Source organism: Tamandua tetradactyla, chromosome 7 (assembly GCF_023851605.1).
Source record: "Tamandua tetradactyla isolate mTamTet1 chromosome 7, mTamTet1.pri, whole genome shotgun sequence".
Classification (NCBI taxonomy): domain Eukaryota; kingdom Metazoa; phylum Chordata; class Mammalia; order Pilosa; family Myrmecophagidae; genus Tamandua; species Tamandua tetradactyla.
The window spans coordinates 146,611,248-146,683,336 of record NC_135333.1 but is presented as its reverse complement, the minus strand read 5'-3'; the positions used below and the strand labels follow the sequence as shown (position 1 = coordinate 146,683,336).

The following is a 72,089-nucleotide window of genomic DNA, read 5'->3' as shown; positions in this document are numbered from 1 at the left end:
ACATCAATTTCTGGTTTCTTTGTACCCATGAGTTCTGTTCTTAGCTTATCTCATTCCTGTTACATTTCACCATAAGCTCTGAGGAAAAACCAGGCTCCACTTTCCACATGTAATTTGAAGATCTATTCTGCTAAATATCCAAGTTCATGGCTTTTAAAACCTGCCTTCCAGTCAAAGCCACTAGTGAATTTTGCCAGATTATCTGCCTTTTTGAAATAAGGAACACCTTCCTTCCAGTTTGCAATAGCACATGTACCATTTCTGTCTAAGGCCTTATCAGAAGTATCTTCAGAGTTCACATATTTATGAACAGTCTCTTCAAAGCATTCTAGGCCTTCTCTATTAAGCAGCTTGTAACTCTCAATCAATTAAACTTGATTAGATGGAGACAGCTTTTTAAATGGATAAGGGGAAGATTCTGGAAGAGTTGTAAGCAGCTTAAAAGAGAAGGCCTAGAATGCTTTGAAGAGACTGTTCGTAAAAATGTGAACTCTAAAGATACTTGTGATAAGGCCTTAGACAGAAATGGGACATGTTTTATTGTAAACTGGAAAGAAGGTGTTCCTTATTTCAAAAATGGAGTCACATCTCCATGGAGATAACCTAATCACGTTTCCAACCTATGGTACTGAATAGGAATTAGAAGAAACTGTTGGTCCCACAAGATTGATTAGGATTTAAATATGGCTTTCCTAGGGTACATAAATCATTTCAAACCAGCACACATACATTAAGAAAGGAGAGCTAAAATTAAAACCCTAACTTTACACCTGGAGGAACTGCAAAAAAAATCATTAATCCCAAAGCAAGCAGAGGGAAAGAAATAACAGAGATTAGAGCAGAAACAAATGAAATTTAGAATTAAAAAAGCAAATTTGGTTCTTTAAGAAGAGTAATAAAATTGATAAACCCTTAGCTAGACTAACAGAGAAAAAAAGAGAGAAGACACAAATAAATAAAATCAGAAATGAAAAGAGGGATATTACCACTGACTCCACAGAAACAAAAAGAATCATAGAAGATATTATAAACAACTGTATGCCAACAAATTAGATAGCTTAAATAGAATGGACAAATGCCTAGAAACACACAAATAACCTACACTGAATCTAGAAGAAATGGAAGACCTCAACAGACTAATTAGAAGTACAGAGATTGAATTAGTTGTTAAAAACCTCCCAATGAATAAAAAACAAAGCTCAGTACTAGCTGGCTCTACAGCTGAATTCTACCAATCATTCCAAGAAGAATTAATACCAATCCTGCTCAAACTCTTCCAAAAAACTGAAGAGGAAGGTATTCTAGTTTGTTAGCTGCTGGAATGCAACACATCAGAGATGGATTGGTTTTCAATAAAAGGGGATTTATTTAGTTAACATATAGTTCTTTAGAGGAAAGGCAGCTAACTTTCAACTGAGGTTCTTTCTTACATGGGAAGGCACACGGTGATCTCTGCTGGCCTTCTCTCCAGGCCTCTGGGTTCCAACAACTTTCCCTGGGGTGATTTCCTTCTGCATCTCCAAAGCCTGGGCTGAGCTGTGAGTGATGAGATGAGGTTTGCTGAGCTACTTGGCTGTGCCATGTTGGGCTATCTCATTTAAGCACCAGCCAATTAAATCAAACATCATTCCTTGCAGCAGGCACGCCTCCTAGCTGACTGCAGATGTAATCAGCACAGATAAGGTTCACATGCCATTGGCTCATGTCCACAGCAACAGAACTAGGCACCTTCAACTGGCCAAGTTGACACCTGAATTTAACTACCACAGAGGGAATGCTACCTTACTCCTCATTCTAAGAGGCCAATATCTCCCCAAAATCAAAGCCAGATAAAGATAAAATAAGAGAAGAATATTACAGACCAAGTTTGTATATGAATATAGAAGCAAAAATCCTCAAGAAAATGCTTACAAATCAAATCCAACACCACATAAAAGACTCATACATCATGATCAAGTGAGTTTGACCCCACGTATGTAAGAGTGATCCAATATAAGAGTATCTATCAATGTAATAATCACATTAGCAAATTGAAGGGGCAAAACCATGTGATCATCTTGATTGACACAGAAATTGCATTTGATAAAACCCAGCATCCTTTCTTGATAAAAACACTTAAATTATAGGAATAGAAGGAAACTTCCTCAAACTAAGAGGGCATATATGTAAATTCCACAGTTAACATCATACTAAATGGTGAAAGACAGAAAACTTTCCCTCTAAAATCTGGATTAAGACAAGGATGTCCACTGTTACTACTGTTGTTGAACATTGTACTGGAAATTCTAGCCAGAGAATGTAGTCAAGAAAAGCAATAAAATGCATCCTAATTGAAAAAGAAGTAAAACTTTCACTATTTGTAGATGACATGATACAATATATTAAAAAATATACAACAAAGAATATTAGCACTTACAAATGAATTCAGTAAAGTCCTGGGGTAAAAGATCAATAGGCAAAAATCACCAGTGTTTCTATATACCAATAATGAGTATTCTGAGAGGGAAATCAAAAAGAAAATTTCATTTACAATAGCAACTAAAAGAATCAAATATCTATGAACCAATTAAACCAAAGATGTATAGTGCAAAGATGTATATACACAGAAAATTACAAAACATTGCTAAAAGAAATCAAAGATCTAAATAAATGGAGGGACTTTCCATTTTCATGGATTCAGGAAGTAAATATTATTAAGATGTCAATTCTAACCAAAATGATTTACCTATTCAACGCAATTCCAATCAAAACTCCAAGACTCTAATTTACAGAAATGGAAAAACTAGTTCTCAAATTTATTCTAAAGGTTAAGGGACCCCAAATAGCCCAAATCATTTGGAAAAGAGGAAAGAAGCTACAGGACTCGAATTCCCAAACTTTAAAGCATATTACAAAGCTACAATGGTCAAAACAGCATAGTGGGAATACCATATTTCCACTGGTATTGGAAATATGTGTGTGTGTTTGTGTGTGTGTGTGTGTATGTATGTATATATACTGAGCAATGTAATCAAATTGATAATTTAGAAATATATCCTCACCTCTATGGCCAATTGATGAAAATAGACAAGGCTGCCAAGTCTACTCAACTAAGAAAGAAGAGTCTCTTCAACAAATGGTGCTTGGGAAACCACATATCCATGTGCAAAAGAATGTAAATGAACCCCAACACATACCTTATGTAAAAATTAACTCAAAATGGATCAAAGGCCTAAATATAAGAGCCAGGACTATAATCTCCTAGAAGAAAATATAGGGAAGCATCTTCAAGATCTTGTGGTAGGCAACAGTTTCTTAGACTTTACACCCAAAGTCTAAGTAATGAAAGAAAATGAAGTAATGAAAGAAAAAATAGATAAATGGGATCTCCTCAAAATTAAAAACTTTTGTGTGTCAAAGAACTTTGTTAAGAAACTGAAAAAGCAGACTAATTAACAGGAGAAAATATTTGGAAACCACATAACCAGTAAGTGTTTAATATCCTGAATATATAAAGAAATCCTACAACTCAACAATAGAAAGACAAACAACCTGGTTAACAAATGAGCCAAAGACAGACATTTTTCCAAATAGGAAATACAAATGACCAAAAAGCACATGAAAATATGCTAACGATCACTAACTCTGGGCAATACAAGTCAAAACCACAAGGAGATATCATTTCACACCTTACTAGAATGGGCGCTATTTAAAAAAAATACAAAACAAGCATTAGAGTGGATGTGGAGAGATAGGAACACTCATTCACTGTTGAGGGGAACATAAAATGGTGCAGCTGCTGTGGAAGACAGTCTGGCAGTTCCTCAGAGAGCTGAGTATAGAACTGTCATGTGCTCTGGAACCCACCACTAGATGTAGACTCAGAAGAACTGAAAGCAGGGACTCCAACAGACATTTGCACCCTAATGATCATAGGAGCATTATCCACAATTGACAAACTATGAACTATAGCTACTAATATTTTAATATCTCATCCACTGTAACGCAGGAGCCACACTAATGCAAAGTGGCAGCAATAGGGGAATATATGGGAATGCTGTATTCTTTACATGACTCCTATAAATCTATGACTTCTCTATCTAAAAAATTACAAGTTAAGAAACATTCTCAGTGAAAGAATTCAGACAAAGTACAAAGCATAGAAATTATATTATATGTTTCCATTATATAAAATGTAAATATAAATAAATTTATAGAGGAAGAATTAGATTAGTGGTTACATAGGGCTAGGGAAGGATAGAGGGATTGAGAGGCGACTTGCTGAGGGGTGTGGGGTTTTTATTTTTGGAGTAGTGAAAATGTTCTAAAATTGACTGCGGTGATGAATGCATTACTCTACAATTATACTAAAAGCCATTGATTAATATGCTTTGGATAGACTTCATGGTATATGACTACATCTCACAACTTTTTTTTTTTTTTTTTTTTTTTTTTACGAAATGAAAGCTTACATTTCCCAGTTTCACTGGTGGGACAGTCTGGCCATTTGATTATGCTATAGCCAACGGACTACAAGAGAAATGACACATGTCACTTTCAGATTATGTGATTTCAAAAGAAAATTATATGCACTTCCCCTTTCCTCCTTCTCATGGCCTGGGATGAAACGCAGCACTGGTAAGACAGCTTCAATCATGTGGCAATGACAACATCCTAGGGAATGTCAGAGCAATGAGATGAAGGTAGCCTGGCTCCTTTGGAAAGAACTTCCCACCTGCCTGAAGGATCCACCTGTATCTAAAACTGTTGAGAGAGAGAGAGAGAAAAATAAACTTCAATCCTGTTTGAACAATACTACTTTCATCTTTTTATTACAGCAGGTTATCTGCCTGTACTCTAAACAATGCTGGAGCCATGGCATGATAGAAAAAGGCTAGACTGTTTTCAGTAACCGTTCTTTCTCCTTTCCCTCTCCCACTGACTTAGAGCCTGTCCATCAACTTGCCTTGCACAATGGAATGTGAGAGAACTGATGGAAGCAGAGGTTTAAACTGAAGAGCATGCCTTTGGCACTTGTTGGTCCATGAAGAAATAGAAAACATTAAACCCTACCTGCAGCATGATGCTAAGCCCAGTTAATTACAGCTAAGGCATAGCTGTCCCATGAACAAGGAAATCATTGCTTGTTGTAAGATACTGAATTGGGGGAGGTGACAGGTAGAGGGAAGAGGTTAGGCAAATTTAATGAAAGATTAAATGGCAAATAGAGATTAAAGAAGATCTAATAACATATTAAAGAAATAATTTGGACTTCATGAAACTAGAATTTGAAATTTTGGAAAGTTTTATATGGGGCTTATCATGGTTTCAATACTAATTCCTGGTCTTCTAGATAAAGGGTGAAATACACCATCTCTAGGGACCCTTATAACTTTAGTATTCTATGATATTTTAAGTTGCTTCCTAATTTCTGACACTTTCTTAGTCAAGGTTCTATTCTATCTTGATCAATAACACTGCAACTGCAGATCCTCTGAGAAGTACCTTCTCCTTGTTAAAAGAGATCATAACAAGCTGTGATTTGTTGCCATTTTATAGGTCAACGGTCTACATTTTCATTTATATTATATTCAGCCTATGCAATCTAGTCCAATTCAAATGCAGTAAATTCTATCTGTAGAATATTAAAACCTCTACATTGGTAAGCTATCAGATATCTAGCTAGCTTCTAAAACTGTGTGAATTTTCTACTAGAGACTTATGGTGCATTTGGAAGGGAGACATCAAAGACTCTCCTTTGAGAGCTAGTCACTTCTTTATGAAGATTTGTGAAAAAAAAAATGGAGGCAGGGAAATATAAATGGAATTTTGTGTCAGGTACAAACCCTACTCTGCATATTTTTCCTTGATAGAGCAGAATATTCATAAATTTCATTTCTCAATTGTAAAAGAAGCTATACTGTACATCTCCCATATGATTTTCTCTTCCTGTACATACAGGAGGGCCACAGCTCTCAGGAAAGGTTGGCATTGCATTGCTTAGCTCTCATCAATAGCAGAAATGAGATGTCACTGCAAGAACAAGGAGGTTAAATACATGAGTATGAGTTTGTGAGTTCCTAATACTCTTTCCCATCCATGTAACAAGAAAAGTCCTGGTTACCACTAAAGGAGAACTATGAGAAGAAAGGCCTGACCCTCATCAGACTGTGATGAGAGTAAGAAATAAAACCTGTGGTGTGTTAAGCCATTGACACACAGAATTTTCTTTTTACTTTTATCACCATGGTTATCCTATCTAACGCAACAAGGATCCCTTAGCCCTATCACCATACCACTGCTCAGCTCTTCTTCCCTATTGAAATGCTATCATCACATATCAAAAGCCTTTTTCTTTTATTTCCTTACACTATAAATAAAATTTGGTGGAACCAAAAAAGTGTGAACATAGAAAACAAACAACCTGAAGAGATTCTATTTTTGCTAGTATACAAAACATGCCAGTGCAAGAGTATTCAGGAGGATATAAAGTACGTTGTATGCAATTGATCAATTTCCAGATAGATTGGAAATTTTATACTGAGTCTTATTCACATCAAAGTTTTCTATAATTTTATTTATTTATTTATTTATTTTTTTACATGGGCAGGCACTGGGAATCGAACCCGGGTCCTCTGGCATGGCAGGTGAGCACTCTGCCTGCTGAGCCACCGTGGCCCGCCCTATAATTTATTTTAATATGTTCATAAACTTTAGGTCTTCAGGCATAAACATGAAGCACAAATATATACTCTGGTATGTATATACAGTCATGATGGGTTGAACATTAATATCTTGGGAAATAAAAAATATAGTCAAAAGTCATACACACACACCTTCTAGTACCCCTCTAACAATGAGTTCCTTAAGTGCACAGACAAGATTGTCTTAATTTTTATTCCTCAGCCATAACTTAACTCAGTGCAGAGTTTAATAAATGATATTGTAAAATAAGAAAGAAATGCAAAGAAGAGAGGAATGGAAGAAGGAATACATTAGTCAACCAAAGGGATTTGATAGTCGATCCTTTTGTAAAGGGAATAATTATCCATCATTTTTCTCTCTGAAAATCTAGACCTTATTTTCAGATTAATAGTTAAATAACAGAGAATACTATTCAATGAATGGGAAGTTTGTATATAAAAATATTTAAAACACCCTTAATATATTCACACTAACATAGATTTTATGTTTTAGAAATTAGAATTCAATTGGACTTAATTTTTCTGTATTACTATTTTTGAAAAAAATATCCTAAGTAACTAGTGTAAATAGCTGCTTCAATGTACTTTGGTTACGTAACATTTGTTTACAAGCTATAAATATGTGTGATGGTTCCTTTTGTCAACTTGGTTAGGTTATGGTGTCCAGTTGATTGGTCAAATACTGAAGGTCACTATAGAGGTATTTTGCATGGGATAGGCCTCATCCAATTAAATGAAGGTCTTAATAGGATAAATCAAGAGTTCCATACATCAGATGGAATCCTAGTTAACTATATCCTCCATGTCTTCCGGAGTTCCCAGCCTAAGAAATCCAAACTCAAGAATTCAACATCATACTCAGTAGAACTTCCAGCCTCCAGTCTACCTACAAATCCCAATTTGCCAGCCCCCACAATCACCTTATAAGAACCTTATAAGAAATCTCTTTGTGTGTGTGTGTGTGTGTGTGTGTAAGTATGCACACACACACACACACACACACACACACATCCTGTTGGTTCTGTTCCTCTGGGGAAACTGTCTGATACAATGTGTTAATTACAAATCACTCTTATTCATAAAACCTAGCAGGCATTCCTTCATTCAATGAATATGCATTTAGAACCTACCAAATGTCAGGCAAAAAAAATCTACTTTACAGTGAAAAGGCACAATAAAATGGCATTTCCTCAAACATACTCTATAATAGAGACCTTTGAAAATGCCAAGTTAATCCTGTTCCTAACTACCTAAATTAGTAAAAGTTCAACATAATTGTTTTTTAAATTCTTGCAGCACAGCAAAAGAGAAAGAACCATGGAAAAATATTCATGAAAAGCAATTGGTTGTCAGGCTGCCCCTAAAGAAGGAAAAGGACAAAACAGGGTTTACAAAATGAAAGCCTCTACCTGACCAGGAATTTAGGCATCAATGTGTGTGGTGGGGAGGTGGAGAGTGATTTCAGGAGGCTGTTATGGTTCCGTATTCCATTTTCTTTGTCTGCTTTGAAAATTTTTAGGCAAAACATACATTGTCAATATGCCACTAGGCCTTGTCAATACTTGCCGATGTCTTATAATTAGTTCCTTTCTACATTTACAGTAAGTGATTGAATGTGATTAGTGCATTTGAAATTTTAACCCTTAATTCAGAGTGTAGAGAAGAGGAAGGACTTTCCATTTGAGAAAACAAGGGGAGGAAAGAATGGTCCAAATTTGTTTGGGGCACAGGAGTAGATCATACAAATTCATGCATAGGTTTAGACCCATTCAGGAACAATGGAAGCCATCGCTTGCCTTATTAAATGGTATAATTTTGACAGTCAAATTGGGGAGAGTAAAGTAACGTGACACAATTTAAGGACAAAATAAAATAAAGTGGACAAAGATTAAAAAAAAAAAAAAAACAGGTGACCTTAGTGCCATTCTCAAGGGAAAATAATATTCTATATGATTTAAACCGAAAATAACATTCTATATGATTTAAACCCTGTTTCAATGGTGATTCTAGAAAAGTATTTATATTGGAGTTGTGAGTGATGGAGTTAGTATTTGACCTGATGCTCTTCTTTTAAGTGGACCACAGATTATATACAATAGCTTACATATGCCTTCTGCTATAAGGCTTGCACTTGCTAAATGCTGGTGTGGACTATCCCATTGCTTCCTCACCAAAATCCTGTGGGTTTGGGACTGTAATTGGATCCAATTTACAGATGAGGAAACTGAAGATAGAAATGTGAAATAACCTATCAAAGTTCATATAGGTAGTAAACGGAGGAACTAGGCAGTTTGACTTCAAGTAAAAGTGTGTTTTAACCACTTTGCTCTCTTGCCTGGAACAGAGTTGGGTTCATGTACATTTGTTTGATGAATGAATGGAATGTAGTAAAAATACCTACCCATAGATGCAGTGGAAAAATTGATTTTTAAAAGTTATTACTAATCACTTTTGTATAGTATAATTTATAAAGTATTTCCCCATCTCATATCATTAGAAAACTCCTTTTAGTCAACAAAGTGCTGTACAATGATTTGTAATATAATAGCAGCAAACAGCTGTGATTTAAGTTACTTGTTTCCATCTGGCTTTCAGGTTCCTCTTCTGTAAAATGAGAGACCTAAAGACGTCCAAATTTCCTTGATTCTCTAACTTAAAACACTTTGTTCATGGACACCAATTCTGCCCAAGGAGAGGGCATATTTTAAATCACGAATTCAAGTTTTTCCATGTAAAATGCAATCTGTTGGTTAGATATCTTCCCTCAGGACTCTTACTTTCTGTAAGATTCTGAGCTGTTCCACTCCAGCGAATGCTCTTCTGTTCTTTATGCCCCCTCTTCATTCCATTTTATACACCCAGGGACTCTCAGCTTATTCTTAAACTCTCAATATTCCATCGCTCCATCAACAATTCCTTGGTACTTCATTTCTTTAGGGGCAGTTTAATCAGATAAATTTAGAAGATATGACGCCCATAGAATAAGTTGCCCTTCTCTTTTGTACAAATGTTTCTAACATTTTCATTAAAAATGTACAAGCCTCCTTAAGACAGTTCTTAGTGGGCTTCTTGATGAGTAAGCCAAACAACCTGGCAAGCTGAGGAGAAGAGTTTTTTGTCCCTTTCCTACTCCAGAGTGTGCAGCTGCCTGTTCTATACCAATATTACTACTACCAGGAGTTTTTTGCTTCTGATCTCACCTGAGGTGTGAGGTATCATGTATTGTTAGTTTTTTCTTCTTCTCAGACCAGTAAAGAGAATGAAGAAATTTCTTTCAAAGAATTGGAGAGACAGTCAAAAGACACAAGTTCCTGACACAGAAGGGTATGCCCACTTAAATCAGGATAAGAATATACTGAAAATGTTACATTTTTAAATCACTTTAGACTATAGAAAAATGCAAAAATAGTAGAGTTGCAGTATACCTTCACCCAGTTTCTCCTAATCTTAGCATCTTATATAAACATAACATGATTATCAAAACCAAGAAATCAACATTGATAAAATACTATTAACTAAGTAGAGAGCTTAGTTGAATGCCCCTACTTTTCTCACTAATGCCTTTTATTCTGTTCCAAGAATTAATATGTAATGTCACATTGCATCTAGTTGATATATCCCTTTAGTTTCCTCAAATCTGTGACGATTCCTCAGTTTTTGTCCTTTATAACTTGGACAATTTTGAGGATTACTGCTCAGTTACTTTGTAGAATATCTCACTATTGGGTATTGCCTGATATTTTCTCATTATGAGATTGAGATTATGCATTTTATTTTACACAAGAATAAAACTGAAACAATGAGCTTCTCAGTACATCACAGAGAAGGTACATAATGTCAACGTGTCTTATTACTGGTGATATTAAACTCCCTCCCTCCATGTAGGGAACAATCTCTGGAGTTTCTGTTTTATCATTCCTCTAAATTTCTTTTGGACAACTGACCAGATACAACTTATTTTTTGTATCCCTTATTCCTTACATGAAGGGTAGCATATTATAGACTCTTTTGTACTTTGCTTTTTCACTTAATAAAACCTGGAAGACACCCGATATCAGTTTTAGCTTTTTGTTTTGTTTTGTCTTTTTTGCATGGGAAGGCACCAGACACCTGACATCAGTTTACAGAGGTTTTCCTCATTCTGTTTTAACATGGGATAGTACTACATTGTGTGCATGTGCTTTTATACCTTATTCAACCATATTCCCATATGTGGGCATTAGGTTGTTTATAATATCCTGAAATTATAAATGAAATTGGAATAAATAATCTTGTATATATGTTTTCATGTTGTTGGAGGAGTGTCTTCACTGCCTCAAAGAACAGTTGTTGGTAAAAAGCTAGTGGTGTATGTAATTTTGTCAGGTATTGTAAAATTCCTGCCCAGAAAGTTTGTATAAACTTGCATTCCCGCCAAGAGTGTTTGAAAGCCTATTTCCTCAAAGCCTCACCAATGTAATTGTTATCATACTTCCTAATTTTCAACAATATAATATTGACATATGGTATATTGGTATTTTTAATGGCATTTACCTAATTATCAGAGAATCTGAACATTTTTAAATGCCTCACAGCTATTTTTATATCTTTTTTTTGACCATGAATTGTCAGTCCATGATTTTTCCCCATTTTTTTTCCAATTTTTCTTTGAGAGTTTTATTTTTGTGTCTCAGTCTTTACAAATTATATACACATTAATTATATTAGCCCTTTGTTGCTGCAAATGAAAATGCTGCAAATATTTTCTGCTAGATCATCAGTTGTCATTGAATATTAATTATGGTGTTTTAGCCCATGCTGTGTGTGTGTGTGTGTGTGTGTGTGTGTGTGTGTGTGTTAGTCAAAACTACCATTTTTCCTTTTCTTGTCTCTGGAATTTTAGTCTTGGTTAGATAAGCCTTTCCCTACCTCAAGGTTAAAGAAGAAACCAGTCATGTTTTCTACTAATTTCTACTAATCAAATTAGTTCATTTATATTAACTTAAACATAACAGAAGAGGAAATTCTGTTTCTTCAAATAGAGTATTTTCATGTTAATAGGAAGTTCAAAAAGTGTCCATTTTAACAACTGCTTAATCTTTAATAGTTTTATTTGTATTTTATTTTGTTTGAAAGGAAAAAAAAGGACTTTCAAAGTTTTTTCAAGTGAAAATAAAATAAGATGTTTGAGCATCTTTTACTGTTCTGGGTATAAAATGCTACTTGCTTTGATAACTGCAATGCCAGAATAAAATGAACTTTTTACAACTCAATTCCTGTCCATAGGAGATCACACTTAAACAGTTAAAATAGAAACAAATGCCAGGTAATAATTGATAAGTGCCAGAAGGAAAGGATGGAGGAAATGACCTGCAACAGGCAGAACCAAGTTTATTCCACCCCTCCACTGAACTTAGGCTCAGTGTTTTCAACTGTAAAAAAGGGAAAATGCCAACTGCCTCTCATACTAAGAGGATTAAATAAAATAATATAATATGATATGATATGATATAATATGATATAATATAATACAATACAATATAAATGAAAATACCTACTTCTCACACTGTTAGAAATACTCAAAAAATATTTAGCTCAATCAGATACAGACAATAATTGCTATTCAGACCAGAGGAAGAAGAGATTGTAAAAAGTATACCATAAATAGTATGTCTATAAAAAATGGATGTATCAAAGACAGTATGAAATACAGTATGAAATATTTCCCCTTCTGACTAAAATTAAGAAAAATTAAGTATTTTGGACTTTTTCTGTAAATTAGCTTACCCATTTATATGTTTAATAGTGGATCAGTCTATTTATTTGATACCAGAACAAAATTAACTGAATAATTCTTTTACATTAAAAGTTTACAAGATATATATCCAACTAAGGCAATTTGATTAATACCTCCCTAACTAGAAACATCTACTTTATTATAATATCACTGTATATATGTGTGTGTGTGTATATATGTCTGTAAATAAATACTTATACATATACGACACACACACACATGGAGTTTGGATTTTATATATACTTCATTTAAACATTTATCTATACCTATATCTACACCTATACCTACCTATTTCTATATATTTATGTTTAAGGAAAAAAGATACCTGATACCCAAAAAGGAAATTCAATATGTAGAATACACCAAATCTAAAATTTAAGCTTTTTACTGAGGCACTATAAACATACTATAGAGGTACATAGAAGATAAGACTGAAAACAAAATGAATTAATGCAATATAATTAAACATATTTCTTCATTGTGAAAGTTTGGCAAATCTTGAAATTTATTTAGAATACACAATTCAACTACAACACTATCTATGGTATTAAAATAGTAAGGATAAAGTACCCCTGTCATTTAAATAATGGACTCAAAGTTACTGGTCAGAGCTTAAAATATTTAGGTTATATTTAGATGTATTGTTTAGGTTGCATTCACATTTGGACAGATAATGGTGACTTCTCATAACTCATTATAAATTTTAGTCTTAAACAGAGTTCAGTGAGAAAGTATGTCTGAGCATTGCCTTGGCTTACAAATTTCAAAAATCAAGAGCAAATTCAATACAAACTCAGAAAATAAAACCATAAAACAAAAAAATTTTAAGGACACTATAATTTGAGCAAATTTAAGCCCTTGTGGGCTTTCCACCTTTAATGGCATCCCTTCTCTCTTATCCTATTGATTGGTGCATTTTCATTAACTGTCAGTTATAGAATACAGGCCATAGAATATTGGGGATACAGAAATGAGTAATATGCAGCACAAACAATCAAAGAGTCCACCATCTAGGAGGGTGGGGTGGAGTGGAGGGCAGTAACTGCCTTTAATGTTATCCTAGCTTTAAGACAGATTTTTAAGATGAAATCCAGTTCTTTAAGGAGTGCAGCCCTCTCCATCTGCCAATTATAGCAGGTGGTAAAATATTTCTCAGGCCCAACATCAGAATCAGTAGCTTGGGCTCATACAAAGCATTGGTTAGTAAGTGTACTTGATGCCTCTGGTAGAGACCACAGGCTTTTTACAAATATACAACATTCCTTTCTTCTTTTACTAGTGGGATCCCAAATTAAAAGTTGCAAATTAAATAAACAGGAAACTGCCCAGCTAAAGACAATTCTGAGACTCCCTTGCCACTAGGTGTGATCATTTGACAAATTTCCCACTAATGGGACCAGGGGCAACTGATATGTGCCACTACTCTTAGAAGAAATGGATATATACTCACCTGACCTTTCCTGTGCTCACTAGAGTGTGGATATGATGGCCAGAGCTAGAGCAGCCATCATGAACCATTACATGAAAGTTGCTTGTTGAGAATTGCATAGCAATGAGCTAGAATGAGCCTGAATTACTGGATGGTTGTAGTGACATCATCCTCCTGCCAGTCTTGGACTGACTACCTTTTCTCTTACATAAGAATGAACACACACACACACACACACACACACACACACACACACACACATACACACAGAGTAAACAAACCAAGATACTTCCTCATTTATGCTACATTCACATAGAGGGAAGGATTTTTTACAGCATCTTGGACTGTATCCTGATACCCATCCTTACACCATGTAGCATCACTCTAACAGTATCTGAGTAACTGTCCTGTCCTATTCAGGAATTTGGTCTGCTCTGTTCACACAAGCTCCCATTTCCAAAGAGGTTAACCCACTTCTCTTCTCCAGTTTTGTTTTAATAAAGCTGTTGACATGACCCATCCTGATTAGGTCTTCTAGGCTGTCTTGCTTTCCCAGATGTGCCGGGACCATATTGTCTGGGTATGTACATGACCCCAGGATGAATATGCCTGTGAAATGCTCACATCCGTCCTGAAGGGAAGCAGTTTGCCTTATTTTCTAGATTGCTATGATCCCCAGTAATTGGCCTGGTTCCCACACCACCAAAACTCTGTCTTGAGAACATATATAAACAAACAAAAAAATTACAACCAAAAAAGGGACCTCTATATTAATAGAAGATAGAAATGTGGTGTTCTCATTTTCATTATTTGTAGTTTCAACATTTGATTTCAATTCTTTGTAGTGAACTTAAAGGGCTGTGGTATGTACTAATCTGTAATTTTTACATTAACTCATTCACTGCTATTTTGGAATTATACATTCTAGGATGAGGGAGGACAGAAGGAAGAGGTAGAAAGGGGAGAGGGAGAAAAAATGGATAGAAAAGGACATGAAAGAAGAAAGGAAGAAAATTAAAAGAAAGCAAGAAGCTGGAGAGACCAAGAGAGAAAGTGTGATGGGAGGAGGACGGCAGGGAGGTAAAAAAAAGAGAGAGAGATAAGAGACTTCAGTCAAGACTCTTTTCAGTTTGATGTTTAGAGAATAAATCTAACTAAAAGTGTAAGGTGTGTCGAGAGAGCAGGGAACAGTTTAATGGATCTGCTCTTCTCCTGTCATAGCTAGCAGAGGAAGTAATTCAAATTCTCCACACCTATCCTTAACTTTCCAAGGAAATTCAAAGCATATCTCAGAAAGACTTCCTAGGTACCTGGTCAGCACCAAAAAAAAAAAAGAGCGAGAGAGAGAGAGAGAGAGAGAGAGAGAGAGAGAGAGATAGAGAGAGAAATGACTCCAAGTTAATTCCTCAGTGAGATTGCCCAATTTTATATAAAAGCAACAAAATGTTTATTGATCCAAAACACAGGTAGGAAAGAGTTCTCTCAGACCAGCTGGAGAAATAGAAAAGCTTACTCCCTTATTGTTCTGTTTTCCAGACTAGCCTTTATTTCTGAAATGAAATGCTTTTCCCCTTGTTAAAGGAAAATAAGACACAGAAAGGAGGAATATTTTTAAAGGAAATTGGGTCCTAAAAATCAAACCCATTGAAATAATCCTGAAAATATGTTTTAGATTTGACTTTGATTTAAAATTAATCCCTTTGAAATAATGGGAATTCCTTATTTCCAAGAAGTAATTCCATCAGGCATTTAATTTCATGAAGGTTACCAATTTAATGCTTGGGATAGTCTTGGTCTGTTGATCTGATGAGTTGGCTGAAAAATATATCTCTGTTATTCAACAAATTTCTCAAAAAAGTATTGCTACTTCACACCTAGGTCCAGGAATCAGGAAACTTTTTCAACAAATTTATTTATCATATAAGAACTGAACATTCAAAACACATGATAATTTTACTTATTTCTTTATTTCTTTATTTTTTTTTTATTTTTTAATTTTTTACATGGGCAGGCACCGGGAATCAAACCCGGGTCCTCTGGCATTGCAGGCAAGCATTCCTGCCTGCTGAGCCACCGTGGCCCACCTTTACTTATTTCTTAAGGACTTGAGTTGGGAAAACTAAAATGTAAGTCAACAAAACATTTAAAATGTAAATGACACTGGGGTAAATATTACAATTTTTACTAAATGTTCAGATATCTTCTGGTATTTAAAATATTTATGAAATTATGGCCGTCAATAAAGGAATGTGATATACAGATTTTCAAAACTAAAACCCAATAACTGCTGATCACAAAAAATTATATTTGCCTGATAATATAGTTTAATCATCCCATCCAAACAAAATCAAGTAGGAAACAAACCTGAAAGCAAAATTCATAATAAATCTAAGCACTTTATAAAACCCATGTTACTATTACTTAAAATTTCTAACCTCCTGCCCTGAATCATGACTAAGTAGGGCACACTAAATTTGCTAAGAATATGCACAAATCTGTTTTTTGGTCCAAGATTTTACACTACTACTTACTGATGCTTTTACAGGTAGACTGTTTTGCTAAGCATCATATTTCTCTTTTCTCTGAACTCTCGCCACCAGAGCTTAGTGCCCAGAACTGCTACATGGGTGTTATATCAAGTTTTATTATTACAGTGTGGGAAGAATAAAAGAACACTCACATGTGAATGGGGAATAAACATTTAAAATAAAGAGGCATTAGGAGAATGCACAGTACATATAGAGATACACTTTCGGTGAATACTTTGCATTTGCCTGATGCACTGGAAAAATTATTCAAGAATGGCTAACCATGCAAAAGAAAGCTAGTCCCGAATACGTGGAGGTGTACTGAGAACAGCTTTTAAAAATATGCAACTGACAGCTTTCTGAATCTAAAGGAAATTTCCCATAATCAATGCAATTCTTTCCCACACCTGCAACTTTCTCTGGTGTTCTGTCATTTAGGGTAGAAGTTACTAAAGCAAATTGACCCAGGAATGCTTCTCACACAATTCTAGGGCTACAAAGCCATTCACACAGCAATTGCACATACTTGGGTGTGGGACGGTAAGATATATGATGGAGAGGAGAGGGAAAAGGAGGCATGAGGTGAGGTCCATTCTCTGGACCAATAAAAATATATTTATCTTAAAGACAAATGAAAAAAAACAACGGACAGATCTTTAGGTAATGGGACAAAAGGGATCCTACAGATACTACTAAACCTTCTAGAACGATAACTCCTAAGCACAAGTTTCGATTTTACATCCCTTATTTGCTTTCATCTCTGTAATATCTGCTATTTTTCTATTTATTCTTTCAAATTTTCTTTATGCTCTTCTAGTGTCTTGGTATTCTTTATGTCATTAGCTAACCCATTGAATTCATTTAATTGAGTTATATGAGCATCTTTGATTAGTGATTACAAATTCTGTGTCTCCTCCAATGCTTTACTTTGGTCATTAGGCTGGGCTATATCTGCCTACATCTTCATATGCTTTGTGGTTTTCTGTCGTCTATGAGGCATTTAATGATCTTGATAGGGTTACTTTGGAAGGTGATTTCCTTCAATAGTGTAAGGTTTTGTATTTGTGGGACAGATGTGGGGCAAGACTTGGAGTGTGGGGTGGGGTGCAGTGATGCAGTGTCAGGGCATGGCACAGGGCTAGACATGGGGTTGGGCATTAAGCTGGTGCTGAGGAATGTGGGGTGGAGTGCACAGGTTTATGGGCAGGGAACAGACAGGACTCAAAGTTCAGGAACAGGACGTGGGGTGGTGGATAGGTGGCAGGACATGACATGACAGGAGGTGGATTGGGGGGCTGTGAAGGTGTGTGGGGTGTGGGGTTGTGGCACGTGGGGAGGCTGGGCATTGGGAGTGGGAGGGCATGGTGAGGGTATGTGGGGGTGGGTGTGCAGGCAAGTTGCAGGGTGTGCATGGAGTACACAATTGGGCATGTCACATCTCCATGGATAAAATCTACTCAAAAGATTCCATCCTGCTCTCTGAGCAGAACTATTCTGAGGTTCTGCTCAGTTTCCCTCCAGTTCTTCTTTTGGAGTACAGGGGTTGCAAATATTACAAAACAAAGGAGGGTAAGAATGAGACAGCATCCTCTGTTTTTAATATTTATCTTTTAATACCTTATACTGTGGAAGACACTCAAGCTGCGTCTATACATAGCCCCAAATGCAAGGGAATGCTAAATAGTAGCCACAGTTTAGTGTCAATATAAAAAGCAGTCGTATGTTCAGGCTGAAACCCACCTCCCACCCCCCCACCACCCCCCCAAAAAAATGTGTACCTGAATGGTTTCATTTATTTATTCACTGAATCTGACCATCCAATAAGAAGTTAACATATTTCAAACTGACCCTCTGCTCATGAGGGTGCCAAGGCTTTTTAGGGGAGCAACTTGAGTCCTATTTAACAACTGTGGAGTGGTTTCATTTTGTTTAAATATAAAGTGTGGATATGTATGAGTATTTTTATGAATGTGTATGTGCAGATCAAGAGAGCATTTTCTCTGAAAGTAGGACGACAGGGTGTTAATTTTCTTTTTCTTATAGAAATTTTCAAAAAACTAAAGTAAAGAGAATAGCATAATGAATTTCTGTTTACTCATTACCCAGCTTCAGTACTTATTCACACATGGTCAATACAGTTTCTTCTAGACCTCTTCTCTTTTCCCCACCACGAATCATTGTGTAGCAAATCCCATCATAGATCATTTCATTACAAATGCTTCTTATTAATTTCCTTTTCTATTGTATATAGTTCCCAATGTCTCCCATGTGAATACTTCCTTCTTCATTGTAGGATAAAAAAATAAATGCCGTTAAATAAAAGTAGGGACTCCAAGGCAAGACCAACAGGCCTTCAAGGGCTAAACAGATATTGTAAATCAATATGAATAAAGACTGTATTCTTTATTCAATACAGTCCATGTTTATAACACTTATTGACCTGGAATTGGACACTTCCTACTAAACTCTCCTATTCCTATCATCTTTCCACCTTTTAATGTTGTCACAATTTAGAAGGACATACCAAGATGTGCCTTGTTAGTAAACAGTTTACCAAAAACAGATGAAGTATTCCCAGCAAAGATACCGATTTTGTTCTAAGTACATGGATATATATATTTTTTCTGCCCTCCCTCTGTTTGCATATCCAGTTCCTGCTTGTTTCATCATGTATTTGCATATTCCTTGTGCAACCTAAAGACAATTCAAATGTTGAAGGAGTCATGATCTAAGGTGTCAACATATTTAAAACCTAATGGGAGGGTGGGAGGAAGAACCTTAAGCAAGGAAGGGGAAGGGGTGCTAAGTAAAGCTAATCTATAAAAACAAACGTCCCATATTACCTCTTCCCTCCCTCACCTCTCTTTTCGAGAGTGCCCACATGTCCTCTCACATGTGTTCTCAATAAATTTTCTGCCTGCTTACTCAAAAGGAAAAAAAAAAAAAAAAAAAAACTGATGGGAGTTATCCACAATTCACAATGTAACTTAAAATTACTTTCTGTTCAAAATTGCTTTGGGGTGGAGGGTGGGGGGGAGGTTGAAATAAACATTTTTCAAAAAGCATAGTGCCCTGACCCCTTTAAAATTTGAGATCTGAAGTAGGAAATACAATGTGATTTTCTTTTCTAAAGCAACTACATGAATCCCATAGGGAAGCATAAGGGGATCTGCAATAAATAGGTCACCAGAAAGTCCCCTCATTGCAAACGTTCATCATCAAAGAAAGGCACATTCCCTGCATTCAGTCCTGCTCTTCTGGCTTGGGCAAAGACGCATTAAAAGTCAAGTATAGAGGGGTGGGTCACAGTGGCTCAGCAGGCAGAGGTCTCACCTGCCACGCTGGAGACCCGGGATAGATTCCTGGTGCCTGCCCATGCAAAAAAAAAAAAGTCAAGTACAGAGTATAGCAAGCTGAGTTCTTGTAAAAGTAAAGAAGAGGGACCAAGTGGGGGATACAAAGAATAAAAATAAACATATTTTCTCCAAGACGTTATTAGCTGACAAGAAAATTTAACCTCCAGTTTAATAAAGTCAATGTTACACAGATCACATCCTTTTCCCCATTATCAAAGCTCAAATCATGAAGTGAAGAGATTTAAGAGCTGAAGGAGGGAAAGGCATAATGCTACCCATTTAAATTCTGTTCCATCCAGCCAGTTCCATATTAGATAGAGCACAGCAGTTTCAGCAGATAACTAAAGATACCTTCTGAATTAATCCTTACGAATTCAATTAAATACCCACAGAGATCCTACTATGTGCCATTTTTAAATTGCATTCCTAGGGCTTCTTCTTTTGGCTCACTCGAATAATCTAAAAATGATATTACTAGAAGTTCTAATTAAAGCCAAAAGGTACCACTCATGTAAGTTATAAATAAGCCCTCTTGGGAAAGTCTTCTGTCTTGCCATTTTTTCCCCCTGAATATGAAAATATAGCTTGCACTACAATCATGCTCTCTGCTGAATCAGACTATGAAATGAATGTCTTATTTGCAATGCTGCTTTTACATCTGGTTGTTGTCAGCCTCACAGATGCAGCTACTGATCATCATTCAGAGTTGAAATCAATCGATCAGTTACCAGACACACACAAAAGGCAGGGGTCAGCAGCCAGTATCACTCATCTGCTGGGGACAATCTGAGGCCCACATGTCAAGAACATGGCACATGAATAAAGGGCACTCAGCTAAACCCCAGACCTTTGCTGATATCACAACCTGGACTCATATCACATGAAACAATTAGGAAGCCATGATCCTTACAGCTGGAATGTAAAGCAACAGAGACACCAGAAAGAACAATGTGTTCTGAAATCACTTGGCTCATTTTTTGAGCCAAACAATTTCTTAGGGGGTAACCTGTAGAAGAGAAAATATATTATTTATTGAACAGGAGTACTACAGAAGAACAAGAGGGCAAAATGATGCTTTAAATGAAACAACAAATCAATAAAAATCACTCCATTCTGCTTCAAATAAGAATCTCAGAGGATCGTTCCTTGATTCTGTAATAAAAAAAGGTGTATTGCTTTGTACTGGCAAAGCAATAATAGTTCACTTCCTCTACTTCTTACTATTCCAGTGGAAAGCTAGGGGTTCTTAATACTTTAAAATGGCAGTGATCCATATGATGTTACAGTTAGCAATATAAATGGCAGGCTCACAATGCAGTTAATATATTTCTGTATTTTAACATTAATTCATAAAAGACATTAGTCAGATCTTGCTATTCCTTCGCAGACTTCACTATTTCATCAAATATTGTCTATTTTTTAACTGCTACATTCAAACAGGGTTAAAATTACATAAAATTTCTAGCATACCCCGATAAATAGACATATAACCAAGTAAAATATTCTGACTATATCTGACTTCCTATATACACTATAATTTGTTTTTAATAAATTGCTATCTTCGGATTTAAAAAATTACAACCTACAAATTTATTTTTGCTCAAGATCAATGCATACAAACATTTAGAGGTGAGGTTTACTATGAATAAGAATGCTTTGGGAGTGGGGGATTGCCTAGCAAAAAATTCTGAAAAGAATTTTAAGGTTTCTTCAGAAATAGCAAACGGTCTAATCTCACATGACCTCATACCTCACATCAAGTGTATTGGCAGTTCATTCTCCCTGAATAACACCACCAGAAAGAATGATGCTGCCTAAGTTCATAAATGATGTTTTTTCTTCTAAACTGTGTGTGCAACTACATTTATCTTTTAATAGTATTCTTCAAAATCTCAAGCACTTCCTTTGTAGTCCCTCATCGTTTTTAATTTACTTTATATTTTTAAAAAGCATGTATCAGACATCGTACAAAGAGCTTTACAAACACTAACTTATCTCATCTTCACAACAACCCTATAAGGTGAATGGTATTATTAGCCCCCTTTTAGGTAACTGAGGCACAGAGTAACTTTCCAAAAGGCCACAAAGAAATTATGTGAAAAAGTTGTGAGTGAAACCCAGGAATTGGACTCCACAAAGATTAATTCTAATTCTAAGGTTTTCTATAAACCACGATAATATCGATGAGGTGAAATCACATTATACATCACTGTGAAATTCTTAATCTAGACAAAATAATGCTAAGATTCACTTGAAGTCTAAACAGATATAAATAGTAAAGACTATTCTGCAGGCAGTAATGCTTTGTACTATCAGTTTTCTAAAAGACATGAGAAGTTATATACAAACAAGATAGCAATTCAAAGTGATGAGAAGGATACTCCACAAAAGCCATAGCCAACTGACTAGTATTATTCTGTAAAGACAATCTACTTAAGATGTCTATAAATATTTTACATAATACAAATCTTATTTTTGTTTATTAAAATACATTCATTATAATTAAAGCACAACATTCTAATGTTCTGAACTTCAATCTATAAAGCCAAAGGAAGAAAACAATCAGGTAACTGAAAAAGATCTGCCACAGAAGACACAGGTAAAATTTAGATAGCAGCAGCTTTATACACTAAAAACAATTTTAAATCAATAACCACTGACTTTATAAAAATCCTTGATATGGATTTATAGTGCTCATCCATATCTAGCTCCACTCTCCTTGCAGGCATATGCAGTCTGGTGGACTATGTAACTCTACCCAATGAGCCAAAAGAATTAAGGCACAGTGCTGTGACAAAGAACACTATATATGACAGGTGGTACAAGTAAAATACCTACATCCATAAAGCAAGGTTGTAGAGAAAAGACTATTGTACTTTTCTTAGTAGCATTATTTGCAAGAAAAATGTCAAATTATGGGATCAGAAGGACTGGGAGTCACAAGGATTAAGGAGTAAGTGACAGTAAAGAAGAGAGGATATTTAGCAGTGAAAGAATGATCATTGTAGGAAATGTGGGGGAAGGAAGGGCTCTTATATTTTAGCATGGAAGTGATTTGATATATTTATATGTTGAAGGGAAACAATTTGTTCGGCTATGGATGAAAGTAATTTATGTGATTTAGAGCACAACAAATCCAGTATGAGTAGACCTTGTGACATGATCACCAATATAGCATATATGACATTACAATACTGTGCCTATAAAAAGTAGGATGTTATCCTTTTCTACTCAGCACCAATGAGAACACACAAAGAGAATTCTATTCCACTTCAGAGGTTTATAGACAAACTGGGGACAACTCAGAGAGAGTGTCCTAGATATTAAAGGGACTCCAAACCATGTCATATGATGTACAGTTGGTGAAAAAAACTGGAAATGTTTTGCTTGAGAAAAAAAGTTTTGAAAGTAAACACACACACACACACACAAACACACATACACACATATATATGTGTACTTTATTGACACATTTGCAGACTATGGTGTGAAAAATGAAGGAGAAATTCTATAAATGCCTGGGAGACAATTCTTAGACTGCCAGCAAAGCAAAAATATCCTGGATGCCTAGAAAAATAGGAAGAGAAAAAACATTCATAGCTATTCATAAAAAAGCAAGAGTTTCATTCCTTCCCCCTTTTTAAAATATACTTTTTAGCCCAAAACATTTACAAGACTGTACACTATAGCGAAATACTTGGTACCCTATAAAATATGAACATAAAAGAGATATTTTTAGCAAAACTGAGAACTAATGAGAGCATAAAAAGACTCTGGAGTGTTTTAAATACTAAATCAGACTTGTTTTACATGTCTGAGCTTGTGTACATATGACTGTCAGCACTATCAACATTTATGTTCCACTAAGAAAACTGAAGAAACTATCATAATCTCATTTTCTTCATATATTTTCTTGATGCTACAATAAAACATTTGTTGCAGCTGACAAGTAATTTCAAGATCACCATCAATTTAGATAATATTTGCATGGAAAAAAATGCAATGGTTTGGATTTATTAATAGTGACATGTTTTATTATAGAAAGCTCTATCTGTTGTGGTAATGAGAAAATTAATTGTGTAAAAGCATCTATCAACAAATACTTTTCTCATTATTGATCTTCTTCATACTGTTTATCTATAACAAAATTATGAATGTACTTTCTGATTGCCTTTTCACACATTAAAGAGAATATGAATGATTTGCAGAACATCTAGCCTTCTGGGCTGACCACATATCTTTGTGGTTTTAACACTCCAAAATGTCTTACGAGCACTCACATTTACATTTCATGTTACAAACATTTTAATTGGCCAAAATCTATATTCAATCAACACAATCAGACATATTAAGAAGATACAGAAGGAATAGAAGGGCTTAAATAAGTTAAGAGAACAAACTTAAAACAAAGATACATGTAAATATTTTTTTAAAAACGTAATTGAAAACTGATGTAACTTGTGTAATATATGTAATGTGCCAAAGAGAAAGTCAATATTTTTTAAAAGTGATGAAAAAAATAGGGAGGGCTTCATGGAAGAAAAGATAAATATGTATGAAAAACGTACATATTTTATGTTTAAGTACATTAGTGATGTTGCCAAACCATAAAGCTTAAGAACAAAAGAGTGGATAATATAAAGTGTATTCTTCATGTCCTAGAGATGCTTTCCAGTTGAAAAGAGAGGGGTCCACAGGCATCAACTGATTTATGGCCATTGCAGTAGCTGGCACCACCAAATGGCCAGTTACCCAAGTCAGAAACCTAAGAATTATTCTTGAACCTCTCCCTCTTCCTAAACTCCTACATTCTCTCATCTCCCACTGACCCAACCATTTAAATTCCCTTCAGTGTGACAACTTATAGCTCTACTGGCTCAGCCTAACTTCAGCCCTCTTTCATTCTTCATGTAGATACCTGTAATAAATTCTGAATTGTTTTACCTTCCCCCTGAGATACCCCTCTATATAACAGCACTTCTCTCCTTAACTGACATTCATTGTTCCCTCTTTGCTCCAGGACAAAGTCCCAACTCTGTGTGTGATTTACAAAGGCCCTAAGAATCTGGTACTGTGTATCTCCCCACCTTTGGCACTGTCTATTCTCCAGCCCACCTTGCCAATTCTGCTGCAACCACACTGAAAAGCTGAATACCAGGTTCCCTTAGCCAAGGCACATTATTTCTTGTCTTCGTTTTTTTCTGGAAACTTTCTCATATCCCTTTTTACCTAACTCCTACTCAAAAATCAGGTCTCAGTTTAGATGTTCCTTCCTCCAGGACTTTTTTGACACTGAACTCCAATTCTTCATTAGGCATTAATTCTAACACAGTTTCCTTTGCATCCTGCACTTATTGCTTACATAGTGCTTACCATGCTACATAGTAATCCCCTGCGTACATGCCTGCAAACCTTGCAGGAACACACACCCCACAGGCACTGTCTGCCTGGGTTTAATGCTGTATTCTTAGCAATGACATGGTCTCTGACATAAACAGTACATAATCAATAAAGCTACTGGAAATGGCATGCTGAAATGACATGAATGTGAACACAGTTAAATAGCTGCATAAACCCTCATTAAATAATAATGAGATATTAATTATAACATATTCACATACTTCTTATATATTCAAATACTTCAATATTTTGAGGTTACACTGTTATACTGGAATAAAGTTTCTAAGCCTAATATTTGAGAAGAAAAGAGAAAATTGAAAAGGTTCCTATAAAAGAGACAACTACCAATTGTATAATTTCACACAAAATTAAGGATGTTTTTTCCTTTTTAAAACAAGGCATCGCAGCTTTCAAATGCCATATTTATATCATCCTTGACCATGAAGTAGCAAGGCAGATCACGAATTTGACCTCCGCTCCAATGGTAAGAAAGAATATTCTACATCAATCACAATAATTCCGTCTCCCTTGCTAGGAATTATTTTAGAGACATACCTGTGACCCAATTCTGGCCAATGGAATGGAAAGCTTCAGGGAGAGTTTAAGAGAGAACCATGGCAAGTCATTGTTGAATACATGAGAAACGTGCAGCTCCAGGGGCCACCGCAGCCACCTTGCTACTACATGAGAAGCAGCAGAGTGATGTGCCACATAGAGGGGAGGTAAAAGCCCAGTGACCAGAGAAAATCAGAGTGGAGTACTTACTGAACCACACCTCAATCCCACCTCACCTCTAGACTTCCTTTTGCATGCGCCAATAAAATTTCTTATTGTTTAATACAGTGTGAACTGGGTTATGTTACTGCAGAGTTCCCAATAGAGTCGCTTACTCTCCCTGAGCACATACTTTACTCATCTATGAAATAAGTGCTCCAACCAGACAAATTCTAAGGTGATGTTTTCATATGTGGTCCATTAACCATATGCATCAGAATCACCTGAAACACTAAAAAATAGATATTTAGTGGACTCTTTATTAGACCTCCTAAACCAGTATTTCAGAAATGGGCAGAAAATTCTATTTTAATGAAGCACCCCCAGGAAGACCAAAAACTTAAGAAGTTCTACCATATCATATTTTCTAGTACTGAGGTTTATGAGTATACTTTAACAGTTCTACAAATTTATAACTGATACAGCAAAATTGCTTTTCTTAAAATGGTTTTTAAGTAGGTATGAATACACATGAAAAAATAATTTGTTTTAAAGAGCTTTTACATTGAATAATTCAAATAAAGCAACGATTAAGAAGAACCTTGAAAATTAATATCATAAGGTTTGCAACTCGCGCATGAAAAAATTGGCTTTCTCACCTTGCCTAATAGACACGGTGAGAGTCAGTAGTTTTTGCCCAGAGTATCACCAACAGGGTTAACGTTGGCCTAGGGTTGCTTCTGGAGGCTTAAAGCAAAAAAGATGATTCACTAAATCAGACTCTTTCTTTAGTTTTCTATTTTGTACTTTTCAAACCTCCTTCAATAAACAAACAAAAAATACAAAATAATGCCAATCAAAAAGATTAAAAAGTTAACATATGCCAGAACTCTGGTAAACATGCATATATGTATAGTGTGGGTATGAAATAGAAGGTACTATATAAAAGCTAATCACTGTATAGTCATAGAACAGTGAGATTTTCACTAAAAAAAAAACTTTTATTACTTTTTTATTATCATTACAACAAAAACATTTTAAATACAAAGGCCTACACATTGAAGACAGTTCTTCAATCAAGTTGTACTTCCTAATTTCAGGTATTGATTTCTTCCTTCTCTTTAGTACACAAGTGATAGAAGCAAGGCTAATATCTCTGACAACGAGAAGGGAGAAGCAAGAAAAGAAAAAATAATCCTAACAGGTTTTTTTTTCATATATAATGTGTTTGAAAAATTACTTGATATTACATACCTTAAAAGTGCCATCTTTATTTCCTGCTCTCTTGATCAAAACCCATATTTTGAGGAAGGAGTAAAATGTTTGAAATAAAAGGTCATTGTATTATACTAGACACTGGTAACTATTCTTTAACTCTCAAAATGTCATTCTTGATGGGGTTCAATGTGCTACTGATTTAGAGCTGTTATTAGATTTCTTCTTTGGCCTAGACAATCCTTGTGAAATACACAAAAAGAATTCATCTTAATATCTCATCTTTTTTTCTTTTGAGGAAAGCTGAGCTGAGCATCACTGTATATTTTGTAGAAAAGTTACATTATCTACTAAAATATATTACAAATAAATTTTCAATGAAAATAAGTACATTGACTAAAACACGTTACATATACATTATTGATTAACATAAAGAAAACTCTTACTTGTTCTAATATTTCAAAACCAAATAAGTTTGTATTATATAGAATTTATTCTAGAGATGTGTTGCTGTATTCCTAAAATTGTGACAATTATCTGGATTTCTAAATAACAGGCTTCCTTGGGCCTTCTGTTGACCCACTATTCAGTACTTCTTCAGAAATTTTCAAAATGTAAGAGAAACAGATTTACTGTCAAACATAATTTATTGACACATGAAGTAAGAACCTACATAATATTGACATAGTATAAAGGACCATTGCTTGAATGATCCAGAATTTAAGAAATGGCTTTCACGATCCTAAAGAACACCTAGGGCAATATATAAGATTCTACAAAGGTTCCATGTGCTAGGATAACTTTGAAGAAACCTACAACCACCAGATGGGTCCCTGGACCAGATGAGTCCTGACACCTAGAGGGCCCAGCCTCTCCAGAACATCAGCCAGTTCCATCTCCCTACCCCATATTAATGACAGCCCCTTCCAACCTGAAAAAGTTAGAATGAACATAGCCCAAATACCTCTAAAGAGTGGGATAAAGATCAAAGGTGATGATGGAGTTATACAGAGAAGGTAGGGTTTAGCAAATGATTATGACTGCTGAATTATTATATTTATTTTACTTTCCAGTATCTTAGAGCAGCTAGAATTAAAAAAACTAAAATGGTAGAACTGTAAACCATACTAAACTCTGAAATCTGTTCTACAACTAAGTGCTGTGCTGTGCTTTGAAATTTATTGCTTTTTTGTGTGTATTTTATTTTTCACAAAAAAAGAAAAAAATAGTCAATTGTGATGATAAAAAATATTTATGCCTTCTAGCCTGCAATGTCCTGGAGCAGTTAGAAGGAAAAAATCAAGATGATGGTATGGTAGACCATGACAAATTCTGGGATGTGTCCTGTAACTAATTGTTGAAGAGTGCTTTGAAAACTATTGTTTTATTTCTTTGCTTTGTATATAGTTATATTAGACAATAAAAAAAAGCTAAGAAAAAAAAAAAAGAAATGGCTTTCAAAATGGATTTTATAGGTAATTTGGCCTCAACAACTGTCAGTTTCAATTTATATATGCAGATTCTTAGCTTGTGATGGGCTGATCACAACTTACGACAGGCATAGACATTCCATCTACTTTCAATCAGTAGTTCATACCACCAATGGGAGACAATGTCCCATGAATATTTTCATGCTTCTGCCCAGGCAGGACTTTCTGAACAAAAGTTACTGGCAACTTGGGTTAAAGGATCATTGAACGGTAACTATGCCCTAGAAGTTAGAGGTAGCAAATTTTTCAAGAGATTTAAACGCTTATCTTCCTCAGAGCTATTTGTTCAAATACTAACTTAAAAACATAGGGATCTTCTTCCATTCCCTAGAGAGAATTTGTCTTTCTGGGGTGGAGAGGCAGATGTCCCAGCTACCCTATATAAATACTGAGTCTCATATTGTAGGGATACCTCACCTTTGGGGCAATATAGCTGGTCTTAATTGCATCACCCTGTGGGAAACTGGGGTGTGGGTATCAGCACCACTAAGATGTTCTATGAGTAAATGGTCTTTTCTCTGATCCAAGAATCTCACGTTTCTGTTAGTATATATATGCATACATACATATACATACACACACACATACAGCTATGTGCAGGCTAGCCTTTTAGCTTACAAGTAAAGCTACATCTGAGATGTGCAGTTTCCAAATTAACAACCTCTCAGCTATGCTTTTTATTCAGACACATGATTTCTCACTTCTACTACCTTCCTTCTAAACCCTTTCTTCCCACTATTGTCATCAAAACTTAGTATGACACAGATCTCTCTGGCCTTCATTACCTGTGCTGGTTTGAAACTGTTATGTACCCCAGAAAAGCCATTTTCTTTTAATCCAAAGGAGTGCTGTGAGTGGCAAATACCAAAAATGCTAGAACAGCTTTACAAAAGGTAAGAGGAAAATTCTGGAAGAACTGTAGAGAAGGCCTAGACTTCTTTGAAGAGACTGTTGGTAGAAGTACACATGCTAAAGACACTTCCAATGAGAAATGATGAATATATATAGTTGCAAACTGGAAGAAAGACAACCCTATTTTAAAATGGCAGAGAATTTGGAAAAATTGAGTCCTAGAGTTGGATGGAAGATAGAATTTGAAAGCAAAAAGCTTCAATATCTACCTGAGGAAATTTCCAAACTAAAAATAGAAAATGCTATATGGTTTCTCCTTACAGCCTAGAATAGAATGCATGAAGAAAGGGATACTTAAGAACTGAACTCTTGGGTACAAAGAAACTAGAAACTGATAGTTTCTAAAATTCTGAACTTTTGTAAAGTGAGACCACAAAGAATAGTCCCTCACATGAAGATCTAACCAAACATGAAACCAGGCAGCCATTTCAGCAAAAGTCAGGATTGGAAAAGGAGTAATCCAGAAAGGATTCATGGAAAGTACTATTGTTGATGGTTTTGATGTTGCATGGCAAACCAACACATTTTTTACGAGGTCTGTATAAATGAAATCACTACCAGTCTGGACTTAAAGGGATAGATTAAAGTAAAAGTGACTTCAAAGGCAGAACCATAGAAGCCAAGTTCTGTAGCTAAGGCACCTTGGGCCAAGAGAGCAGACCCACCCATGCACATGAAAAGGGTGAATTTGCCCTGGAGTTTACAGAGGATGGGCCTTCCACCCCATTTTTTCAGGGAGAATTCTGCTGCCCCAGGCCTCAGAAATGTTAGAGCATATTCCCTGGGGATTGGGGAGAGCCTGGCCATCACCCCACTGTTCTGATGGGGTTGAGCATGTGCCCCATAGATGGTAGAGAATCTAGGTACCTCCCAGATGCTTGAAGAGGGTGGGGCCCAAAACAAGGTAGTCTCCCCAATGCTTCCCGATATTGCAACCCTCACCCCACTATTTGCAGAGAGTAAAGCCACTGCATAAGCCCTTGGAAAGAATGGGACTGCTGCTCAACCCCAAGGATAAAACTTCACTCTATAAATGATTCTCAGACCTTAAAATCTAATGAAACATGCCCTGAAGCTTTTCAGAACTGTTTAGGTCCAATGACCCTTGTTTTCCTTTCAATTTCTCCCTATGGAAATGGGAATATTTATCCTCTGACTGTCCCTCCTTTGTATATTAGAAGCAGATAACTTGTTTTAAGTTTCTCAGGTCCACAGCCAGAGGAGAATTCTGCCTGAAGGCACCATGACTTAGCTGACTTTGATAAGTCTTAGTACTGTTTTGACCTTACATAGTATTGGTATTGTTACAGAAGTGGTTTAAGGCTTTTGTGATATTGTGATGCAATGAATGTATTTTGTATATAGAAAGAGTATGTCTTATGGGGGTTCAGAGGGTGGAATGTACTGGTGTGAAAATGTTATGTACCCCAGAAAATCCATGTTCTTTTAATCCAGTATTGTGAGGGCAGGACCCCCTTTGTTGGGTAGGACCTTTTAATTAGGTTGTTTCCAAAGAGATGTGACCTGCCCAATAAAGGTAAGTCTTTACCCACTTACTGGAGTCCTTTAAGAGGGAGGCATTTTGGAGAAAGCACAGACGATTGGAGACAGAAAATGCCCCAGGAGATAAGCTAAGAGATGAAATTCACAGTTTGCCTGAGAGAAACTAACAGAGGACTCACAGATGCTTGGAGAGGGAAAACTCACTAGGAGAGGTGAGAGAACCATTTTAAAACCAATTCAGGAGAGAAGGATAAGCAGATGTTACCACTGTGTCTTCCCACATGACAGAGAAACCCCAGATGTGATCTGCCTCTTGTTTGAAGGTATCCTCTTGTTGATGCCTTAATTTGGACATTTTCATGGCTTTACAACTATAAGTTAATGACCTATTAAATCTCCTTTGTAAAAGTGAATCCATTCCTGGTATATTGCATCCTGGCACCTTTAGCAAACCGATACATTACTTATTTAAAAATTATCATAGAAGCCACTAAGGTATTCCATTGTTTAACAAAAGTTTTGGAAGCAGACACTGCATGGCTTCAAGCCCTGCTATGCTAATAATTTCTATGTCACTTTAGTTAAGTTATTTAACCTCTGTGAGTCTCAGATTTTTTATCCACAAAATGACAATAAGATAATATATGTAAATGATGTTATCCCTTGACATTTTTAGCCTTCAAGAAATGGTAGTTATTATTATTGTTGCTACAGCTTGAAAACAAAGTCTGATTGCACAGGATTTACTCCCAGGAAGACCAGAAAATCTGGGTCCAGCAATTCTCGACTATGTACTTAAACTCCAAACTTGCCGCACTTCTCATCCTCAAGACATGCTCTACTTTTACAGCTCTGGGGACTTACTTACGCTGTTTCTTTGCCTACAGGTGTTTATTCTTCTCCATCATAGGGGTGACTGCTGCATCCTTTAAATCCCAAGTCTTCTGCAAAGACTCCTTTGTCTGCCTTAAGCAGAGTTTTAGTCATTCCATACTCTGCTCCAGAAGCACATCTCCATGTGGGCTCTCCTTGCACTGGCTATCATCAGCAGGAAGTGTTTAAACATCTGTCTCTCACACAAGATAGTGTGGTATCCAAGACACACTCAGTATGTAATTCTTCCTGTCTTTCACATCCATTAAGTTGTTATTGTGTAAATGACATTTAGGAATGTATTGTTGCATGGACAGAAGTTTTATAATATACACATTTTAACTGAAATTATGTATAAATCTGCAGTACAGATATATGTGTTCAGTCACAGCATAAGATTTTTCCTTACATCATGAAATGAAATAAGATACATTGTGTCTGGATTTTCTTACTCATAATCTTCCAATTTCTAGATAAAACAAATAAAAAGATAAAACTATACTAGCCTTTTAAAAATTGGTTGCAATGAACAGAAATGTTGCTGAGCATGGATAAGTGAGCTAATTTGGGGGCCTATATTAAATGTTTTATAAAATCATAAGCTTTTCAAGATACATTAAAACATATAGCCTTGCATTGAATAAACATGTACTAAACTCTGAAATGCAGATTTAATGACAAAATCTAACCCCCTCCTTATCTCACTCTGCCTTTACCTCACTGATTAATAAATGCACATTGATATTGCAAAATAGTCTATATAATTTTGATCCTTGCTATAAAAATAACTTTGTGACATTTTATTGCTATGCTTGAATTCAAAGTAATTTATATTAACACATGGATTAAAAATACCAAAAGTGACATTTGAATTCTTCTCAAAATGGTCAGATCTATCTTTGTCTTCCTTGAATAGAATATTAAGCATGAAACCTCAAATACTGGCTAACCTGACCTTTCATATAATATCATTAACAAGGGTGCCAAATAAATGCCACAAATGTTTTAACAAGAAAAAGAAAAAAACTTAAGTATCTTTTTTCCTATCAAATAAACATGTGATATCTGTTCAATTATCTAGACTAGAAATGCGGATGTGTTATGTATGTGTTTCATAACATTTGCTTCAAATTATGGAGCTGTGGACACAAAATATATAAAGCAAAATATCACATAGCATGAATGTTGAAATTATACTGAGAAATACCTTCCTTCTATTTTTCTCTCCAGATAACCTTTAAAGGGATTTATGCCTCATTATAAAGATGAAGTATAACAATTTTCAGGCCAGGTTATTAGCATAGATAGGAAATTTTTCAAGTTTGGGCATCCTCTTGATTATAGTTAACCAAATTATTAAGATACATAAAATAAAGTCTATTCATCTTGAAGAATGGTTTATTTGCAAAAAGTGATCAACTATTCTTTTTTGTCAATGGAATTAGATGTGATATTAAGTTATTTGATTGTACTGCGTATCCAATTGTTTTCAAATAAAACTATTTACATAAAGTATAAGTCATTATATGTTCTAACTAAATGCATACACACAAAGGTGCTTTTGTGAAAATATGTTAGATTATTCTAAGATTTTATTTCAACAAAAAGTGTACTGAATAACATCCACAGAATTCAAATTCCACTAGCAGATAGTAATTGAAAGCAACTAAGGATGTGAAAATATATCAGAATGGTCCCTCAAACCTATGCTTTTACATTTATCTTAACTCAATGTTCCAACTTTGTCACTGAACTCATTTACACTGTTTATTTTAATGCCATTTCTTGGCACTATATTTTATTTACTGAATACATGTCAAAATAATCAATTCATAACTCATTCTTTATATATATTTATGTTGAGAACAGTGCATGTTTTTCCCAAAAAAGGAGACTAGAAGACAAGCATGTACATGATGAAAATAGATTTTCTGCCTAAGCTGAATTAAATTATATTGCAGATAATGTTAATTACTTGCAAATAAAATAAAACAGGATATTATAACTATTTAAAAATTTATATAAACTATAAAATATATGAATTTATATATTTCAAACATAAAATTATCTTTGAGGTATTTTAAACATACAGACGGAAAACAGACCAGAACTTTTAATAATATTTAAATATCTAGAAATAGATTCTTTCTATTCACAAATATAATATACAAAATAAAATAAGCAAAAAAGTTCCCACTTACTATTCTTACATTGCTCTAAATGACAAATAGGCCTTTAGCTATCAGAGCTTTTAAAACCATAGAATTGTCATAAAAGCAAATAGGCAAAATTATTTTCAGTATAAGAATTAATGACTTTAAATGTGCTTTAATATCTTTGTTGAAAGTCCACAAAATTAAATACAGGAGAACGACCACTCCCATCCTCTGACTGCCAGTAAATATTTTCTTTCATTTTTATTAATAAACCAATCAACATATAATGTGAACATTCTTTTTTTCATCACATAGTTGTATATTCATCATTATGATCATTTCTTAGAACATTTGCATCAATTCAGAAAAAGAAATAAAAAGAAAACAGAAAAAAAAAATCATACAAAATTTTAACAGCAGAGGCAGGCCCTGAAGCTCTAAGCAAGTAAGTTTCTTGAATAATTAAAATGTATCACACTGGGCGGGCCATGGTGGTTCAGCAGGCAAGAATGCTCACCTGCCATGCCAGAGGACCCAGGTTCGATTCCCAGTGCCTGCCCATGTTAAAAAAAAAATGTACCACACTCATCTTCGCATCTAACACATGGGCTAGCATAGAGTAGGTGCTTAATAAATGCTTGTGGTCAAACATATGCGGGTGTTTATTAAACATTTTAGCTTCTTTTTTTCTCTTGGTCATGGCACTGGAATGAGAAGGCAGGCCCAGATCATCCACGCCCTGTATTCAGAGCCAGCACAGGTTGAGGAGCACAAGTCCAAAATAAACCTGGGTACCAGGAAACTACCCTCACACTTGAATATCAAGGCCAGGGTTACCGTACTCTCACAATCAAGTAGCTTCCCTGTCCAGACTTTGTTTTCACTATGTTTTTTTCTTTTAATACATGGTTACTGAGATATAATTCATATACCATAAAATTCACCCTTTTAAAGTATGCAATTCAATTTTCTAGTGCCTTTCCAGAATTGCCCAACCATCACTACTACCTAATTTCAAAACCTTTTCATCATCCCAAAAAGAAACCTACACCCAATAGTCATTCCCATTACCTCATCCTCTCAGTGTTAGGCAACCACCAAACTATTTTATGTTCCTATGGATTTATCTTTTCAGAACATTTCATATAAAGAATCACACACTGTGAACTTTTGTAACTGGCTTCATTCACGTAATGTTTTCAAGTTTCATCCACATTGTGGCACGTATCAATACTTCACTGCTTTTTTATTCTTGACTAATGTTCCGTTGTGTGGCTATACCACATTTTGTTTATACATTCATCAATTGATGGATATTGGATTGCCAAGTCATATAGTGGCTTTATGTTTAACATTTTGAGGAATAGCCAACCTGTTTTTCAAAGTGAGTGTACCATTTAACAATCCTACCAGCATTGTAGGATGGATCTATTATCTCCACATCCTCACAACACTTGTTTGTCTTTTTTATTATAGCATCCTAGTGGGTGTGAAGTGGTTTAGATTTGCATTTCTCTAATGACCAATGATGTTGAGCATCTTTTCATGTGCTCATTGGACATTTGTGGCTTTTTTTTGTTTCTTGGAGTGCTCTCTGTCTAAATCAGTCATCCATTTTGAAATTGAGTTATCTGTGTTTGTATTATCAAGTTACAAGTGTTCTTTATATATTCCAGATATAAGTCCTATATCAAATATATGATTTGCAAATATTTTCTCCTACACTGTAGGTTGTCCATTCACTGTCTTGATGGTGTTATTTGAAGCATGAAATGTTTTCATTTTGATAAATCTTAGTATTTTTACCTTTCTTTCCTGTATTTTTGTATCATATCTAAGAAACCTTTGTCAAATCTAAGATCATGAAAATGTACTCCTATATTTTCTTCCAAAAGTTTTATAGTTTTCACTGTTACATATAAGTTTATGATCCATCTTGAATTAACATCTTTTGCATGTGGACATCCAGTTGTCTCCACACCACATGTTGAAAAGACTATTCTTTCCCCCATTGGGTTAGCTTTGCATTCTCATCAAATCCGCTATGCCTTTTTAAGGAAAAACATATATCTGTTGACAGTGTAACTGAATTTTCTAATTGCTCTATTAGAGTTATTTAAAACTCTCCAGATTTTCTTGTGGCTGTATCCCCAAATTATCATTTTTAAATGGTAGCAATCCCCCAAATTTTTCAAGGGCAAAGGTTTTTTAAGCTACTCTTTATTTATCTTATTTATTTAATTTTTTTGGGGGGTGCATAGTCTGGGAATCAAACCCGGGTCTCCTACATGCAAGGGGAGCATTCTACCACTGAACCACCCATGCACCTTAAGCTACTCTTTATTTGAACCCTCTTACGTATGTGCCAGGTATTGTGCTAAGGGTAATATCATATTGACATAAGAGTAAGTCTAATTATGTAAAGTCAGACTTCTTTTAAGTGCTTAAATGAACAAAGATTAGTCAATTAGTAAAGTGGATTTCTCTTTTCTTGGGTTGCCCAATAAGCATTTGCTCTCCTAACATTAGCCAATTTCATTTTGGGAAGTGACTTTCCTGTACTATATGCTATCTTGGTGGAACATTCAGTCAAGGTGATTTGCCTTTCCATTACTAACTCTAGGTGTTCCTAAAAGTCCCATGATCGGTTTTAGTTTGCAAAAGCTGTCAGAGATACAATATACTAGAAATGGGCTAGCTTTTATAAAGGGAATTTATTAAGTTACAAGATTATAGTTCTAAGACCATAAAAGTGTCCAAACTAAGGCATCCAGAGAAAGATACCTTGACTCAAGAAAGAGCCAATTGGATGGGCAATGGTGGCTCAGTGGCAGAGTTCTCACCTGCCATGTTGGAGACTTGGGTTAAATTCTGGTGCATGCCCATTAAAAAAAAAAATCAGCCAATGATATTCAGGGTTTCTCTTCAGCTTGGAAGGCACATGGGGATATCTGTTAGCTTTCTTTTCTGGCTTCTCATTTCAAAATGGCTTCCCAAAGGGCATTTTCTTACTGCATCTCCAAACATCTCTGTATGTGTCAGCTCTGAAGCTTTATCAAAAACAATGGTTCCCTCTTAAAGGGCTCTAATAAATGACCCACCTTGAATGGGTGGAGATAAATTTCGATGGAAACCATCTAATCAAAAGTTTCCACCCAGAATTGGGTGGGCCACATTTCCATAGAAACAACTTAGTCAAACAATATTGAATTAGGATTAAAGAACATGGATTTTATGAAGGTACACAACAATTTCAAACCAGCTCGCCATCCATACGCACCTAAGGTATAAGGGCAACTTGAAACTTTGGATCTTTGAAATCAAAGCAGGATGCTGTAAGGGTATAGTAAACAGTTTGAGCTAATTCATCCCCAAGAAGTTATCTGGGAAAGTAAAAATATTCTACTCCCAAGAGTCACATGGGTATGCCTGGTTCCTGCCTTTTTGAAGTCAGGTTTGTAGCAGTCCTTTCAATACTGAGAACTCCACATAAGCTGCAAATAAATTCCTTCATTTTTGCTTAAGATAACCATAGTAAGTTTCTTTTGCTTGACACCAATGAACCCTAAGCTATACAACCAATTTCAAAGATATCACTAAAGATTTTGTTCTTTTTTCTGGTATAATTTCTCTTTGGATAAAGAATAAAGCCTTCTCTAAGAGTCTGTTTAATAGCGATGTCAATACAAAATTGCACAATTGGTTCATTTAGTGGGTTTATTTAAGCAGGTGGTTTCTAACATCCTTAATATCATAACTTATCTTGGAAATTCATCCTATTAACTTAGATGCTTTTTATTAAAGAAAAACATTCCTTAGATGCTTTTTACTAAAGTTAGCCAAGCTGCTTTTCAGGCACTTTTTAAGGGAATATTAATGAGTGACTGATACTAAAACCAGGAAAAGAATTTAATTTTGGCCAGTGTTTTCAATTTAAAGATGAGAGAAAGGGCTGGGTTTGAAGTACCCACCCAACCCACCCTCAAACATTGTGGATGACCCTGGATTCCTAATGGCTTGGTGGCACTCACGATGCATAGTTCCTCATTTTCCAGGACCACATTTCCTCCAGAGATCAGGAAATAAACGTCATGATGTAGGAAACTTTGCTATGTAACCATCGGATAGTAAAGTCTTACAGTTTGACTTAATTCTTTGGAAAATGTAGCTGAAGTCATTCATCTACTTTTTAAACCACTAACTTAAACTTCCCACAGTGTATATGGTCACTTTGGTTTTTCTCTCTTTTCATCTTTTCCATAAACTTATCCCTGTTATGTCATATTTATCCTTTTCCTCTGATGTTCTTCCCCATTTTATGGCCCAGAGATAACACCCAATATTCATGAGCATCCTTCCTGGGATGTTCACTACACTAACACTAGTATATCCTTGCTTCTCATTTGTAGTCACTGAGAATACCTGCTTACACAGACAGCTAGCAACTAAAATCAATATTTCGTTAGCCATTAACACTTCATTTTAGTACCCTTTTTAGTTACTCTCCATAGTTTATTTTTTCCCATGTTGTTCCATAAGATTTAACAATATTCAATTCAATCATGATATACATGTTTATTAAGTGTCTTGAATTCATTGTGCCTACTATATGTCATACAGTAAGTCAGACCACTGGAAAGCAAGATACATACAGTAGTTTTAAAATATGACTACAGGGGGTGCAAGGGTAATTCAGTGGTAGAATTCTTGCCTGCCATGCTGGCAAGAATTGATTCCTGGTCCATGCACTTCCCCAAAAAACAAACCAACAAGCAAAACAAACAAACAAAAAACAGACAAGCAAAAGTTCAACATATGTTGCTGCAATATTGGGATATTCACATGGAAAAATAATAAAATAATGAACTGTGACCCCACCACACAGCATACAAATATATATATTTGTATATATATGACTACAAATTCTCTGATACTCATTCCATCAAGAAGTGGGTCATTATCTCCTTGCCTTATCCACTGGGTGTGAGTCTGGGTCTCTGGTCTCTTTGTGCTGATAATTCTGTCCGCGTGTTTGTGCATGTGTGGATTTCCTGTCCACTGACAGGTCTTCAAACCTGGTCCCTATTACTAAATATCAGACTTCAGTCAACTTTAATCTGGGTGGGATTGACTGCAATGTGTCTCCCCAAAAGATGTCTATGTACCAATCACTGAAACCTCTATATGGCAAAGGGTATTTAGGTTGCAGATGGGATCAAGATTGCTAATTAACTGATCTTGAGATGGGGAGATAATCCAGGATTGTCTGGGTGGGTCCTTTGTAATTTTAAGGATCTTCATAAATGAAAGAGGTGCAGGAAAATCAGAGATACATTTGACTATATAATGCTTCTGGCTTTGAAGATGGAAGAAGGGGCCAAGATCCAAGGAATGCAGGAAGTCACTACAAGTGGGAAAAGACAAGGAAACAGACTCTGCTAGAGCATACAGAAGGAAAGTAACCATGCTAACATCATGATTTTAGCCCACTGAGCCTTAATTTGGAGTCTTCATAACTGTAAGATAATAGGTTTGTATTATTTTAAACCATTAAGTTTGTGGTAATTTGTTACAGCAGTGATAGGAAACTAGTACAATTGCTCTAACCAATAGATTATAATTAACCTGATGCTACGTGACTTCTAATGCTGAGCCCACAAAGACCTTCTCACTTGCTCTTGGAGCCCCGAGCTGCCATGTACAAAGTCTAGACATTCTGAGGCTACTACTTTGAAGAAGCCCAGGCCACATGAAGAGGCCATATTATGGAACCCTGGTTGGCAGCCCCAGAAAAGCCCAGTCTTCAAATCACCCCAGACCAGGCACCAGACATGCGAGTAAGGAAATCTCCAGATAAGTCCAGCTCCCAGCCATCAAAGTCACCCTCTGCTTTTCTAGGTTTCCTAGTTAAGGCCTTTGACCCATAGAATGGAGACAAGTCATCCCCACCGTGCCTTGTCCAAATTTCTGACCCATGTAGTCCATTAGCATATAAAACAATGGTGGCTTTATACCACTAAGTTTTGAAGTGGTTTATTAAGCAGTAACTGGAACAGATATTGGTACCTGAAAGTGGGTGCTACAATAACAAAACCTGAAATGCGGCAATAGAAAACCAGAATAACAGCAAAAAAAAAAAGATGTGGTCTCTCCTTTTATTGAATTCTCACAGTCTATTGGGAGGTACTGACTGGTAATTAGGCTACAGCACTGAAGTATAAAAAGTGCATTGATATGGATGAAATGGTGCATTGGGTACATGTAAAGTACACATAACATCATCTAACATCATTTGGGATGCTCATGGAAGATTTCCTCTGAGTTGTGCCACCTAAACCAAAGACTGAAAAGTAGGGAGGGAGAGCATGCTCTAAATCAAAAGAAGAACATGTGTGAATGCTGGGAGTTCACACAGGCATGTATCATTTGAGACCATATATAAAGTTTTTTTGTTCCTGGAGCAAAGAATATGAAGGAATAAGGAGTTTGTTCAAAGCTGAAGAAATAGGAAGGGCTAGGTCTTGAAAAACTAAAAGACATAAGTAGTTTGTTTCTTGTCCTAAAGGCGAGGCTATTGATGATTTAAGCAGGGTTATGGCATTATTATATTTTAAGTGTAGAAACATCATGCTGAGTACAGAGGGGAGAATGGGTTGAAAGGTGGTAGCAGAGAAAATGCAGACAGCTTCTATGGCAAACCAGCACAGAGAGTTAATGGGTTAAATAAAGTAGTGGCTGTGAAGATGGAGCAGAGTGGAAGGATTCTAGAATGAGTTAAATGGTAAGATATAGGAGAGCGTGAATCAAGGATGAAGCCCACTTTTTCAGCTCCGGCAAGTGAATGAATGGTAGTACCATACCCTGAGGAAGGGAAGCCAGAAGAACAGCTGTGAGGCAAGATGCTAAGTCAAAATGAAGTATTTGACTCATTCTAAATATAAAATGAAAAAAGAATATCTAAAATATAAGAAATGACAGACTTCTGATATATAGGAATATTTCTTCATGGATATTTCAAACATAGATGCTTAAAAATTAAAATAATCAAATCTGTGCATTAAAGATAAAAGCATCAAAAATAATTCCCAATGTGAGAAAGGAGTGAAGCCAAAAAAAATCAATAGTTGTTCTCTCCAGCCTTAATATTCAATACATAAATATTCCCATCAGAATAGAGCAATGATCCTTTATAAGACTGCCTCTTCAAAACAAAAAAATAGGAAATGGGAAATCAATGAGAATCATCAGTGTGATGTGTTTGAAATTCCTTAATAAGTCATCACATGACTAATTGGTCAAATTAACTCTAGTATCACAGTACAATATCTATGCTGAGAGGACATATTAGCTATGTGCATCCACTAAAAATAAACACTTTCTTCCTTACTGCAATTTTCCTCTGAGCTCAGGGAGTAAAGCAACACAATATTCATTTTGAGTGACAGAATACTTTCAGATTTAATTATAATTCCCACCAATTTCCGAACACATTATATTTTCAATCTGAAATCCAACACAAATGGATGATTCACACATCGGTAAGAACCTAGGGCACTGATGAGAACAAATGTATGTATTGTTGCCCAGGCAGATGATAAATTGGTAGAATCAGTTTATTTTGTTAGAGAATAATATTAATAAGGCCAAACTCAAGAGCTTAGTCTGTTTTCAGAGAATTTAGAATTGCTTTCTTTAGCCTACACTGCAAACATAGGCTACTATGTTTGTAAATTCATACCACGGATTCCAAGGGAATTCTTGCATCAAGGCTGCTTTATGAAATGTTCATTGATACTTCTAGAAAATCAAATCAAAGTTTATGCCTGGATGGCTGTGCATCAACCTTGGCTAATGTCATTAAACTCTTGTGTTGGACCACATACCATACAAAAATGTATTCTAACAACCTGGCATTTTTTCCACACCCTTACTGTTGAAACATTTGCTTTGAACTATTTCTTGCCATACTTTATTATTTCCTAAATCTGCATGTAGACTTGTGATTTTCTACTTTGGTTTTTGCATTTAGAGCTCTTCCTTGACCCTTGAACTAATCATCACCCTTTTTCTAGCTACATCACTCTACCTTCTTACTCTACCATGATTTGGACCATTACTCTTACCACATGGCCTAAGCCTCTGGTGACTCAATCCAGCTTGTTTGCACAATCCAGCATGGCAGCTGAGCAACTCTAAGTTCAAGCTCTCTTCACATTCACTCCAGCCCTTCAAGCAAACCTCATGAAGACCTCTCTAAGCTTTAGGGCTGCAGTGCCAATTGCTTATTTAGTATTGTCACCTGGAGATTTATTAGGCATCTTAAATTTAAAACAAAATTTGGACACCATCTCCCATCTTCCTATACATCCTATAAATGATTCCTTCTACCTGTGGCCACTTATTTCAGAAACATGGACCACATCTTTATGAGATCCCTTTCCCTCAACTCTACATCAAAACCTGTCATCACAATTCTTTCTCTAAAACCCAGCAAAAACACTCAACCATTTTCCAGTTACCTGACTGCTTTTTGAGGGAGCATTTACAAATAACAACCAGTACAAATCATGTTGGATAAATAATAGGTAACATATTCTACTTCTATCCATTCTCACCTTCATCAACCTTACCTGTATCACTTCAATAACCTCTTATTAAGTCTCCAAACTTCCAATCACTCCTTCTACAACTTATATTAACCAACGCATAGCAGAGAAGAAGAAAAAATTAACGACCCTGATTATGCTATTCCTCTATTTAAAAATCTTCCATAGCTTTACATTTAAAAACATGTACAAAGTCCTTACAATGGCCTTCAAAGCTTTTCATAATCCAGGATTTATATATTTGTCCATCTTTATCTCACAGAACACTACCTTGTTCACTGCATTCCAGTGCTCTAATCTTCTTTTAGCTTTCTCAATATCCCAAGCTCCTTTCCATTCCTGAAAATTCTTCCACGCCACTACTCTGCTAGGAAGGTCCCTTCCTTGACTCTCTGACATCTCTTCACCTTTCAGATCTAAACTTGAACATCATCTCCTTGGAAAATTCCTCTCTGAATCCCCAACCTAAATTATTACTAATAAGTTCTCACATTATCCTCTATTTTTCTTTCATAAGACTTATCACAATTGAAAAGCACATAATTTATTTGTGTGATTGTTTACTCTCATCTTCTCATTGGGGCAAGGGCCATGTTTGTTTTGCTTACCTCCCCAGTACCCCCCACAATGTCTTGGACATAGGAGATATTCTCACCTTTATGTGTAGAATAAATCAATATATTAATCTGTATGTTGAATAAATCAATATATTAATCTGTATACCCCCCCTAGAGACAGAGACAGTTCCATATGCTCACTTGACCAAACAACATCCCCCTCAACACAGAGTTGCCTAAAAATAGCCAAAACAGTCATTCTTCAGTGATATCCTATTAAATATTTTCAGAGAAGTGAGACCCTTCAGTGACTTCCATTACATTCTGCTCCTCCTTTAATCATCATATTTAAGTTGTCTAATTTATTAAAAATAGGAATTCTATTCTTTCTGTTTAAGATTTTAGCAAATATACCCAGTAATATCTGTGTGATGTCAGTATTCACATCTAATTCTTCACTTAGGAAATAATTAAAACATTAACTATGTAGGCCACTTGAACCTATTACCATAGTCTACCAGAAATAAAAAAATAATCCCTACGACAGAGCCTTCTAAGGAAACCAGTGACCTAGCTATCTACACTAACACTGCTCTTATCCCACCAACTGCACTGGAGGGGAAACCATCAAGTCCTCCTAAGGCTCTAGCCTAGTGTTATTTTAGAAACAACTCCAACAAACGTGGCTTGCAGTCAGAATCAGCAAATAAGGAAAATTGACTTTCTAGAAGTAAGCACATTGCCAGCAGTGGGAAATAACAGTAGATATGAGAATTAAAAAACAGACAGCTGTTTAGATTTATTTTGTGCATGGTAAAGTAGGGCTACATATTTTCATATGCCCAGAGGTATTTCCCTGGACAGGATAACAATAAAAATTCCTAATGATGACACTGTATTTTCAGGAAAACTTTATGCTTTGTTCACTGTGCACTGCTTTAGAAGACAAATATAAGGATAACATATTATGGGGAAAAATCATCTAAAAAATTCATTTATCTGGAATATATCACATCCTGAAAACATGACAGAAACTCAAGGTATTACCATATTTGGAAGCTTTTAGTCCATACCTCATTAAAATAAAAATAGGTGCTATAAAGTTTGGAACTTAAAATTTACCTTCCAAACTTTCCCCCTAAAGAATAGACATTAACATGAAAGCATAAATTACCATAATGAAAGATGCACTTTTCTACTTCAGTGATTTTATAATCATGAAGTACCCATCTATTGAGGCATGACCTACACTAATAAGGAACATATGAAAAGAGTACAGCACACAAGATTTTCCAAAATAGTAAAGTGCATTAACTTGACAATTCTCTAAATACATGAAATAGGTTGACATAAGATAACATCTCAAATTAATACAGTAACCTAAATTGTTATATATATACACACACATTATACTTTTGGGTTTTCCCAAAACATGTTTAACCAATAATTGTAAAAATAAGAACCCAAAATAAATGTAGTAAATGGAAACCTGCATGAACAAGAATCAGGCAGACTAATTCAGCTCAAACACTCTGATTACTAGAAATAGAATTATAAATCAAAGCCATATAGAGATGACAAAACTTCAAAGACAGAAATTATAATAGAAGTGTTTACTGTGGATCAGAAGTTGTTCTATGGGAAGCGCTTCATCGAACAAGGCTAGGGGTGAACACATAATCTCCATTTAAAGTTGAGAAACCATATGCCCAGAGATGGTTTATAAATTGCTTAAACTCACACAGCTGGCAAAAATGAAGCTAAGATGCAAATGTCTGCAGCCTATTTTCAGTCTACTTTCCATGACTACTAAAGCAACAGTAATGAGGTCTTTAGCTATGTCCATAAAAGAAATTGTTCTATTTCATTTTTGCAATGCTAGGTTGATTGGATGCAGAAGTGATATTAAATGCAATTCTTGGGGATCCCTTTTATGTAGCCTAAGTGTTTGTAATAATATATGAAGAAAGATACAAAAAGGGGCCAATGATACAAGATAAAAAAAGGCAGAAAGATCTTTTTTTAAAAAAAACAAAACCCTACTTCAGCAAGTTAAAAATATTTTACTGACTGTTTAAAACAAGAGGTTAGGGAGAGAATAAAAGTATGCTCTTCTTCAGAGTGCTTCATGTATCGGAAGCCAGTGGTCTGTAAACAGTGTGCTACTGTATAAATTAACAGTCCAACACAGTCATGCCCAATATTTTAGAATCAGCACAAGAAAAAGGCGTGAATTATAGATGTGAATGAGGATCAGCTGAATTTAATCTCTTCTCAAAAGCGCAGATAAATTTGTATAGAAGCATTGTTGCTTACAGATATAGTTTGCCTAGCAACTAAAACACTGTATTTCCAGCTAAACAACTACAACTCTCTAACCACTGAGTAGTAATGTATATAATTTGTTAGTATTAGAACTCTCTTTGGCTGGAAATTTGAAAAAGACCCAAAAGCCTTCTATTTGCTGGGTAGATCATTTCAAATATTCTGAGACTGTTGATGGCTACCTTAAATTTGTTTATATTTTATTCCAGCTAAATATCTAATATCATAGTTCAAGTTTGAAAAAAAAATCACTAGTATATCCCCACCCCTTGCAGATGTACAGGAGCATACATTTTTCAAACATAGTCTGAAAAAAAAAAATTCAAACTCAAATATGAATTAGTAAACCTGGAGATGATTTATGGCCTTTCCCTTTCTTTTTCCTACTTTCTGGCCAATTTCCCTACCAATCAGCAATTTCTTGTTAACAAGTAGAAAAGGGAGATAAAAGGGATAAAATTTTAAGATACCCAAGAGTATAAATATTTTATACTCTTTGCCAAAAATGTCCTTCCTCTTTCCCTTATCCTTGCCCATCTCTAAAGTCTCAGTCTTTTGCCCTCACCTGTCCCATTAAGGACTTCCCTCTTATTCCCATATATTCCAGGAATTGAATTTAAACAGGCTGCTCTTTTTAGAAATTGGTTATTTTGATTTGTGAACTCCCCAGGTTTGGCACTTCATCAGATTCTGGGCCAGATAAAATGCAGAGCAAAATTACATAAACACAATGTATTTGAAACCTAAACTCACAGGCCTGAAGAATTATATCTGCAAGTGCCCTTGTCCCTGATGGCAAAAGGCTCCTGAAAACTTTTGAGAGAAGCATTCATGGCTTGTAGAGAAAAAGCCCCAGAGGTCTGCAACTCCCAAGAAGGCTGTCCTCCATTGTGAAAGTACATCTAGGAACCAGGAGTTCTCTAAATGTATTGAGTTTTTTTTTTTTTTCTGGGGCGAGGGGGGTTGCATGGTCTGGGAATCGAGCCCAGGTCTCCCACATGGAAGGTAAGCATTCTACCACTGAACCACCCATGTACCCATATGCATTGGATTTTGAGAACAGGACAACAGAATCCAAAGCTATATTAGTCCCAATTTTAAGCACATTATTATGATTCTAACAGAAGGAATAAAAGCTCATAGGCAAGGTTGCTTTGATATGGCTGGGTAACAAATATATTTTTGATAAAACTAAGACAATTAATTCATTCACTCACACAGTCTTTAATTATTCCTATCCACCTACTCAACACCATGATATAGTGGAACCATTTCTGGCTTTGGGGCAGTATATACTTGTGCTGGACTTTTAGTCTACCAATTATTAGTTAAATACTCCTGTACATCTGCAAGGGCTGGGGATACGCCAGTGAATAAGAGAGACAAGGTCCCTGAACTCAAGAGTGTTTGCAAAAGGCCTGGATGGTTTTCACAGTCACATGCAGGTGCTCTGTAAACAGCTGCTACTACTGTCATGTTGTTAGTATCATTTAAAAACGCCGCCAAAACTGAGCTGAGAGTTGGACACCCCTCTCCAATCAGAATGTACTATTCCAATTCTTTCTACACTGTGTCTTGAAATAAAAGAAGTTTACAGGGGGATATAATTATGAGAAAAAGAGGGATATAACCACTCGACCATCCCAATGAGACCACTCGAGCATAGGTTCAACTTCTTTGTGAAAAGTACCTTGGCTCAAACAAGAGGGTGCAGAAGACTCCTCTTGGAGATGATGATTTGGGGTTAGAAAAAGATTTCTCACATGAAGGGTTGACCAAGAAAAGGCTCTTCCATTGCTTAAAAACCCTTCTCTATCGTAGCTCCTTCCTCTTCTGCTTCTAGGGCCTGTCTGTTTTTTCACCTCCTCTATATACCCAGGGAATAGGAAAGGCCCCTCATTTTTGCTTTAGAAGAGGTGATCAGCTGATCTTTCCCAGGAGGGAGAGCACACAGCATATTCTGGGAGAGGTAACCTCCTCTTGGTCCAATTATCCCTGTTCAGAGCAAACACAAACTTCTCCCTGGGACCCAAAGATAGAAGGGAGCACTGGGGCTGGAGAAAAGAGGATCATGGGCTGAGTAAACAGGCCCCAAACTACTTACTAGTGGGAAAACCAATTACACAGTATGTGACAATACAAAAACAATATATACAATGCAAAAGCTATGTTATCTAATATGCCAGGCATTTACAGTCCATTCAGATGCATAAGTAGGTTCCACACAGAAATGTAAGGAAAAAGCCACAAGTTATAATAAACGAAAAAAATTAAGAAACCATAATTATTACGGGTGGTCTTTTTATACATACTAATAATTCATTGGAAATTCAAATTTTCTTCAATACTCAACCAACTGATATTTATTAAATACAGACCGTGTGTCTGCTACTGCCAAACTCTGTTAAGAAGAGTACATTTGATTTGAAAACTAGATCTCACTGATTAAACAGCCATAACAATTTCAGTAGAGAGACAGGGCAGAAGTGACAAGGAAATTGGGTTAAAACTTGAAACATTCAAAGGTAAATGTTAGAAGTAAAAGTCAACCACAGGAAGACAACAGTGGCTCAGTGGCAGAATTCTCACCTGCCATGCCGGAGACCCGGGTTCGATTTCCGGTGCCTGTCCATGCAAAAAAGAAAAAAAGTAAACCTCTTCTTTCAAGAGTTGTAGGAAAGTAGCAAAGACAGTGAGAGAGATTACAAGCCCTTGAAACCTCAGGCTACTTGTATTTGCCTGAGGGTGCAAAAATATGTGTAACAGTGTGTGGGTGCTCCTGGGTGCATGTTTATTTCAAAGCTGAGCCTACCTAGCTGGATTCTAGCCTTGGTGAAGGAGCCCATAATGAGAGAGAGCTGGAAAATTAAATCAAAAGAGGAATTAATTGATAGAGTCGGTTCTTATAGAAGAAAAGATGAGGCGAAACTAGCTTTGGGTAGGCGAAGCCTTGGAAGTAATTAAAGAAAAGGTCTTCATGGAAAAAACACAATTTTTGATACAGAACTTAAGCTAAAAAGTGTATGGCATGAATAAAAATGAAAAATTCATATTTCCAAGAATAAATTCCATAAATGGAATTCCATTTATGGGAAGAAAAGTACATGAACAGTATAGCCACATATCTTATCAGATGCAGCCCAAAATGTCATTTATGGTATAGTATTTTTTCCATTATTGTTTTTATGGAACAACACTCCTGAAAGAGCTTTTTATTGGATTGCCCTAAAAATATGTTACCTTTTTAATGGGAATATTCACACTATAACAGCATCCTCACTGCCACAAGTAAAGAGCTATCTAAGTTGTAGTAGAATCCCTGGTCTATTATGAAAATCGTAATTCGCCATTGGGAGGATAAGATGTTTTAATTAAAGATAAAAAGAATCTCCCTGTTGCATAGAATCAAAAGACATATAGGACTTAAATAAAGAAAAGGAAAATCAAAATGTAACTTCATCATAAAAAATTTATGCCCCTCTCATCCAAAGTATAGTATATGAAGAGGAAAAAAAAATAGTAACTTTTCAGTGGAGAAACCTGGCAAATACTACAAAACTAAGTGATTAAGGTTGACATACCCCAGGAATAAGCCATGTGGATGTCATTCATTCTCTGATATCAGGTGACAAAAAGAGCTCTGCATCCTGTATTCCTCTTCTCCAAATCCCATAACCCCACTCTAATCATGAAAAAAAAAAAAAAAATCAGACAAACCTTAATTGAGGGACATTCTAAAAAATAACTGACCTTTTATTAGTCAAGATCATACCATAAAAACAGGGTAAGGCTGAAAAAAGTATCACAGATCTGAGAAAACTATGATGACAAGACAATTAAATACATTGTGATATCCTAGATTGGGTCCTCAAACAGAAAAAGAAAAGGATATTACTGGGAAAACTAGTGAAATCTGAAAAAATTCTGGAATTTAGTTCATAGTCATGCGCCAGCATTGATTTCTTAGTTCTGACAAATATACCATCGTACTGTAAGATTTTAACCTTGGGGGAAAGGAGAGAGGGGTTTGGGGGACCCTCTACTATCTATTCAAAGTTCCTGTAAATCTAAAATTATTCCAAAAATAAAATGATTTTTTAAAAACTAATTTCAAAAAAAGAAAAGAAAACACTGATGCCCATTTCTGAAGCACCTCAAATTGCAATTAAGCCACCGCTGAACCAGAAGCAATCATGTCTCAAGTTAAACTATGAGAACAGAATGAAAGGTTAATTTGAAATGTAGTTATAAAAGTCTTTAATCAAAATTAGCAACATAAAATCTACAGCCTAGGTTGTAAAAAATTCTTCTGTTTAAAGTTTCTTTCCTTCTGTTCTAGAGCTATTTTTGCCATTTTATTGGATTTAGTTTTAGAATTTGGTTCTGAAAATATATTTTTTTATTATGGACCCAGATTTCATACAAACATGAACCAAATTGCTATGCTGGATGAACATATATGTTGTGCTCTTCAGAATTTGAAAGTTTCTTGGCTAATAATCCTAATATGAAAAGTAAACATATACCCTATCCCCAAAATATAAGGACTATAGCTTAGTTCATTAAATGATGGTACTGATACTTATTTAATACATCCACTCAATTCTAAAAGAGGCACTTCTTTTTTCACAGCTTTATTGAGCTATAACTCACATACCATAAAATTTGCCCATTTTAAATGTACAGTTCAATAGGTTTGGGTATATTCAGAGTTGTTCCACTATCATCATTATCTAATTTTTGAATATTTTCATCACCCTACAAAGAAACCTCATATCCATTAGCAGTTGCTCTTTATTCCCCATCCCATCCCCAAACCTAGGCTACCAGTAATCTATTTTATGCCTACAAATGTTTGCCTATTCTGGACATTTCATATAACTGAAACATACATATGTGACCCTCTCTGACTGAGTCTTTCAGTCAGTATAGTGTTTTCAAGTTCATCCACGTTTCACAATCTAGCAAGTATCAGTGCTTTATTCCTTTTCTTTTTAGGAATACCACATTTTACCAATTCATCACTTGATAGAAATTTGGGTTGTTTCCATTTTGGTTATTATGAATAATGCTGCTATGAATATCCATTCATGTATAAGATTTTATGTGTAGATATGTTTTTATTTTTCCTGGATGTATACTTAGGAGTAGAACTGCAGGTCACATGGAAATTCTTTATTTAACATTTTGAGGAACTGCCAAGCTGTTTTTCAAAATTGCAGAATCATTTTACATTCCCATCACAATATAGGAGGGTTCCAACTTCTCCACATCCTCAACAACACTTGTTATTGTTTTCTTACCACATGTATTTCTAATACCTACAATGTTCCTTGTTTTTTTCACTCCCTATTAAAATTCTTTGTTGTAGTCTATTCCCCATTCCATGCAAAACTCACATGCCATCTAGTAACTCTACAAAATTTTTAAATGAGACAAAATATACCCAATCCATAATCTATCTCAGTCCTATTATTTTCAAAATGTTATGTTCCACTTTTCTCTGACCAATGCTTACCCTTCTTTCTTTCATTAGTCATTACTTTAATATGACTTTTTAAAAATAGAAATTCCCACATAAATAATTCTTAATATAGCAAGGAACATGGCAAACATTTATGTGTGTGATTGGATCAAATGACTAATTTAGAACAGCCCACAGACTTTCCTTTTTTCCTAACCCATCAAAGATAACTACAGGATTTTGTATTGCTAAGCAATGACCCATTAGCAAATCATAAAAACAACTCTGTGTCATAACCAGAAATTTTTAAATGAAAGAGAAGAGTAATAGAAATATTACAGTCTACCGTGTTGGTACTTCTCACTTCTTATGTATGTATTGTTCGAAATTGAGAAGTCTAATGCATTTCTTCCAGCACAGTGGTCAAGAAAGTTTGAAAGCCACTGCTAAAATGAAAAGTTTTATTGTCCCTCACCTCCATATGAAAAAGTCCTAAATTGAAAGAATTGAGAGAAAGCAAAAGGGTGATTTTGTTTTATAATCCTTTCCTAAACTGAAAGAATAGAAAGAAGGTGAAAGGGTGATTTTGGTAAAAGTCAGAAAATGAAAAATTATTTTGGGGAATGAACTTGAGAGGAGCTATGAGTTAGAGAGAAGGGAAGCATAACATATGTTGTTTTGAGCTACATATTTAGGCTCTTTCAATGTCCAAATGAAGATTAGAATATAATTGAATTTATTTTAGTCTATTAAACTTTGTCTCTTACATCCCATGCTACTCTGATACTGAGTAATGGATTTCTAGGTTATTAAGAGCTACAAATATGCTCATGGCTACAACAATCTCCTCATCATGTAAACAACCATTTATAATTGTTGGAAAAGATGATTTAATATCTCTCCATGAAAAGGAAATTTGGTCTGTTTTAGAGATGACAATAGTTTACAGCTAAGAACATAAGCTTTGATGTCAGACAGACTTTAGTTAATCCCAGCTTTACTTCTAATAATAAGTGGTATGTTGGGAAAATTATTCAACCTATGAGACTCAGCTGTGCTGTTTTTTTTTTTTTTGAAACTCATTAGGATGCTTTAAAATTAATCACTATAAAGCATATTAAGGAACATCGAACTATATCTCTATGACCCAGCACCTAACAAGGAATCAATATATAATTAAAATGAATTGTTGACTCACAAAAATATTTTCAAAGTAGCTCTCTGATAATAGAAAGAATCAGACAAGTCACAGTGCCGTTCAGATATTCTATCACCACTGCCATTTCGTGTATCTATAATATAAATAACAATTTAAAAATTGACATGTGATAAGGAGAAAAGCCATATTGCTCCTGCATTTCAATTTCTAATAATGAAAGGTAATGCAAGCTGTAATGAACTATATAATGGTTAAAAGACTACACAAGAAAACTTCCAAGTGTATATCAGCCAGGTAAAATCCTATGACACCAAGAAACAGACTGCAATAGGGAAATGAAAATTAAATGCTAACTTATGCATTTTATAAGACACTCAAACTACACTAATCTATCTGAAAGTTAAGCAGACCAGCAGAAGCACAATTTGTTAAATGTGAAGCAATTGGGAAAATTGGAGGTTGAACGAACTGATCAAGAGAGTCAGTGAGGAGAGCACTATGGGATCATAGTGGAGTAGGGAGCTCCAGGACTCAGTCTTTCTACGAAAGCAACTATTAAACAGGAAGGAACTGTGTGAAACAACTATTTTGAAACCTGGAAGACAAGAACAGTGCACAGACTCCAGGGAAGAAAAGGCTGATAAATTACAGAAAAGAATAGTAAGCTATACTTTCCACATGGCAGCCACTAAAGCTCACATCCCACTTCTGTGGCTTGTTAATGAAAGAAAGGGATATAACAATCCTCTTCTCCAAACAAGGGATGCCCACACCTGATAACGGAACACAGCTTTTAATTATGAAAGTTGGATCACTGAAGACCTGGCTCTGAGGGCAGCTATTATTTCAGCCTGTCCAGGGATAAAGGCAGCAGTGGCCATTGTTTCAACCTGAGCTGGACATAAGCTGCTATGGACACTTAAAGGTGCTATATATCCTCAGGTTGTCAAGGAACAATTAGTTGAAGAATTGTTCCTTGACAATTTGCTGGGCATGCCAAGAAAACTCAACTTCATGGAGCCATGAAAGAAGGTTGGCGTCCTTCGTGATCCCCTCCCCAGGGCACATTGGAAGTATATGTGCTTTCTTTGGGGGAACCTGGCCCTGTTTTGGCTGGGAAAGACTGAACTGGAAAACTTTCCAGCATGCCCCTCCTCCAAAATCAACAGCACCTTGAAACAATAAAAATAATACAAGAAATTACAGAGCTAGACCATACAGGGCAAGGGTTGCTAGCCTCAGACTGCCTGGAGAAAGATTTTTGCTTCCTGGGAAACAGAGGGGACAGCTAAACTCCCGGGAAAAGGGGAACTCCAAAATAACTAACAAGCAAAAGTGCAGGACCAGACAAAGGCTCAGAAAGATGGGGAAAACCCAACACACTGCATTTGCCTTGGACAGTGCTTCCTGAGACGTGGGTCTTAGCTCAAGAAAATTCCTGTCTTATCACAAATAAGTTACAAAGTCAAGAAATAGACATACTAGAGTTAATATTTTAAATTAGTAAAATGAATAGTATGCAACAAGAATACAAGACAAAATAAGAAACACTAAATAATGGCCCATCCAAAGGAAAAGGATAAAAATCCAGAAAACACCAACAAAAATGACCAGAATGTGGACATGTCAAACAAAGCCTGTTCTTAAAATGATCTTTAAAACACTCAAGGAAATGAAGGAAAATTAGAGAAAGAACTAAAGGATAATAGGAAAACAATGAATGAGCAATATGAGAATATGATTAAGAGATAGACATTTTTTAAAAGGAACCAAACAGAACTACTAGAGTTGAAGACCATAATAACTGAAATAAAAAATTCCCAGAACAGTTTCAAGAGGAGATCAGAACTGGAAGAAGAAGGAATCAGTGAACTTAAAGGCAGGACAATTGAAATGAATCAGGATAAGAATCAGAAAGAAAGAAGAAATATTAAAATTAAAAAGAGCTTGGGCAGGCTACGGTGGCTCAGCAGGCAGAGCTCTCGTCTGCCATGCTGGAGACCTGGGTTAGATTCCCAGTGCCTGCCCATGTGAAAAAAAAAAAAAAATTAAAAAAGAGCTTAAGACACTATCAAGCATACCAATATAGGCATTATGGGAGTCTCAGAGGAAGGAAAGGAAGGTAAGAAGGAAGGGGCAGAAAGAATACTCAAAGAAATAATGACAAAGAACTTCCCAAGTTTAGCAAAATACATGAATATGCACACCCAAGAAGCTCAGAGAACACTAAGTGGGATACACATGAAGGAAAATGCACACTATTATAACTGAACACATTACTGAATGCAAAGGACAAGGAGAGAGCTCTGAAAGCTGCAAGAGAAAATCAGTATGTTACATACAAGGAGTCTCAAATGGATTGAGTGCTAATTTCTTATCAGAAACCATAGAGTCAAGAAAGCAGTGGGTTAAAATACTTCAAGTGCTGGAAGAAAATAACTGCTAGCCAAGAATTTTAAGTCCCATGAAACTTTCTTTCAGAAATGAGAGAGGGATTAAAACATTCTCAGATAAACAAAAGCTGAGGGAGTTTGTCACCACCAGATCTGCCTTATAAGCAATGCTAAAGCGAGTTCTTCAGACTGAAAGGAAAGGACTCTAGATGGTGGTTCAAAGCAGCACAGAGGAATAAACACCTGTGGTAAAGGTAATGATTTGTGTAATTATAAATGCCAGTATTATTGTAGTTTATTGTTTAATAAGCAACTCCACTTCTATCTTTTTACAAGTATGCAAATACATAAAATAATGATAAATCAATGTTTTTGGACATACAATATACAAAGATACAATGGTAACAAATATGAAAAAATGTTGGGGTCAGAGTATTATATGAAAAGTGTAAGCACATAATACTAAAGTTAAGTTGGTAGCAAACCAAATATGGCTGTTATATACCTAGGATACCAAACTTTAACCCCCTGGTTATCACAAGGAAAACAGAAATGTGGGGCAGGGGTACAAGGACAACAGCCAAAATTCAGTGGTGATTATATACAAAAGCATTGAACAATCAGAAGAAGAAATCAAGAGGAAACATTCCATTTACAATAGCAACTGAAAGAATCAAATATGTAGGAATAAATTTAAACAAGGATGTAAGAGACTTACATGGAGAAAACCACAAAACATTACTAAAAGAAATCAAAGAAGACCTAAATAAATGGAAGACTATTTGGTGTTCATGGATTGGAAGACTAAATATCATCAAGATATCAATCTCATGCAAAGAAATTTATAGATTCAATGCAATCCCAATAAAAACTCCGACAACCTTCTTTGCAGAAATGAAAAACTAATAATCAAATTTATACAGAAAGGATAAGGGGCCTCCAATAGCTAAAGCCATCTTGAAAAAGAAGAATGAAGTTGGGGTATTCACTGTTCTTGAACTTAAAACATATTACAACAGTAATCAAAACAGCATAGTACTGGAACAAGGACAGACATATAGACCAATGGAACCAAACTGAGATCTCAGAAATCAAGCCCCACATTTATGGCCATCTGACTTTTGACAAAGGAGCAAAATCTACTCAATTGGAAAAGGATAGTCACTTCAACAAATGGTGCTAGAAAATGTGGATCTCCATTTGTAAAAAGAAGGAGGACCCCTACCTCACACCATATACAAAAATTAACTCAAAGTGGATCAAAGACCTAAATATAAGAGCCAGAAATATCAGACTCCTAGAGAAAACATGGGGAAGTATCTTCAGGACCTTGCATTAGGCAATAGTTTCTTAGACTTTACACTTGAAGTATGAGCAACAAAAAATAAAATAAATAATGGAATGTAATCAAAATTAAAAGCTTTTGTGCTTCAAATGACTTTATCATGGAAGTAAAACAACAGCCTACACAAGGGAAAAAATATTTGGAAACCACATATGCAATAAAGGGTTACTCAGATTATATAAAGAAGCCCTTCAACTTAACAATGAAAAGACAAAAAAAAAAAAAAAACAATTAAAGATTGGGCAAAGGACTTGAATAGACATCTCTCCAAAGAAGATATACAAATGGTTAGAAAGCACATGAAAAGATGCTCAACATCATTAGTCATTAGGGAAAGGCAATTAAAACCATAACAAGATACCATTTCACACCCAATAGAATGACTGCTATTTAAAAAAATAAAACAGAAAACAACTAGTGTTGGAGAGGCTGTGGAGAAATAGGAACATTTATTCATTGCATGTAAGATGCTGCAGCCACTGCGGAGGACAATTTGGGCTGTTTCTCAGAGAGCTAAGTATAGAACTACAATAAGACTTAGAAATCCCACTACTACGTATACACCCAAAAGAATTGAAAGCAGGAACACAAACAGATATTTGAAAACCCATGTTCACGGAAGGATTATGCACAATTTCCAGAAGAAGCAACCCACGTCCATGATCCAATGAATGGATAACAAATATTATTCAACCATAAAAGGGAGCAAGCTGCTGATACATGTGACAACAAGGATGAAACTTGAAGATGCCATGTTGCGTGCTTAAGCCAGACACAAAAGGACAAATATTGTATGATCTTACTGATTTAAAATAATTAGAATAGGCAAACTCAAAGTCAGAATTTGGAATCTAGGGCATCAGAGGACAGGGTGGGGTTAGGGAATGGGAAGTTAAAGCTTAATGTATACAGTGCTCTTAACAGAAAATGAGGGAAATATGTTGGTGACGGTAGCACGACACTATGAATGTAATTAACAGCACTGAAATATATATCTGAATGTGATTAAAATGAGAAATGTTATATTGAATATACAGTAATAAAATAATTAAAAATAAATCCATGGAACTACACTACACAGTGAACCCTGAGTTAAACTATGGAGCATAGTTAATAGTACAATTATAAAAATATGCTGTCATCAGTTGTAACAAATATTCCACACCAATGCAAGTTGCTAATAATGGGGTGCCACATGGGGATCCTATATTTTAAGCATAGTTGTTCTGTAAACCCACAACTTCTCTAATAAAGAAAAAAAATCAGCCATAGATGATAAAACAAAGCCTAAAAATTAAGCCAAAAGTGTAAACTACTTGAAACTCATGTTCCTATTTTAACTTGGCTAATTCATTTCCAATAAACTCATCCCGAAAACTTCACTAAGAATCTATAATGCTTGCTTATACAATGGAGTTGTATACATGTGAGAGAAACTACATGGTAACCACTGATAAAGGGCCTCCTGTAAAGGATGCGGTTTCTAAAATACCTCTAAATTATCTAGTAAACTCTATGTTCCAATGATGCCTGATTATAAATAATTCAGAGACATTTAAAGTCAAAACCAAATCTGAGTTAGATTCTAGTCTAGTAGCTAGTATATAATAAATGCAAATTTTCAACAAGTGCCTGTTGAAAGAAGACAGGTAAGCAGACATAAACTCTATCAGCATCAGCTTAAGAAACAATAACTATTTCATTCAGTTCTCTAGTAGAATTTTCCCAATGTTCTAAAAGACACATTATTTATTATAGTTATCAAACATAATCACTAACATTCATTGCTTACAAAGTTCCGTACTCAATATTGGAGCTCTGTGTATTTAAAGGACGCCTGAGCTCATAAAAATATTGCAGGGTAGGGAGGGGGATACAGACAGACAAGGAAAAATCAAGAGAAAAACAAAGTAAACCAATTGGATAGCAATGGGGACTGTTATGTCTCCATAACTGATTTCTCTGATAATCAGTGATTAAAGGAAGAAATTGAAATGTATGCTGCCATTCATGTTTGAACTATATTTTTACAGTAACCATTGGGGAATACTGTATATAGAGGAGTTCCACTTTACAAATGCAGATGGAATAAGAGAATTAAACTACCACCAATTTTCAAGATCTAACAAAATAACTGTTTCAAGTAATAGACATCGATGAGTGTTAAAACCATAATGTTAAAGTCTATCTAACTTCTGTCTACAAAGAACATGAGGAAATGGAAGAGAATGTTACCTGCAAAAAAGATGCAATGTATCCATTCCAAAATGTTGTACATTCTACAGGGCAATTGACTGACTGCTTCTCTGTGTTAACAGAAATGGAAGAGAAGAAAGGTTGGAGGGAAGGATGGAGGGATGGAGAGAGGGATGATGGAGAAGGAAAGGAAAGAAGTCAGTCTTCTTATTAAACGAACCTAGACACTTAAAAGATATAACCAAATAAAATAAATCATCTGGTTTGGAACCTGTAAAATGTCCACATGTTTCTTAGACAACCAAGTAAAGTTGAAGATGAACTGAGATTAGAAGAACTTAAGTATTGCTTATTATATCTGAAGTAATAATTGCATTGTGATTATCTGTTTAGTGGTTTAAGAGCAATGGAAGTAATAGCTGTAAGCACTCAACAGTAGGCTTAGTTACTGTATTAGTTAGGGTTCTCTAGAGAAACAGAATCAACAGGGAACACTCACAAATATAAAATTTATAAAAGTGTCTCACATGGCGGCGGGAATGCAGAGTCCAAAATCCACAGGGCAGGCTATGAAGCCGACAACTCCGATGGAGGGTCTGGACAAACTCCACAGGAGAAGCTCGCCAGCCGAAGCAGGAATAGAACCTGTCTCTTCTGAATCCTCTTTAAAGGCTTCCCATGATTAGATTAAGCATCACTCTTTGCAGAAGATAGTCCCCTTTGGCTGATTACAAATGGAATCAGCTGTGGATGTGGCTGACGTGATCATGATCTAATTCTATGACATGCCCTCATTGCAACAGACAGGCCAGCACTTGCCCAACCAGACAAACAGGTACCACAACTTGGCCAAGTTGACACATGAACCTGACCATGACAGTTACATTACGTAAAGATGGTAAGCTCCGAGAAGGCAAAAACCATGATTATTTTATTCACTGCTATATGCTTAGGTACCAGCACAGTGTCCAAAAACAAAATACTTATTAAATGGCAGTATCTATGATAGTCTGAGAGAACATCTTAGATTCTTACATGAGTTTTAACAAGTACACAATGAGGAATTATATTTATCTACAGATAGGAAATAAGATAAAGCTTCTAAGAAACTACAAAGTGCTTAAAGTACTTGGGATAACACACACACATTTGGAAGAAGTGCGAGAAATGCAGCTCAAATAGAAAAGAGGAAATAAATCATGATGTACTCTATTAGGCCATGTTAGGAATCTTGGGCTTTACCCAATTGGCAGAAGTATCACTGCAAGGGTTTTGACTAGATCTAAACTAGAATAAGGCTTTAGAAAACTTTCTCTAGAACAGAGTTTTTCAACCTCAGCACTGTTGACATTTTGGCTGGGTAATTTTTTTGTTATTGGGCACTACCCTATACATTGTAGGCTGTTTAGCAGCATCGCAAGTATTACCAACTAGGTACCAGTAACAACCACCAGCTATGAGCATCAAATTTCTCCTGGCAAGGGAAAGCAATTTAGCTCCAGTTGAGAACCATTGCTCTAGACATTTTTGCTAATCAGAAGAGGGAGAAACTCAAGGCAAAGAAATGGATTACTACTACATTGAGTACCTGGATGGTGAGCCTAATCATTCAAATAAGGACCATGCATAAGGGGTGGAATCATTTGCACATTCATACAACAAGTAGTTACCATGTACCCAACCACTCTTCACTTGCTCAGAGGGTGCACAAGACAAACTATACCCCTCTTCTCATGGAACTTATATTCTAATAGAGGCAGACAAGCGAATGAATAGAGGAAGAAGTTCTGACAGCTATAACTACTATAAAGAAGTGGTCCTTGTGGACATGTTTAATGACTCTGATGCAGGAGAGATAGAAAGAGGGATTATTAGTATAGTACAGTGATTTTATTAGGCAGGCTTCTGAATTGGAAGACACGGTCAGGGATGTCAATTCTGCTATTAATTGGTTGTGTTATTTTGGAAATTTGGCCTCTCTGAGCCTCAGTTTGCCCAATCCCGACAAAAGGATAACAACATTACTTAATAGGGTTGTTATGAGTTTTAAATAAGATAATTGTATGTGTGTGTATGTATTTATAATCTCAGTACAATGCCTGGCATACATAAGCATTCAACAAATAATAACTATTACAATAATCATGAAGTTGTATGTGGTAGAGTACAACTTTCCCCAGCCCTTGAGTACTTATGTTTTCCATGTTTCCTTATGCCTGCATTCAACAAATTTTCATCATGTGCCCACTCTGAGGTTGATAGGGCTCAGGGAGCCATGGATCCAGCAGTGAACAAGACAGATAAGGTTCCAAGTCTTTGGCACCAAAGCTGTTAATAGCAGTTTTATTGTTCTCAGCAGCTGAGTCCCTTAACTTTACAGCCTGTCTGGCGAGCTCTTTGATGTATAATTAGCAAAAATTCCCAACATGACCTAGTGCTGGTCCATTTCAAAGGTAGCATATAATAGCCAAAAGTTTCAAGAGGGTCTAAGGGCAAAGAGAAAAATCAAACTGTTCCACCCTTGATATTAAATTGGAATTTGTTTGAGAGAAAAACAATCTGGCTCTAAGAAAGCTATTCCAGTCAACAATGGCAGCCAAGCTGGAGTCTTGCTAATGCTGCATCCTGGGGCCAGTTGGGCTTTAAATAATGATACTTACATCTTCTCAGTGGAAACAATGTGAGGAAAAGCCAAGAGCAGAGAACAGAACACTGCAGACATTTTTGAATCAATGAGTTTCAGGAGACAGAGGGTGCTAATTGTCATCCTATGCCCACTTATAAGCAATAAGCATGTAGTCCTGGGCTCTCAACCTGAGTCAAATGCTAGAGTCATTTGGCACAGGCTTTAGAAATAGCTATGCCAGGTTCCACCTCTCAGAGATTTTTATTTAATAGGGTTGGGGCGGGGCCAGGGTATCAGTATGTTTACAAAGTTCCCCACGTGACTAAAGTTGTGTGACATTTTAGTGGACCATTGATCTAAATGAACAGTTTTCAAGGTGTGATTTAAAACTGCAAATGTTTCAGAAAAGAGAAAGGTATGATGCCTAGTTGTTTGGTCAAGCATCACTGGCCTGATGGTTACTGTGAGGGTATTTCATAGATGGATTTGCATCATTCATCTGTTGATTGTACTTAAAAGCAACAAAGGAGATTGCCCTTGCAATGAGGGAAGTTTCCTCATGCAATCAGCTAGAGGTCTTAAAGCAAGAACCAAGAATCTCAAAATTCAGAAAGAATTTCTGCCTTTTCTTCAAACAGCAAGTGTCCCTTGGGGAATGCAACTTCACCTTCATAGGAATATCCAACTGTGGCTTGCCCTACAGAATTTGGGTTTACTAATCCCCACAATCACATTAGCCAATTTCTATAAGTCTTATATATATACATACAAATATACCTACATTTATAATATATGTAATGTATAAAAAATATATATAATACATACTTGAGTACTTATGTATTAATTGAGTATTATATACATACTGGTTCTGTTTCTCTAGAGAACACTGAATAATACACTTTCCTCCCTGGATCTTCCTCAAATTGTCATTATATCTTTTAATTCCAACTCGCCACAGAAGACCATTAAACTAATATTAATAGTCATAATAATTAATAATCAAATTAACTAATAATTTGGATTAAACTAAGTATTTAAGATACTATCTTATAAATGCATTGTGACAACTTAATCAGGATCAATCATCCTGATCATCTTTTTGTCATCTCCATCATCTTTCTACCAAATTTTCTGTTAAGCTCAATGTCATGCTATAATTTAACATGCAATAGTTTATAGTAGGTGCTCTGTATTGTAGAATAATTGGTATCAAAAAGAGACCAACGAAAAGGGAAACGTAATCTCATAATAAATGACTGGGAAAAATTGGCTTGAGAGTATTCCTTGAAAATAAAACTGAAAATAGATTTATCTGTATTTTTAAATAGACCAAAAATAAATAAAATTTTAGAGGTGCTATTTTTCTAACAAAATTGAATGAAAACATTACAAGACATTGTTCATTTATGATATGATCATTTCATATTCAATGATTCGCATTGTATTTGCATTATATTTCAGCAAGTGACGTCCATGGTAGAAGGTGATGTCTAACGCATGGAAAGATACCAGCAGGAAGCCTAGTGGATGTTTGAATGGAGCCTACCTATTCAGGTAAACAGCAGTAAATATCTCCATATTACAAAAAAAAAATTGTTCTCTATCCAATTTTATAAATGCATGGCATGACTCTCGATAATTACTCAAACTATCATACATCAGAATAAGCTGATGAGTCATTAAACTATGCATGACCAAATTAAGAAATGGTTCAAAGGATCACGTTAAAAGGTGACCTCACATACAAAATAGCCACAAGCACAACTGTTATCAAGATCCAGTGTTATTTTGTAACCCTTTATTGATGTTAAAGTAGAATATATATGAGATACAAAAGCTTTTATCTAAGATAGAAATATACCATTCTATAATCCCAGTGCAATCCGACTAGTATTAAAGTATAATTATAAGATGGCATTCTGATGTTTCACACAGTGTTTTGCAGTTCATACAACAAGAAGATATCATTACCCAACTTTACAGACGTGCAAATTGAGGCTAGGTCGTTAGGTAAAAGGTGGAGCTGAGATTCAAAGCCAGATCTCTGTGACTCCACATAAAAAGATTTTGGTTATTTAAACTGTCTCACCACATCTTTTAAAGAATATCCTGAAGTATTTTTACCAAAAAGACAAGACATTTCTTTCCTTATTACTTCTAGAGGATGGGGTCATTTCTCTAAAATTTAAGGGACCAGAAAGACAACTTCATTTTTATTTATTATCTAGGAGGGGAAATTGGGCACATTTTTCATAAAAATGCCAGAATTTTCTAAGAATCACCACTTTGAAGCAATTGCCATCATTCTTAAGTCGCATCTGTCCATTCATATTAATGCCACAAGGAGCAAACTCTTCAAAAACACTTGAGGAAACTTCATCACCAAATCCAAATATCAGCTTCTTTTAAAGTTTACTTAGCTAGACGTTTACAATTAATTCAGACAACACCAAAACCTCCCAAACCACCCAATCAAGTATCGACCTTACCTCATCACCATCCATAATGGAAACTAAGAGCTTTAAAACTAATGGTTTAGGGTGGGCCATGGTGGCTCAGCAGGCAAGAATGCTTGCCTGCCATGCCAGAGGACCTGGGTTCAATTCCTGGTGCCTGCCCATGTAAAAAAAATAAAAATAAAAAAAAAATAAAAATAATGGTTTAAATTATCTCATGCCTGGCACATTGTAGCTGCTTGTATAACTTTGTTAAACTTAACTGTTATTCTCCCAATCAGATGACCATGTGACCAAGTTACAAATTCCTATCTGTGTGATCATTTGATTAATGTCTGTCCCCTTCTTAATACCATAAACTCAAGAGGGCAGCATCATATCTTTTTCTGTCTATATTTACATCCAGGGAACACAGCATGCTGCCTGACACAAAGTTGGCCCTCATCCTGTTAGAGTTTAATATAAAATCCTTAAAATAGTGTCAGAAGCAAGCTAAGCATTGGCTGCTACTCGTGTTGATGCTGCTATTGTTTGCTGAATATATAAATCAATTATTAAAAAATAAACCATTATTGACAAATTTACCACAGCCTAACATAACAAACAAAACAAATTTACAGTCTATATTTTTATCAGAATTTTTAAAAGACAACTGAGACTTAGATAAATAAAATAAGTTGACCAAAAAACATTTGGCATGGACACACTCTTAAATGCCATTTCATAGTTATCAAATAAATCAGAGTAAGGTCTGATTCAGAGAAGAGAGACATACCTAATCTTGGCAGCACCTAAAATATGAATCAAATTAGAAACTTGGTACCATATGGAAAAGACAAGCCAGACCTCCTGAGTATATCCCAGTCCTGACAAGCATCCAAATTCTTTATTGGGCATAGCAGATTGTGTTTTCCAAAGATGGTGGCAACGATATCTTCCTTCCTCTGTGTTGTTCTTCAATGTGAATGACCCACTCCTAAACCAAGGAGTGAAGTCTAATTCCCCTCCCCCTGAATCTGGACCAGCCCTGGTGACTTTTTGGCCAATAGAATGTGGCCAAAGTAAAGTTCTGGGAGTTTCATAAAAGGCTTTGCAGCTTCCATCTGGACTCGTTGGAACTACCCAGCAAAATTCATTCAACTCACAGAACCATGAGCTGTAATAACAAATTGTTGAAGATTAATGTCACCAATTTGGGGGACGGTTTGTCACACAGTAATAGATAACCTGAAAATTCAGGGAAAATGTCTGCGGCTCCTACCATATGTAAGTACTGTACTAGCTTTATGCCGTGTTACAAAACTGTCTTGAGGAAGGATTAGTTATCAGATTTGCCATAAATGTAAACTGAGAGTATCTGATGGCCCCCAGGTAATCTCAACCCCCATATTCCATTCTCTCACTCCTAACAGATGATTTGCTTACTTCCAGGTGATTATTGTACAATTTCTCTAGATACTCTGTCTGGAATTCTCACCCATCCCACTCCCTTCCTTGAGCTGACCACTAAATCTCATACTGCATGGCTTCCCTTTATTGTACACTTTCATAATAAACTGCACTTCACAATTATAGTATTTATCATGATTCTGATGAATGAATTATTTGTGTGATTACCTGCTTAATATAAATTTCTCCCAATAAACAAAGAACAACATGAGGAAGAGGACTACATGTTTCCTGTCTGTTTCTGTGTCCCTAGGAACTGGCACAGTATTTTGCCCACAGGAAGAATTCTTTTTTGTTGTTGTTGTTCAAATGAATTAATAAGTGAGTTCAATGGGAAGAAGGGGCCTTCCCTTAAATATGAGGTTTGCTAACTTTATTTTTGTCAAAAGTTATCAGCTGTGGTTTTCAATGAGCTCTGAAAGTGGTAGGAAGTTGACTGGGCTGGCTCTGGAAGGGAAGTCTTTGCACAGTAAGCTAAAGCCTGGTGATAACATATCAGTAACACAAGAGCCAATAATTCAACTTCCAAGTGCTCTCCTTGTAAGTGGCCCTGAAGACCTCTGGTATCAACTCAGCTGTGGCAGCATTACTCAAGAGGGTGGTGAACTGAAAATCTGGAATCAGACAGATCTACAATCACATATGAGTCCTGCAAATGATTAGCATTGTCGTATCAGACTCTGGGTCTCATTTTTCTCCTACATAACAAATGAATATATTATTTTTCATGAAGCTATTATGAACATGAAATAACATATGGACAGTTTTTCACATGTAGTAGGTTACTCAATAAGGTTATTTCCTCTTCTTTTGGTATATGGAATCACTATTTCGCAGTGTTTCCTAGAGTATATCACACTGCAAGCTTGCATCACCTTCTCAAGAATAGAGAACACTGCTTATCAAATGTTGATCTATTTAATGATATGAAAGGAAACATTCTCGAAACCATAAGTTTGTTTCCTTCTGTAGTATTCAAAGACACATCAATTTTTTGCCTATGCATATTCAGGCTAAACCTAGGATTACTTTTCACATTTGAGGTTGCAAATTTGGAAGCAATTTATATTCCAGAGAAGAGACAATAGTACTTCACACTTCATACTGACTACAAATCTGAGTAAAAGGAATGACAGCCTCATTGTCAATGTCACAGAACTTAGAGCTGACAGCATATGCCAAAAAGCTAAGTCATCCTCATCTTAGTTATAGTGCAACCAACTGGCATGATCATATGAGAAAAAACTGCAAATGAAGCAGATATAGAAAGTGTCAGGTGGGGGGGAGTATTTAATTTTGATTTGAATACTACCCCTTCCAGATGATTAAGCGCTACAAGCTCATTTCAAAACACTTCTCCACATGCTCTCAGTATCTACTGTTTTTAAACTACTTAAAATTTGTAGTCACAGTGCTTAAAAATAAGAGATTTGAAAAGTTTTATAATAAGAACATTTAAAACAGAGTAAGGACAGTTAAAATACAAATATATCAAAGCAAGACCAGAAGCTGTTTAGAAAAAGGAAATAGTGGTCCTGGGAAAATGGTATAAAACAGTTCTGCAATTGACAAAGCTCTCAGGTAAATTTTGTAGTGGATTTTTGCAGCTCTTTTTGTCTGCAGTCAAGTTCATCTGAGCAGGCATGCATTATTGGCATTAAATCCTAAGAAGAATGTATTTTGTGGATCCTTGTGTAAGGAGAATTTTGAGAAACAGGACAAAAAAACATCTTTAGCTCTGGCTTTATAGAACTTGGCCAAATTATCTACTGGTCACACAAAAGTGTAACAAACTTTGATGAAAACGAAGGACATAATAATAAATAGTTCCATGAAGTTTATATAATAAACCTCTGAATGTTTTTTCCTGGAGATGCCATCTGACCAAAAATTTAGGAAAACAGTGACATGGATTCTCATTGGGAATCTTTGACCTGTGGTTCAAAGACTTCAAGAATTTCTCAATGAATAAAATGGTGGTGGGGGTGGAGAGAGAGAGAGAGAGAGAAAGGACAAGAAGTAATGATTGGCAAGCATTACTTTTGTCACATAAGCATGTTTTTACATCTACCTTCATGATCAGTTCAAAAAGGAAGGCAACTTTGGATAGCAAAAATGTAGGACAATTACCTTAAAGGGTTAGTCCTTTATTAAATTTTAGGAAATGCATGAGAAGCTCACAATATAATTCTAAAGTTTATTCCCCTATTTTGTCACAAGTAGTAAAAGCTTTGTCACAGAATAACACTAAAACATAGATATTTGGGAAACACCATCAAAGAAAATTCTCCTGAAGTCAAGGTCAGCTGCAGGGTGGACCCACCTACTCAGTCATAACAGAGTTCTGCACTAAGAAGGGCCCTCACGCTTGGGATTTAATGCTATATCGCCTTCATCTCGGATTTTTCATTTTTTAACAACGGATCCTGCATTTTTATCTTGCACTGGGCCTGACAAATCTGGTAGCCAATCCTGCCTAAAGTATTATTGGCATCATGCATATTTCATGTTAACCCAGCCAGCAGTCAATTCAGGATTTAGTTTCTAGCTAGTGCCCAAACGTGATACCTCAACTGAAAGGAGAGTGAATACCTTCAGAAACAAAAGAGGTAAGAGGCAAGCAAACATTTTACAATGAAATTTGAGATGTCTAATTCCACCCAGAAGAAAAGTTATACCAGGCTGGAAAAAGGCCAAAATTGTATGAAATAAAAGTTTAAATCTTTCAAGTGACATGACCAGTAGTAAGTGTAGACTGCATAGTGCTGTACCTGAGAACACAAAAGAGTTGATTCAGGCAAGGGAAATATGAATTTTCTTTATTATCACTCTCTAGCACCAACACTAGCACCTTTTGAAGGACCTGCCAGAATGAATTAACCCTAAAATTACACTCAAGTTGCCTTCTCAGCTGTGCTGTTGAAAATTTACTCTTGTCCATGTGAATTTGGACAATCTGTGCTGGAAACAACAATCTACATTTTTGAATTGTTGAAGTAAAAGTATTTTTCCTAACAGCAGTTAGCCAAAGTGTGGTTTAGTTTTGGAGGCAAACCAGTATGGAATTAAATTCAGCTGGCTCAAATACACACAGCTAATAGGTGCATGACCCTGGGTAGATTACTTAATCTATCTCATCCTCAATTTTCTGTACCTGTAAAATGGGTGTAAGATTATCATGGCAACCAGATCAACATATTAGTTAAAAGCAGATATTCGAGAGTCAGAAGCCTGGCTTCATATGCCTATGCTGCCTCTCACTTTTTTGGGTAAGCTACTTCATCTCTGTATCTCAAGGGTTCATTCATTAGTCTTGAAACCAAGAAGATCTGGTAGGTAGTTAACTCTTACCTTCGTTAACTCCAAAAGTACTATGAATGTGCCCCAACATTGTCCGAAGTCTACAGCAAATCTCTACTCAGGGTTTGGGCAAGAGTGGGCTTACCCAGACTCTGCATTGTCAGCTCCTCTGCCCATGTTGAATAACGTGCCTATACCTGTCCCCTCTAGCACCTGGTTCTCTAGCACACAAATAATAGAATGTCTCTTCAGATAACATGTTTCTTGGACAAATCATTTAGCCCCACACACATTCTATTGAAGTAAGGGGATCAGATATGTTCAGCACGTTACTTATTCACTACACATATCTACAGGCATGGGTTAATATTCTTGAAGGATTTCAACCATGATATACTGAAATTATCTGTGCCTGTCCCCCCACTAGGATGCAAATTCCTAAGGACAAAGGCAGTGACTTGTTCCTTAGCTTTGTTCCACCAATGCTTGTCATTCAGCACACAGTCCCAGGAGGACTATAGTAATAATTAAATGCAGCAATGTCTAAAATATATCTAGTAAAGAGCATAACCCAAATTAGAGCCTCAATAACTATGCCTCTCAAATTATACCTACCCTACCCTTTTCACCAAATAGACCTGGGCTAAGCTAACAGCCATTTATTTTTTTAGTTAAATATTTTACTTGATTCTTATTCCTTGAACATTTGCAAACTATACATGACAAGTACAGGGATAATTCAGTTCTGCAATACAATTTTTTTCAATGCTAATCCAAAGGTTGCTCCTAGCATGATGCGTTACAAACACCGGTGGCTTGATAAATATTTGAGGAATGGATGAATAAGAATTTTAAATCTGACCTAATATCTCTTCTCCTATCCATTTGTACATAGCTAAGAATTTATAACCAACAGTTCTGAATGTATAAGGACCACAGCGCACACAGATCATTGCAGGAGGTATACTTGATGCCAACTCTTATTCAGATACCCACCCTTGGAGGCAATGCCTTTTGTTTTGCAAAAACACCTGTGAATAACTAGCCTCAAGAGTTCCTCTTGGGTTTGCACAAACGAAAAAATTTAGGGTCTCAAGTGCAGTTAAAGAGGGAACTTCTGGACTGTAGTATAAAAAATTAAAAATTCTCTGGCGCTCCCATCATTTTCACTTAAAAACTCAGCTGATTATTTTCTCTCCATTTGATATATTTTCATCTATGGGTTGGTTACTATGACTTTATAAAGCCATGTAAATGCAAAAATCACATATCATAAAAATCACAGCACAGACATGTAAAAGTATGCTAATGGTTGCCCATGGTTCCTATGTTAGTTTTTTAATTGTTTTACTCATCTTCCACAAATTGGAAAGCTCCTCAAGAGGAAGCTATAGCCATATCATAGAGTACTCCTTTGGGTGATGGTTCTCAATTGTTAGCAGGTTCAAAATCACCTGGGGACTTGTTAATACAGATTGCTGGGTTCCACTCCCAGGGTTTCTTATCCAAAATTTGCACTTCTGCAAGTTTCCAGGTGATGCGATGGTCCAGCAACCACCCTTTTGGGAAGCACTGGCACAAGGCAGAGGTAGTACTGAGGATACACAGCATCATGGTTAAGAATACAGGCTTTGGAACATGATAGGCTATAATTTTAATTCCCCAACTTTATTAAATTGCATATTAATGGTCATCCATCTTCCTTTGAATGGCATCCTTATTTAGAAGGTCTGCAATGTTACAAGTCCCATCTCCACAAAGTTGAAATCAAACTCAAATCGCAGCCAGACCTCAGTAACGTGACATGTACTCCACTAGCCAGATGTACCCAATGAGTCATCAATTCAGAAGTGAAGAGTGTGTGGAAACAGGCTCTGTATGCAGCATTCACTTGGCAGGCATTGGGTTTCCTGTGGCAGCAGTGGTTGCAAGGTCATGTTCCTGACACTTAAGAGGCATCAGTGTAACAAGGTCAAGTTTCTGGCACTTATTGTTTGGTGCAATAGCTTCCTCAAGAGACCAGTTGAGAAGCATGGCTTCAATCACTATTTCAGGAAATACATCCTTGAATTCTGTCTCCAGCTGCTCAAATGTCCTATGGACCATATAATATCCTAGAATAAATTCCTTCTGCCAGAATGGAATGTAAGGTTTACACCTGAGAACCTAGCTTAATAATATCAACATTCTATTACTGCAACCTTGAACTAATAAATATCTTTAGTGTCTTGATTTCCTTCTCTGTACAAAGTGAAAATACCAAAAAATGAAGACTGGTTCAAACACTGTATTACACAGTGTGGATTAGCACACACAGGCGCACACACATACACACACATATGTATTGATTTTCTGAAAGATAGTTTTAACCTTGTATACTTTGTTTTGTCATCAAGTCTGATTTCATAATACTTAATCTTATGAAATACAATAATGGATCATTTTTACAAGTAAATATTCCTTTTATCTCACACCAAACTAGCAAGAAAAATGAATTTATCTTGGAGTATTATTTTTCTTTCATATCTTCGTTCATTCTCTTAGAATTTTGGATAGTATTTTAAAATCACATTTTCAATACTCCAAACTGAAAAACTGTTATTAGTAAGTTTACCAGAAAAAACAGAAAATAGTATTGGGGGTGCTGTTCCAACATGTATGCAGCTTTCCCCAGGCTATGCTTAAGAGGGAGGGAGAGAAACCAAAATATGTTTCTGAGCGTCTGCTTTTTCCATAGCCCCAAGACCATCTCCTGGCAAAGCTGTCACATCTGATTTTATCTTATTTTCCTAGATGCAGTTTATTTTTTGCTATTTTTAGCTGACAAGCTAAAGAGTTCAACTGCAGATTCCAGATTTGATTGCAATTTTCTTTTAACCTCCAGTCACCATACAGACACTGTTATCAAATAATCTCCCTACTTAAATTCATTTGACTGATGTAGAGTGCAAAGTAGAAAGCTGGACAACACATTCACCTTCAGCCTCTTGCCCTCATTTTCATTTTTACTCTAAATTCCTGGAGGCCATGATGATTTTAATCAAGAACGATGGGCTCATAAAACAGAGGCCTATAGCAATTTTATTAAGAAAACTGTAGCTGGAGAGATTTTGTAAGTTTGCCCAAGATTACATACCTAGGAAGTGTTAGAAAGAGCATTTGATCTCAGATATCCCTCAATACCAACAGCCCCTGCTCCTAATCAATTTGCAATACTGCCTCTATCTTTAAATAGATGTGTAACAGGAGACACACCTATCTCTGGAGATCCTAACTTCTTTATCGTTTTTTTTTTTTTTTTTTTTTTTTACAATATATATAAACATTTACCCAAACAGAATTTATTTGGCCATCTATCAGAATTCCAGCTTTAATAAGATACTGGTATCTTAGTTCCAATTTGTTAAAATCCCACACAGAGGCAAATCTTACATGTTAAGGCTTTAAGGGAGATGCAATTCCAAGGCAGCAAGAGTGCCAAGTAAAAGGGATAAGGCAGGGAAGAGGGGAAAGAAAACCCAGGGCATGGCCATTGTGAAGTTTCACAAGAAAAACAGTGCACAGGACATCCGAGGTCTTCCAGAAGGGCCATATGGGACCATGGCACCTCAGAAAAGTGAGGAGGGAATTTGTCTACAAGCTTCTTTGACCTCCCCTCTCTCATTGGTTGTAGTCAGCCTGCAGGGTGGTTACTCCTTACCATTTCCTGTCTGTGCTTCTGCAAGGTGTGTAACTGCTGGGAAAGAAAGTAGACCCTACATTCGCTGTGTGTGTCAGGAGGTGGTGGGGGTGGGGGCAATTTTTCTAAGCCTGGGAGTGTGGCAGGAGCCTCTTGTGAATTTTGTCAACTTGGACCTAAAAGTCGGACCTGGCCTGTGAGCACAATTAACAACACTGAATTATATATTTGAGTGTGGTTAAAAGAGGAAATTTAGGCCTCTCCCCCAAATAGGAATTATTATGAGATGATGTGGCAGTGGTGGCGAGACTGTCCATTAGGCAAGTTACCAAGGCCTGGAGAGGCATGTGAGCTGGGTCCAGTATAGTTGGATAGACAGAGATACTCTATGGTCCTTCCAGTTGGCATAGCCTATGATTCCAAAAGGTCTACTGGAATATATTCAGGAGTTGTCATTGTTATTTCTAAATTCTGAGATATGAGCTGTTTGTATATAAGC

At 35.9% G+C, this 72,089-nt stretch overlaps 1 long non-coding RNA gene across 1 annotated transcript; it reads left to right on the top strand.

Moving 5' to 3' along the window:
• Positions 1 to 31,080: 31,080 nt before the first annotated feature.
• On the top strand, positions 31,081 to 62,275 carry LOC143690223 (uncharacterized). The gene is made up of 3 exons (XR_013179046.1): positions 31,081 to 31,218; positions 31,894 to 32,114; positions 62,168 to 62,275. It is a non-coding gene; the product is annotated as an uncharacterized LOC143690223 (long non-coding RNA).
• The last annotated feature ends 9,814 nt before the right edge of the window (positions 62,276 to 72,089 follow it).